This window comes from Dipodomys merriami, unplaced genomic scaffold, assembly GCF_024711535.1.
Source record: "Dipodomys merriami isolate MVZ:Mamm:240054 unplaced genomic scaffold, mDipMer1.0.p SCAF_4, whole genome shotgun sequence".
Taxonomy (NCBI): Eukaryota; Metazoa; Chordata; class Mammalia; order Rodentia; family Heteromyidae; genus Dipodomys; species Dipodomys merriami.
The window spans coordinates 51,705,535-51,777,623 of record NW_027205603.1 but is presented as its reverse complement, the minus strand read 5'-3'; positions in this window follow the sequence as shown (position 1 = coordinate 51,777,623).

The following is a 72,089-nucleotide window of genomic DNA, read 5'->3' as shown; positions in this document are numbered from 1 at the left end:
GCAATGTAATCTGAAGCCCTTTGCTGTTCTTTGTCACCCACAGAATCAATTCCTGTACCTATCCTCTAGGCTTTGCCAATATAAATGCTACATTTGCAATTCTTTTGATAATCTAATGTATTTTCCTGTGGAATTGACTTCATAAAAACCATGAAGTGATCCTAGAGTCTGGACTGCTAATTAGGGTTTGTTGAGATGGTGACAAAGGAAAATTGACATGTTCCTTCAAAGAATGTCAATATAGTTTCAGTCAGAGAAGCAAAATAGCCAAAACACCGTATTGTAAAACAGAATATTTAAAAAATCTTAAATAAAATAAATTAAAATATTAAAATAGAATATTCTAAAATTTTCCATTTTAGCATAGAATATTTCATGCTACATTTTTATTATTTTATGCTAAAATAGAATATTTTGTAAGGAAAAAAACACATACCCAAGATAAACCTGGAGAAACAAAGATCCAAAAGGGAAAGTAGAGGACGATAGGAAAGTCTTTCACCAGCTTTCCTGTCACCAAGGTATGTCATAGAGCGATCTGAAGCAGAAATGATAGATAAGTTTGTAGAGTTTTATTTGGGCTGTAGGAATCATGATTATAAAAAGAGGAGAGGGCTTTGGGGATGGAATGTTAGTGTGGACAAAAGAAAGTCTGCTAGAATGTCTACATCTGTTTGTCTTCAAGTAAGACTAACACATCTATCTGCCACTAGTTTCACCTACTTCTCTTATCACCACTACCCATTATGGTCTTCTAAGAGTAGTGGTTACTATTGATTATTTCTGCTTTCCAATTTCCTTATGCATTTGTGTTATAACCACATTTAACATCGTAAAATGTGGGTATAAGATGATGTCATACAATGTAACAGGGTATAAAATTAACCCTCAAAAATCAATGGCTTTCCTGTATGTCAATAATAAGAGCCAGTTGAAATCAGGAAAGCCACTCCTTTTGTAATAGCCCCACAAAAAATAAAATACCTAGGAATTAAATAAAGAAGTGAAGGACCTCTATGATGAAAATTTAAAAACCTGAAAAAGGAAATTAAAGCAGATCTAAGGAAGTGGAAAAACCTCCCATGCTCCTGGATAGGGGGATTAACATCGTGAAAATGGCAACACTGCCAAAGGTTATCTAAAAATCCAATGTGATACCCATCAATATCCCAACCTTATTCTTCAATGAAATAGAAGCGGCAACCTGAAAATTTATATGGAACAGTAAAAGACCCCAAATAGCAAAACCAATCCTGAGCAGAAAGAACATTGCTGGAGGGATATCAATAGCAAATTTTAAACTGTACTGCAAAGCCATAGTAATCAAAACAGCTTGATACTGGCACAAGAACAGACCCGAAGACCAATGGAATGAACCAAAGACCCAGAAATGAACCACAGACCTATAGCGATCTAATCTTCGATAAGGGAGCCAAAACAATGGAATGGAAGAAAAACAACCTTTTCACTACATGATGCTGGCAAAATTGGTCACACACCTGTAGAACACTAAAACTAGATACTTATAAATCACCCTGCATCAGAATCAACTCCAAGTGGATCAAAGACCTTGAAGTCAAAACAGACACCATGAAAATATTACAGGAAGGAATAAGAGAAATTCTATAGCTCCTTGGCACAAGCCAAAATATTCTTTCTTTTTCATTAGTATAATTTTTATTGTAAAAATACTGTACAGAGGGGTACAATTACATAGAAAATGTAATGAGTGCATTTTCTTATCAAGCATTGTTGCCTCCTTTTTTGTTTCCCGTTACCATCCCTTCCCATCTCCCCCAGCCCTTTCCCCTTACCTCCCCAAACTTGTAAATATCATTTTTGACATAACATCTTGTACATCTCAATAAAAGATCCCGAATAGCAAAATGATCCTTAACAGAAATAACAGTGCTGGAGGAATATCAATACCAAATTTCAAATTCTACTATAAATCCATAGTAGTCAAAACATCTTGGAACTGGCACAAGAACAGACCTCAGGACAAATAGAATAGAATTGAAAACCCAGAAATGAACCCACGGACCTATAGCCATCTAATCTTTGATAAGGGAGCTAAAAAAATAGAATGGAAGAAAGACAGCCTCTTCAGTAAATGGTGCTGGCAAAATTGGTTAATCACTTGTAGAAAACTAAAGCTAGATCCTTATATATCACCCTGCAACAAAAATTTTCTTAATAAAGACCAAGAACACAACAAATCAAAGAAAGGTTCAAAAATTGGAATGGAATGAAACTGCAGAGCTTCTGCAAGGCAAAGGGCACAGTAAGCAAGATCAATAGAAAGCCCATGGATTGGGAGAAGATCTTCACTAGCCATATAACAGACCAGGGTTTCATATCTAAAATATACTTAGAACTCAATGAATTACATCCCCCAACAACAAATCCTCAAAGAAACAACAACCGCATCAACAAGTGTGCTAAAGACTTAAAGAGAAACTTCTCTGAAGAGGAAATAACAATGTCCAATAGACACACGAAGAAATGCTCAACTTCTCTAGCCATAAAAGAAATGCAAATCAATTATGGAGGGGAAGGGAAAAAACAAATTGTTTAAATCGGGATACAGGTGGACCCATTGCAACAATGAAATGCACAAGAGTTATGGCTAAAAAAATGAATTTTACAACTTTGGGGGCAGGGAGCAGGGAGGTGGGGGAAGAGGGGAGAGGGGAAGATGGGAAGAGATGGAAAGGGGAAACAAAGGAGGAGGCAGCAATGCTTGATAAGAAATGTAATCATTACCTTGCCCATGTAATTGTAACCACTCTGTACAGTATTTTCACAATAAAAATAGATAAATAAATAAATAAACTATAGATTATTAAAAAAACAATATTGATATTCTACCTCACCCCAGTTAGAATGGCTATAATCAAGAAATCAAATAACAAAAGATGCTGGTAGGGATGTGGCCAAAAGGAACCCTACTGCATGGTTGGTGGGAATGTCAACTTGTATGGTTGTTCTCAAAAGACTCCACCTAGAGCTCTTTTATGACCCAGCAATCCCACTTTTGGGCATTTACCCAAATGATCACAAACAAGGCCATACTAAAGCTTCCAGCACAACTATATTTATTGCAGCATTATTCACCATAGCTAAGATATGGATCCCGATGCCCCTCAGTAGATGAATGGTTCAAGAAAATGTGATATATATATATATATATATCATTTTCTATTATATATACATATATTTATAATGGAATTCTATGTCTCCATAAGAAAAAATGACATGCCCCATTGATTCGAAATGGAAAGACTTGGAAAAAATTATATTAAGTGAGCTAAGCCAGGCCCAAAACAACATAGGTCTCATGGTTTCCCTTATCTGCAATAACTAGTATATGTCTAGGACAAGCAGAAGTGGTCAAAAGCTACGTACATATGATCATATAACCTGATGCTAAGTGAAATGAACCCCAAGATAGGGACACAAGAGATTTTATCTTTCTTGTTGTTCTTTTAAATGTACTTATAATGTACTTTGTGCTTTTTTTTATTGTTTCTTTGTATGCTCTTCCCCCATGTTATAACCCCTATTGTCACTGTATTTGATTCCTTTGTAATGCATCTTGCATATACATTTTTCTATTTTGGAGGACGGGAAATAACAAAATCCTGAGATACAGATACAAGATGACCCATTGTAACAATGAGGAATAAAAGACACTATGTTGAAAATGAACTTTACAACTTTGGGGGCAAGGGGTGTTGGGGGAGTAGTTGGGGAGGTGAGGAGGAAAGGGATGAAGGGTTGGTTGGGGAAAAACAAAGGAGGGGGTAACAGTGCTCGATAGGAAATGGACTCATTACCTTGCTCATGTAACTGTAACCCCTCTGTACAGTATCTTTACAATAAGAATATATTTAATAACAAAGAATGCTCATAGATTTGTGTCTCAGTTTGAGCTGAGAACTATCACTTTGAGTCTAAAATTTATGCTTTGTAAGCTAACAAACCATTCAAATTCCTACCTACCTTCCTTCCTTCCTTCTTTCTTTCCTTCTGTCCTTTCCCTTCTTTCCTTCTTTTTTTCCTTCCCTCCTTCCTTCCCTCCTTCCCTCCTTCCTTCCTTCCCTCCTTCCCTCCTTCCTTCCTTTCTTTCTTTCTTTCTTCCTTCCTTTCTTTCTTTCTTCCTTCCTTCCTTCCTTCCTTCCTTCCTTCCTTCCTTCCTTCCTTCCTTCCTTCCTTTCTTTCTTTCTTTCTTTCTTTCTTTCTTTCTTTCTTTCTTTCTTTCTTCTTTCTTTCTTTCTTTCTTTCTTCCTCTTTTTCTCTTTCTTCCCCTTCTTCTCCATTCCTTATTCCTTCCTCTTTCCTCTTTTCTTTTTCTTTTTCTTTTTTTTTTACTGTCCTGGTTCTTGAACTCAGGACCTAGGTACTATCCATGAACTTTTTTGGCTCAAGGTTAGCACTCTACTATTTGACCCACAGCTCCATTATTGGATTTTTCACAGTTAATTCAAGAAGAGATTCTCATGAATTTTCTTGCCTAGGTTAACTTTGAATCACAATCCTCCTGAGCAGCCTAGCTCACAGGCATTAGCTACTATCACCTGCCCAGGTTTTCATTTTTTCTTTTCTTTTCTTTTCTCTTATTGTAAAGCATTTATTGTACAGAGGGGTTTCAGTTACGTGAATAAGATATGAGCATATTTCTAGTTGAACATTGTTACCCACTCCAGTTTTTCATATTCTTATCTCTTCAATTTATATCACACTAGCCACTTATTGTGCCAAGATTGTTTTCAACATAGTTTCTGTTTGAAAGTTCCATGGAAATGTAACTGTTGTGTCACTCAATATCCATCAATCTTTTTTTATAAGTTAATAAAGTCTTGCACATTGTAGTTAAGGCAGAGCAGAAAATACTATATATAAATTCATATTTTGATGTCAATATCAATGATTCCAGTTACATGGTTGAAATTTCTTGATCTATATTACCAGAACGAATGTATAAGTTTTAAGCAAGAAGAAATTTGTTTAGTCATGTCATACCTAAAACATCAGTAGAAGATTACAGACATGTCCAAGTTGAGCTGGGATTTTGCTAGTTATATATATATATATATATATATATATATATATATATATATATATATATATATATGTTTATGTATATGTATGTATATATATATACATACATATACATATATACATATATATGTATATATAACTAGCAATATATATATATATATATATATATATATATATATATATACACACACATATATATCCTCTTCAATTTAAAATATTCTGCCAGAAGTAATGTAAGGGGTTAGTATTTATTCCTTGTGGTTGCTAAACTAGGTTTAGCTGATCAGATACAACAGCTGCTTCTTTTGACTCATGATCAACTGATGCAAATCAACAGAACAGCAGATTCATCTCTGGATATGTGGGGAGTACCGTTGTTGAGGCTGCATGGCAACACAGAGCCAAGAATCCAAGCTTACATCTTCTGGGCTCAGCTGCCGCTTCAGTCAGCAATGTTTGTTCATACTAATGATGACCTGGCTCTACATCCTCTTTTATGTGCCACTTATTTTTCATTTCAAAAACAGACCAGGAAGTTTCTCAGTCTGTGTGTACGTGTGTGTGTGTGTGTGTGTGTGTGTGTGTGTGTGTGTTGTTCCCCAGTACTCTTCCACTATTCTTTCTTTTAATCATCTAAAGTTTCCTTTCATTTAAAAATTAAATGCTGTGTTATAGATTCAGATTGAATATTTCCACTGTTTTATTCAGTAGAAACATTATTAATAAAACAGTTATTATTAGTCTTGGGGTTTAGAGGGAGAATGAGCTAGTTGACAGGTTTGTCAAGGACAGTGTCTTCAAGGCTTAACATATTTTAGATGATACTTGTGATTATCTTAAGTTGCAATTTTATATAGATTTTGTGTGAGCATTTCTATGATTTCACCTATAAGAACCTATGTATCTCACTGTAAATGACAGATTTCTCCATACTTTTGAAAATATGCATCATGTAATACACAGAGAGTGACTGAAAGTCAGAAGACAAGAGTGATAAATTTTATAAATTCTTCTGATTTTGAATTTCTCATCTATGAAATGAGGACAGTGGCTATTCTTGGAAGAGCTAATATTCTAAATCAATGTGTATTCTTAATTAATTGTAACATTAAATCAGTTGTAAAATATAATGATTCATCTATAAGTCAAATTGAGAATTATGCTCAGAGAAGATATTTGTAAATTAATGTTTTATCATCAGTATTTATTGAATACAAAATCCAACTGATTTCTCCCAGAACACTGATGTCTCACTTTGATAATCCTAGCTATTTAACAGGCTGAAATCCAAAGCTCATTGTCCAAAACTGGTCCAGGCAGAAAAGTCTGTAAGATTCCATCTCTAATTAATCAGCAAAAGTCTGATCGAAGTCATGACTGCAGTAGTAGAATGCCAGTTGTGAACAAATAAGGAGAATGAGAGTTTGAGGCATTGAATTCAAGCCCTGGTATCAGATAGATAGATAGATAGATAGATAGATAGATAGATAGATAGATAGATAGATAGGATACCTGGTTTCCATAAAGCAATAGCCTAAATGCTGAATTGTAGTCTTTCCCATCTCTGACCTATTTCCTCTTATTTCAGTTTTATGCCTGTCTGCTCTGCTCCACAGAACAAGCTCTCCAATTCTTGCTGCTGGTAGGCCTAGTTGCTTTGCCAACTGATTTCCAGCTGGATTCTGCTAGACTCTTCCAAATGACACATCAGGGGAAAAGTCACACTGTTGAATAAATAGTACCTCTGGCATCTGCTTCATACTGATTTTTTTAATTTTCTGATTAATTTAATAGTAATACCATGAAAAATACTCACAAAGCCTCTCTAGCTAGTCCATACTGCATTAGTAAATATAGTTTTTAATATATATTCATACTTTGATTGATATTATATTTGTCTTATTATGCTCAAAACATTGAATTCCTGAAAATAAATATTTATGTGGCCAGAATTTTTTGATGGACATTTCTTGAAGGTTACATTTTGCTGGAGAGAATACATTTGGGTGACCAGTAAGTAACAAACTCATTAAACACATTTCAATGGACATGATTTGTGTTCTCTGGAGAACCATTATCACTGTCATTATAGTTCATGTCTGAAATCATTAACTATGTCATCATTATATAGAAAACAAGCTATTCTCTTAAGGATGTGTAGAGGTATTTCATTTCATTACTTTAATCTAAACTTCTTCAGAAAGCTAGGATGATTCCCTTTTTCCAGCAGTAGACTTACATGGGCCAGTGCTAGTTAACTTTGCAGTTGTTGAAACAAAATACCTAGAAAAGATCATTACAGTAAGTACACATTTTAGATATTTCAGTCCATGCCTGAGGCTTGTTCATGGTAGACCTGAATAAGGTCACATTAAGGTGGCCAAGAAGAAGATAAAGGGAGAGACAAGAGCCCAGGATACTGTGACTTAGTTTTTCCAAATAGACGCAACCACTTAAACTTTAAAGAACCTTTCCAAACAGCTTGGGACCAAGCATTAAACCATGGAGGATGTTAGATATATTTCATATTCAAACCTTAACATTTTGTTTTGGCCAGCAAAGGCCATAATACACAATTCATTTGATCTATCTCCAAGTTCCAAAAGCCTTAACAGATCCAAAATCATTCAGAAGCCTCAGTTTCCAATCTTTTCTGAAACTCAAGGCAAATTCTTAACCTTAAACTCCTATAGTTTCTTTTTCTTTTAAGAAGATTACATAACTCCATGTGCATCATCAGAGCACATTCTGCAGTGGACTTGAGCAATCCCACTCTTATGATTGCAATTTGTATGCCAAATAGTCTTTCTCTTGAATTATCTTTATCTCTTCCCTATGGCTTTCTTCAGCAGACCTGCTACCTGAACCTTCTGGTGTCTTCACAAGATCATTGCCTTCACCCTCATAGATCCATGCATCACTTGCTTAGGGAATACTTTCAGGGAATCCATCCCTGTCATACATTATCTGTCCTCCCAGCTTTTCCTTTGAAAACTTGGTGACAGTTTCCATGAACTGAAATACTTGTATTATATATGCCCATTAAACCAGAGCACATAAAGAATACCCAGGTCTGCTGCCTTATCAAACAGTATTTGGTAACCCTTAGAGTTACTATTACAGCAATTCCTTCACACCTGCATGACTGAAACCAAGAATGTACTCTTGTGGGTGGGCCCTTGAGAGAAGCTACCCCTAAGGTGTTTTCTTCTACAGAGAAAATATTTCAGATGGATATAGAATGTTACACTCTGGCCAATTTCAGAAATGCTTTTAAGTCATCTGTCGTATGCTTTCAGTTCAAAGTGTCTGGCTTCTATTTAATGTTTTTAATCTCTTTAACAATCATAACTCTCTTATGCACAGCTTTTAACTTGCTCTTTTTCTGGCCCGACTGTCCATTTCTCAAATCGTTCTGTATGCTTTTCTTTTCTTTCTTTCTTTCTTTTAAATTTCACTCTCACTATAAAACTGGCTAAAAGCAAACAGCAATAATTATGCCACAGCTTGAATTCTATGGTGTCTTGAAATTTCTTCTGCCAAATTAATTTAGTCCATTACTTATAAATTTAGTCTACCTTTAAATTGAATATGGACAAAATACAGACAAATTCTTTGCCAGGACTTATTATGAATAGTCACTAGTCCAATTCGCAATAAATCTTTTGTCCCATCTGAATTCTCATGAGTCTGGCTTTTGCTGTTCGTATTCCTATTGGCAAAGGTTTTGAGTTCCCACAGAATTTCCCATTAAACACTGCTTATAGAATTCAGATTGTCTGTAGCACACTTGTCCAAACTGCTCCAAGTTACTCATACAAATCAGTTTTAAAGTTCTAAAAATACACAGTCATATCAGAACAGAAATTCCACATCTCTGCAGACCATTTTTCAGTATTTGTCACTTTTGCATTATTGTGACCAGAATACACTAGAGATGAACATCAGAGGGAAGACTGATTTGGACTTACATTTTCAAAAATTTCACCCCTATGATCGGAAGCAGATTATCATGATGGTGGAACAGATAGTGAAGGAGAGCTGTTCAAATAATGGCAGACATGAATATGAAAAAAATAGAACAAGACACAAAGGATTAGAATTAAATACTCCCTTAGGTAACCTCCAGTGCCCTACCTTCTCCAGCTGAGATCACTTCTAAAGCTTCCCAAACTTTCCAAAACACTCCACCAGCTGTGCCCTAACTGTTTAATTCATGAGGCTATGGGGAACATTTTATATTCAAAATGAAATAGAACTCCATAGGCCATATGTCTCTTCCTATAATAATAATGTTCCGCTTTCTCTCCTTTGACCATTTTCTCTCATTTGACCATTAAAAAATAGGTATCAGTGCTTCAATTTTCCCTTTTTATTTGCCATTTTATACAAGAGCTGATGGCTCAAGCCTATCTTCTCTGCTATTTAAGAGAATGAGACTTAAAGATCACTGTTTGAAGCCAGCCAAGGAAGAAAAGTCCGTGTGATACCACCTCCAATCAAGCTGCAAATGCTGGACTAGAGGTATGGATCAAATTAGAGTAGCAGCCATGAGCAACCAAGCCAAGCCACAGTGTAACACCCTGATTTCAAGTGCAAATACCAGTTTACACATGTACCCACACACAAATATTACAACAAATAAAAATTAAAACAGAAATAGAGATGCATTTGTTGATAGTTATGAATGAATTCTTACTTTATATTTATGTATTTAAGGACTTGAGAGAGTAATAATTAACCCATCTAAAACATAGGAGAAATATATTTTTAGACAGCTATTTACAAGATGAATACAAAGTGCTTAATATTAAATTGCACCAAGTAAATTCTACATAAATGCTGTTTTATTATTAATAATCATAATGGCACCTAGTGTTAAGTAACACTGCCATTTATCTGCAGCTCTAATGGTGAAGCCAAAATCTGGACAAGGTCACTGGATTTACCCTTGTGGTAATTCTGCTCACACATACAAAATTAGGCCTTTTGAAGCACAGGCCAGAAACTGAGCATGCACATCAACTTAGATGCTGCTAAATCAGCAGCATGGAATCAATAGTTGTCTTTCTTATATCTTCAAAGGAAACCTCAGTATCACATGCTCCCTCACTATTTGCATACTGGGAAAGTAGTGTGATCATTTTGGTGAACTGAAGAATCACAACCTCTGAGTCTTCAGCCAGGATGTTTCAGAGTATGCAGGACCTGTGGGGAAAAAGCAGTAGCCATTGTCTCAGGAGGCTACACTAACAATCCATATGATACTCATTGCCATATTTCCTCTTATTATATCCTGTGACCTAAGGATGTGTGTGTGTGTGTGTGTGTGTGTGTGTGTGTGTGTGTGTGTGTGTGTGTGTGTGTGTGTGTGTGTGTGTGTTGGACCTGAGTCTTGAACTCAGGGCACTGGCAGTATCCCTGTCCTGGGCACTATCCCTGAACATTTATGATCAAGGCTAGTATTCTAACACTTGTGCCACAGCTTCACTTCTATCCTCTTGGTGGTTAATTGGATATAAGGATCTCAGAGATATTCCTATCCATAGTTGGCTTCAGACAACAATCCTCAAAAATCTCAGTATCTTGAAGAGCTAGGATTACATTCATACATACATTAGATCTACTTTTATTTAAAGGAAGTTAAGAATTTTTCACTCATTTGGAATCTCATGGGTTTAAAATCACTTACTATATCCTAATAATAAGGAGAACACAGTCCACATTCTTAACCTGGTTTCTATGAACCAAGTTATTGTGGAGTTACTGTCCTTCTGGGATTATTAATTAATTAACTCTCTCTGTCTCTCTCTGTCTCTCTCTCTGTCTCTCTCTCTCTCTCTCTCTCTCTCTGTGCCTCTCACACAAATCAGAGAGCTGAATGAAAAATTAATATTCAGCAGTTACAAAGAAGTCATTCCCATTTCATGAAAGGAATGAATTTTGCCTTCGGACTTAAGGATTCAGACCCAAGAACTGATGATCACTTGACAATTTTGCTGCTTTCTCATTCAAGGTTGGATGCCAGTGTCCCGTTTAAGTCAAGCAGGGGATTCTCCAGCTTTGGTTAGAAATTTCTGGCATCTTTGATCAGATAATTTTTTTTAAGTTTTCTGGTGGTAGAATTTTCATTTTTACACCCACTCAGGGAAAAGCCTTCAAATGATCATTGATATGCGTAATATCCCCTGGGATATTCAAAGCTTTCATTGTCATTAGCAGGGTCTCTTTACAGCCCCTTTTATACCAGAGATATCACAGTGGTTCAGAATCCTTGTTTAGCTAGCCTAAAAGGAGTAGAACCTATACAGCTGTTCCACAGAGCTCCTTGATAATCGATGTAAAAAAGTAAGGTACTTTTACTTGTAGTATTCACATTCTTTATTAATGATGATATAGGAAGTGACCCAATACCTTCACTTTGTCATTAATAATATAATTACTGTTATTATAAATAATATGGTATTATAAATTTAAGTGTAAGCCAAACAATTTTAAGCATAATTATTTAATATACAATATATATCAACAGGTGTTTCATTTTTAAAACATATACTTTTTCTAGTAAGGAGAGCAACACAGAAAACAGAAAGAAAATAATTTCTGAAAACGTAACAATTTGAATATTGTTAACTCGATAAAGATACAGATGTTGGGGCATAAATGAATAAATAAGTAACATACATATTTTTCCATTCATACATTGTAACATATATTCAGATTATAATTTTAACTTTTGCTTCGTGAGTACCATTTGTTAGGCAGCCTCAATGATTACAAACTAGGATATAACCATGTTCACAGCACCATTCACCATAGCCAAAGTATGGAACCAGCCCATATTCTCCTCAATGGATAATTGGATCAAGAAAATACACACACACACACACACACACACACACACACACACACACACACACACACACACACACACACACACACACACACTCAGAGGACTTTTACTCAGCCATTCATTAGAAAGAATAATATTGTATCACTTGCAAAGAAATCAAAGCACTTGGAAAAATTATGTTGATGAAGTAAGTCAGACCCATTGAGACAAAGGTTAAATGTTTTCTCTCCCATATGTGGAAGCTAGAATTAATTTATAAATAGATCAATAAACACTTCGGGGTGGCGTGCAAGTGTATATAAACAGATTAACTGGAATGTTGTAGATACAGGGGAGAATGCAAACAATGTAATTCCTTAGAAAGGCTAAATCAGAGGTCAACAAAATAAGTACCAGGAAATGAGAGCTCAAAAAGTAGTGGGGAAAAAGGGCAGGGGAAAGATGAATGAAGATAGGAAAGGGGAATGATTGCAGTCATAAAATCAAAACCTATCCTACAAAACTCCAAAAATTGAAGCAATGAGTGAGATTAGAAGACAGGAAAATGTTGAAAAGGATGACATTGATCAAGATGTAGTTTATTCATAAACTACTGAAAGGTAAATATTTTTTAAAAACTTAGATTCCCTGTTTCTTTGGGCCTGGCTTACTTCACTTAATATAATACGGTATTTTCACAATAATAAAAAAAAACTTAGATTCAAGATTTTAAGCAAGAAATATTCTCAGAGTAGCATGGTATGTAGAAAATGTTTAAACTAGCCCTTACGCTTTATTCAGAATAGCTGTTATCATGTATTGCTGTTGAGTTATTCATTGGTATCAGTGACTGCTAGTTTTGAATAAAAGGCATTAGTATGCAAATGTGAATAAGATCAGATAAAAATACTATATGTATGAGTATTTCTATTTTAATAAATATCATTTTGAATACCTGACTAATACACCATATTCAACTATTATATCCTTTAGTATTGAAATGTTAGCTTGTTTGCTTTTGCAGCTAATAATAATGAATATTCTGAATATATTTGTGTGAGGGTATAATTCTCAAGCTATATTCAAACTAAGCTTCAATAAAACTGAACTTTGCATAGGCCAATTTACAATTAAATCAAAATAGATTTAATAAAATGAATTGATTTATAAATAAATCAAATAAAGAAAGTATTCATTACTAAATTAACTATAGAAAATTGTTAACTAAGTTCTAAAAACTGAAAGCTGAAGGATCTAAAGAATGGTATTATGTCATATTATCTTGAAATACACATGACAGCTCTTATATCATGTTGATCTCTATTTTCTTTTATCTAAATCAGCCAACAAATTTCCTAACTTTCTATAAAAGGTATAACAGATGTTGGCATTTTTTCTTTCATTGGTTGTTATGTAATTTTTCCATAGATTTTTCATGCACACATGTTCATTTTTTCTTGCTCCTCCTCTTGCTCTCCAATAAAGAAGGTTTTATAGTGACTGTAATTTAAGGATAATAATGTGATACTCTCATAAATGCATGTGTGCTTTTAAGCTTGAGTTCCCGCAACTGGTATTTATTTATAGGAATGGAAAGCTATTTTCATGTTCAGTATCTGCAAGAAGTAATAAATAAATAAATAAATGTAAGTAGCAGCCTCAAATCTCTACTACCTTCTATAATGTTTCAGGCTTGGAAGTCTGACCGAGTTCACCATTATGGAAGATTATTCTGAGTAAAGAGAGGAAGTTGGAAAAGGATGGTTAGATATTAGAAGCAGCAGTTCATCGAAATCTCATGCTCCCATAAGTGAATGTAAGGCAAAGATGAAAGGGACTGCCTCTTGGTAAAGCTATTGTTATCATCCTTGCTTCCTTTACTTTTCTTTCCTCTTTCAACAGCCTTCTTCTCCATCAGAGGCAGTGGAAAAATTCTTGAGAGTGAATGACCATATTTTCCCCAATTCCAATTTATGAATCTTATATCTACTTATATATTGTGGCAAATGAGCTTGAATTTCTGTAAATTTTGATATATTTGCAATATTTACTGTTTACTAACACAAGCTTTCATAAACTACTAATATATCTTAAACTATACTGCTTATTCCCTACATTGGTCTTTACTGAGTATTAGAGTTGTGTATATTTTGAAATAGATCTTATTGTTAACCCAAAATGAAATCTACCATTTACCATTAGTCACCATCTATTATAAAATGTATCATGCTTCTGATATTTTTAGTTCATATTTTGTTTTGTTGTACATTTTAAAATTATATAACTTAAACATAACTTATTTATATAGTGACTAAAATGAACTGTTTCTAGATTCTAGTTTTCTAGTATGGGATTTTTTTTTGCTCGTCGAACTCTGGGCCTGGGTGCTATCCCTCAGCAATTCAGCTCAAGGCAAGCACTCTGCCACTTGAGCCATAGTGCCCCTTCTGGCTTTTTCTGCTTATGTGGTGCTGAGGAATCGAACCCAGGGCCTCATGAATGCAAGGCAAGCACTCTATCACTGAGCCACCATTCCAACCATCTAGTATGAGACTTTTAAGACTGCATTAACAGACTAAAGTGAAAATTAATCCCACAAATTAGTTGGCATAAAGTAAATTCATTTTAAAATGTCGATTACAATTTTCAACTTATTAAAATACAATAGCTATATTTCTTTTGGGGATCCTCTAAAATTATATTTTGTTCTCTACATTTAAAAAATATTATCTTCAAGTAGTTATACAAAGGAGTTTCCATTAAACAAAGCCATTTATGAATATGATGCATGTTTGTCAGTGTAATCCCTTTGAATATTCTTACCCCTCCTTCCAATCATTTCTTCCCTCACTTTACATAATTTTGAGAGATATATATTGAATTTTTTTACTGGATTCCTCAAAATTCTTCTCTTCATTCATCCATCCCCTTTCCTTTGGCCCTATCCCTCACCATTTTCTTGGTATTTATTTTGTTGCTATTTGATTTAGCCTTCTTAAAGAATCACACTGAATTCTTCTCTGAATCTATCATATTTCTGTTAATGTAGATTTTCATATTTACTTCTAATTCTAGTTCCCACACATGAGAGAAAACTTGTACCCTTTGTCTTTCTGGGTCTGATTTATTACACTGAACGTAATTTTTACAAGGTCCTTCCTGTTTTTTTCTTTATCAATGATGCAATATCATTGTTTCTAATGGATGAGTAAATTTTCATTATTTATATATACAGTATATTTTTTGACCCATTCATTCAATGAGTAGCACCTGGGTTGATTCTATAATGTGCCTGTATAGAATAGTTCTGCAATGAACATTGTAGAACGTCCATTGGAGGGAAAGGGAGGAAGAAGGGGGAAGGGAGGGATGGTGGGAAAGAAGAAGAGAGAAAAGGAAAGGGAGGGAGTGAGAGGGAGAGAGGAGAGGGAGGGAAGAAGAGAGAAAATAGATAAAGAAAATGGACTACTTTCTATGTGAAATCATTTCTCATGAAGGAAGAAGAAACAAATTAATTCCATGCAAAAAGAATTATCTTTCTGTTTTATTTCAATTTCACATGATTACACTGCTTATTCTTATAGAATCATTATGAATATTAGATATATACAAATATAAAAATATGTTCATACTATTTTGTCTTTTAGTATACATAAATATATGAGGTGAATACAATTCTGAGAATAGTAGTTTTGGCATCATAAAAGCATAATATTCAGTTTTTACATCATAGAGTATATATATTTACTTTAAGTTTGTATTCTCATACTCAAATCTGTGTATTAGGTCATATTTTGAACAATTTTACACAAATGTGTCTACACATATACATTTTTCCCTTTTGTCCTTGACAGAATGATTGTCAAGAAAGTTTAAGTTCTATAAATTCGGAAATAGTGTTTTGTGTCTTAGTGTTTATTCAAAAATTTTTTTTGGTCTGTCGTGGGGCCTGAACTCTGGGTCTGGGCACTGTTGCTAAGCTCTTCAGCTCAAGACTAGCACTCTACCACTTGAGCCACAGCGTCACTTCCGACTTTTTCTTATGTGGTGCTGAGGAATCGATCTCAGGCCCTCATGCAAGGCAAGCACTCAACCACTGAACCACCTTCCCAGCCCCTCAAACAATTTTTATTAATCATAATTTTCTTTTTTATTAATAAGTTTTTATTGTGAAAATAAAGTACGGAGGGGTTACAATTACATGAGCAAGGTAATGAGCACATTTCTTATCAAGCATTGTTGCCTCTTCCTTTGTTTCCCCTTCCCATCCCTTCCCTCTCTGCCCTCCCACCCGCCCTCCCCACCAAAGTTGTAAAATTTGTTTTTCGACATAACTTCTTGTACATCTAATTGTTGCAATGGGTCCACCTGTATCTCTATTTAAACAATTTGTTTTTTTCCCTTCACCTCCACAAATTGTACCAACATCAAATACAGTGAAAACAATTTTTGCCTCATCAATACCTGCCTCTACCAATCAATATTATTTAATTTGTAGGCAAGATACATAATTCAGGAACCTAAGTAGGAAATTGAGAACTTCATGTTACCTGCTCTGCTGCTCTTATCATATATTTTACTTGACATAAGCAATTCACATGAATGTGTAGTCCTAATATTCTATAAAAACACTTACTGGACATTTTCAACCATGATAAACAAAATTTATTCCTCTAAGTTCATTCTTTTTTGAAGGGTGTTAGCATCCCATAATTTGTTGTAACTGTGGTCTTAATGGATCTATTTCATAAGCTACTAGAGATGCCAAGCTAGCAATTTATAACCTCAAATCATGAACCACATACAACTGAGAGAAAAGGCACTTACTTGTTCACACATGATATTATAACAGTTTTTGAAGAACAATAGTGTGAAGAAATACAATAACTTAAGTTTATTTACTTTCTATTATAACTTTTTCGAGTTAAAGGCAATGTGAGAGGCACTGAGTTCTAGAATGTTCAGTAAATATAAAGGCAAGGGAAAATATTTTATACATAGAATACACACATATAGAATTTCTATGATTATAAACTCTACTGATATAAAATACTAATAATTTTTATAATGCTATTTAATTCATAATATAAAAATGTTTCTACTTCTATATGCAATATAGATGTTTATATTATATATGCAGATATACAAGGATATAGATACATTATATATACATATATGTGTATACATTTGAACCATCTATAATATTAGAGACTAGAATTACATATAACAATTGAAAATGTTTTCCATTTCATATATGATACTTTGTCAAGGACAAAAACTGAGCTACTTAAGCAATTGTTTTGAATTTCTATTTAATAGCTGAGTCTGGTATCTAGTGTGGTTTTTTTTCTTAATATATGTTTTTATTGTAAAGATACTGTACAGAAGGGTTACAGTTACATGAGTAAGATAATGAGTCCATTTCCTATGGAGCATTGTTACATCCTCCTTTGTTTTTTCCCTACCATCGTTTTCCTCCCCATGTTCCCATCTCCTTCCTCCCCCCACCCCCCACCACAAAGTGGAAAGCTTGTTTTCAACATACTGTCTTGTACATCTCATTGCTACAAGTTCATTTTCAACATACTGTCTTGTACATTGCATTGTTACAATGGGTCATCCTGTATCCTTATTTCAGCATTTTGTTATTTCCCTTCCCCTCTTCAAATTAGAAAAATGTATATACAAGATGTAGAACACAAGAATCAAATACAGTGACAACAGGGGTTCTACCATGGGGGGAAGAAAATAGAAAAAAACAAAAAAAAATCACATAGTACATTACAAGTACATTAAAAAGAGCAGCAGCAAAGATAAAACCTCTTCTGTCCCTATCTTGGGGTTCATTTCACTTAGCATAAGGTTATATGGTCATATATACACAGTTTTGACCTTTTCTGCTTGTCCTAGACATATGCTAGTTGTTGCAGATAAAGGAAACCATGGGACCTATGTTTCTTTGGGCCTGGCTTACCTCACTTAATATAATTTTTTCCAAATCTTTCCATTTCCTAACAAATGGGGTGTTGTCATTCTTTCTAATGGAGGCATAGAATTCCATTATATAATACATCACATTTTCTTGATCCATTTGTGAGGAAATAGCTTATATATTACATTGCATAGTTAATGCAGGATTTTTTTTACCATATTTTGAATGTATTGTACTGATTCAGCCTCTTGTGAATCACATGTTTAGAAACACAATGGAATCAGTAAAAAAGTTAGTGTAAGTCTAACCATATAGCCTGTACCTATTAGTTTTAATCACTATGCAAATTATTTTTATATCAGAGCAGTACATAGAGCACACTGTAAAAATTGGAGGAAATTACAGCAGAAGAAGAGATGAAAATGGCAAAGAAACACATGAGAAAATGTTCATCATCCCCGGCTGTAAAGGAAATGCAAATAAAAACAACCCTGAGATACCACTTTACCCCTGTCAGAATGGCCCACATCCTAAAGTCAGCCAATGACAAATGCTGGAGTGGATGCAGAGAAAGAGGAACCCTACAGCATTGCTAGTAAGGATGTATAATAATACAACCACTTTGGAAAAACAGTCTGGAGATACCTCAGATAGCTAAATATAGACCTCCCCTGTGACCCAGCCATATCACTCCTAGCCATCTACCCTGAGTAACAAAAACCAGTATATAAAGACATATGCACCTCCATGTTTATTGCAGCACTGTTCACTATCGCCAAGATTTGGAAACAACCCAGATGGCCCACTACTGATGAGTGGATCCAAAAATTGTGGTACCTATATTCAATGGAATATTATGCAGCCATTAAAAAGGACAAAATAATGGCATTTGCAGGGAAATGATGGAACTAGAGCAGATTATTTTGAGTGAAGTAAGCCAAGAACAAAGAAATAAATGGTACATGGTCTCCCTGATATGTGGATGCTAAAGCCAAAATACAAGAAGATATGGCAAAGAAACAGGATTCAAGAAACAAAGGACAGCCACCCATTTTGTCATATCATTGCTAAATGACTCCATATTCTAGACCATATATGTGGTAGATATATGCACACAACAGAGGGAAGCCAGGAGGAGGAACAGAATAAGTGGGAACAGCCCACACTAAGAAAAGGAAAGAAATGTAAACATCACCTGATGTGTAATAAATAACTTGTATTGTCAAAGCTCATAGAACTCACAAACTGTATAGGCCATGATAATGACAATTTGCCTTGCGAAAGTTAATATATATTTGTGACTCTAACTAAGTATCACTATTCCACAATACTGTGAAATATGTGAAATTTATGTAATCACCTAATCTCAATTAAAGAAAAAAGTGAGAGAAGGGATGGGTTAAGAGAGATGAGTGACAATGTTGTCAGACACTTTTTACTAATATACTGTTTTTGTAGAAGGGGAATTTCTTTGTACAACTACTTAAAGATAATAAAACAAAAAATGGAAGGAAATTAAATTTATGATTAAAATGCCTTGAATTTAAAGTTACTAGATTCATATTATCAAGAGCTGTAGTAAAATATGAAATCTAAAATTGAACATTAACACATAATCTCAAAGCATTAACCAAAGTGCCAACTGTTGTTCCAATGCAGTTTCATTATTTTTGTGCTGCTAATTTCCAATTCTTTAAGTCAAGTTAATTGAAAATGAAAAATCAAATTAGAGGAAAAGTATGCCCTAGCAGGTATTATATCACAAATGAGAAAATTGAAATTTTAAGAAATAACGTCCTCGACCCAGGATCCAAGACTCCGCGTGAGTACAAGCCCGACATCCTCACTCCTCAGGGAGCAGAGGAGGGAAGGCCACCCCTCCCCCCCCCAGCACCGGTGATCTCCATCTTGGATACCGACAAAGCTCGGAGGAACTGCTAGCTCCAGCTCAGGACTTGGAATAAAATGAGTCATTTAGCAGGTCACAAGAACTTAACGGCCCAGTGACCTGCCAGACTCAGCTCCATCCAGGGAAAAGTCACCCAGCTCAGGCGCCAGCCATCGGAATGCCTTGCCTCACTGGGTAACCAGAGCCAGAGGCTGCCCCTCCCTCTAGCAGCCACCACAATCAATTGAAAAACAGAAACCCTGAGAATGGCTCCAGGCTGGGCACTGTGAGCTTTATCACAAAATAGCCCCAGGGAAAAGCTACTGTTTGTTGAAAGGCCTCAACTCTACCCAGAACCTAGCCTCATCACCACATCCCCCTCTTTTGTGACTCTCAAAGCAGACCACCCTCCCAGAAAACTAACCTGGGAGGGGGATCTCAAAATCTTGGGTAAAGCAGAGCATTTTTCTGCCTCTTCCAACCAACCGACTTAAGAAACCAATCAAGCCACAGGACCTCAAGCTGACCAGAGACTCCAACAAGAGAATGGTTGCAGACAAAAGGGAGATACAGGATTCTTCCCACTCCTCCCCCCCCCCCAAAAAAAAAATCAAAAGACTTTTTTTTTCTTTTTTTTTTCTTTTTTTTTCTTCTTCTTCTTCTTCTTTTCTTTTTTTTGCTTGTTTTTTGTTTTTTGTTACCTTATATATATATATATATATATATAAATTTTTTTCCCTTCTAAAACTTTTATTAATCTTTAATTTTTGCCTCTTCTGAAAAAATAATTGTTTTCCAGTAACTTTTTTTTCTCATCTTATAATTTTTATTTTAGGAATACGTGAATGAGAGTTTTCCTTTCTTTTCTTGTCTTCTTTCTCTTTTTCTTTCTTTCTTAATTATCTTTTTGTTTTTTATCTAGCTCTACTGAACTTCTGATCTTTTCTTCTCCCTTTCCCATCCTTAAAGATTTTCACATCTCCTCTATGTCCCTCCCCTTCTCTGAACATATTCACATTCCTCTCTAAATAGACGGTCTTTTAACCTCTATAATAACATTAATTTTTACGTTTCTATTCTTTTTCTGGTCTCTCTTTATTCCCCTTTCCGTCTCTTCTTTTTCTCTCTCTCTCTACTTGTATCCTACCCAACCCATTTCCTGCACTGTGATTAGGACATAGTTAACTCTCCCTGTGCCTCCCCACACCAATCTATTCCCATTTTTTACCCACATCTCTCCCTAATCCTAATAATTTCTGGTTTTCCAAATTCTTTTCTGAGGTTCGAAGTCCTTTAACATATAGTCGTTTGATGTTGAATAGATGTATCTGTTGAACTAGATTGTATCTGTAGACTATTGACGGTACAAATGCAAACTTTGGTTGATGGTTGCCTTAAGATAGTGTTCTAGCACAAAACTGGTGTAATCTTTATCTCAAATGGGCCTAGTAAGCCGGAAAAACACAAGAAAAATGGCAAATTCGGGTATCTCAATTCCCAACCATGATAATCAGGGATTAGAACAGATAAAGAATAATCCAGAGGAGAGTTCCCAAATAGCTCTACAAACACTAATAGCAAACATGATAAATGAGAAGTTTGACAATGTACAAAGGACTCTGTATGAGCGTGATAGGGAGAGAGAGGAGGCATCCCAGAAGTTTATACAGGAATATCATAAGCGTGAGGAAGCTTCTCAAAAACTGATACAGGATTTGCGTGAACAACTTGAGAATACTCAAAGAGAAAGGGAGGAATGGCGTGAGCAGGCAGAGAACACTCAAAGAGAACTGCAGGAATCCCACAGAAGGAAGAAACTAATCAAAGAGTAATTCACGAATTAAGAGACCAGGTAGAGAATACACAAAGATCACTAAAGGCATTCATGGAATCCATTAACAAAGAGCTGAAGGAAGTCAGGGAGACCACAAAGGGAATGCTGAATGGAACCCAACAGAAGGAATGGGAGTCCAAAGAAACCATAACCAATCAACTAAGTGATTTGAGAACAAACACTGAACACCAAATTAAGGAAGTAAAGAAATTCATACAAGACCTAAAACAGAGCTTCAACAAAGAACTTGAAGCCATCAAAGCTGACCAATTAGAAGGAAAAGAGATAAAAAACAAAGTAGAGAGTCTTGACAGCAGGTTAGACCATGCAGAAGATCGAATCTCAGGGATTGAAGACAGCCTAGATATTATAGAGAAAGAACATACAACCATCCAAGACAAGTCCAAGAAATATGATAGGTCTATCCAACACCTGGAAGACACCATCAGAAGGCCCAATCTAAGGATAATGGGTGTAGAGGAGCACCTAGAAACAGAAGTTAATGGTCTAGGAAATTTGTTTAACAGGATCCTAGCAGAGAACTTCCCAAACATACAAAAAGATAGGCCTATTCAGATACAAGAAGCTTTTAGAACCCCAAATAGACCAGACCAGAATAGGACATCCCACTGTCACATTATAATCCACACAGGATCAACCCAGACCAAGGAAAAGATCCTTAAAGCTGTCAAGGAGAAAAGGTTAATCACCTCAGATTTCTCAGCAGAGACAATCAAAGCAAGAAGAGCCTGGAATGATGTATGCCATGCCCTAAAAACAAACAACTATCAACCAAGAATACTGTACCCAGCTAAACTCTCCTTCATAACTGAAGGCCAAATAAAAACCTTCCATAGCAAAGAAAAATTGAAACAATACATCTCCACCAAACCAGCCCTGCAAAAGATTCTTAAAGATGTCCTACACATAGAAAACCAACAAGAATGCAACAAAGGCCAAGAAACTGCACCCAAACTGAGAATCCAAGAACCTTAGGAAGAACCCAGTTTTCACAGCCCCCAGGAAGGTGGATAACATGGCAGGAACTCCCAAATACCTCTCAGTCCTATCTCTTAACGTTAACGGACTGAACTCTCCAATTAAGTGACTTAGACTGTCCAATTGGAGTAAAAAACAAGACCCTTCTATCTGCTGCCTGCAGGAGTCACATCTTGCCCGTAAAAACAAACATATTTTCAATGTTAAAGGCTGGAACAAAATCTACCAAGCAAATGGCCCTCATAAACAGGCGGGAGTTGCAATCCTAATATCAAATAAAATAGACTTCAAATTAAAATTTGTGAGAAGAGATAAAGAAGGTCGCTACATACTAATTAAAGGATCTCTCCTTCAGGAGGATATTACAATTCTAAATATCTATTCGCCAAACAATGGAGCACCCAAATTTATCAAAGAAACACTACTTTCCCTCAAATCCCATATAGATCCAAAGACATTAATTGTTGGGGATTTTAACACACCACTCTCCCCACTAGATAGATCAACTCGGCAAAAACTCAACAGAGAAACCGCAGATCTAAACAGCTGCATAGATCAACTAGACTTAACAGACATTTACCGAACATTTCACCCAGCAGCATCAGAATACACGTTCTTCTCAGCAGCACATGGAACGTTTTCTAAAATAGATCACATTTTAGGCCACAAAGCAAACTTGTCTAAATTCAGAAACATTGAAGTTATACCTTGCATTCTCTCTGACCACAAGGGAATAAAACTAGAACTCAACACCAAAAGCCACCAAAGAAAGTCCGGTATCACATGGAGGCTGAACAACACACTGCTGAATCATGAGTGGGTCATGGAAGAGATTAGAAAGGAAATTCAAATGTTCATGCTATTCAACAAAAATGAACACACAAATTACCAGCTCCGCTGGGACACAGCAAAGGCAGTACTCAGAGGCAAGTTTATAGCTCTGAGCTCCTACATCAACAAATTGGAGAGATCGGAAACCAGCAATTTAATGACACATCTAAACTTCCTTGAAAAAGAGCAGCAAGATAAACCCCAATCCAGTAGACGGAAAGAAATAATCAAAATTAAATCAGAATTAAATGAATTAGAATCCAAAAAAACTATAGACAGAATCAACAAAACAAAGAGTTGGTTCTTCGAAAAACTTAACAAAATTGACAGACCCTTAGCAAACCTTGTCAGAAAAAGGAGAGAACACACCTAAATTAATAAACTCAAAGATGAGAATGGAAACATCACCACGGAAACAACCAAGATTCAGAACATTATAAGGGAATACTTCTCAAAACTTTATGCTAATAAGTTTGAGAACTTGACAGAAATGGACCTTTTCCTAGCAAATATTGACATGCCAAAACTAAACCAAGATGAGTTAAACCAGCTTAACAGGCCCATATCAAGCATTGAAATAGAAACAGCAATAAGAGACCTCCCAGCTAAGAAAAGTCCAGGACCAGATGGTTTTACAGCGGAATTTTACAAGGCCTTCAAAGCAGAGCTCACACCAATACTCCTCCAACTCTTCAATGAAATTGAAAGAGAAAGCTCACTACCGAACACATTCTATGAAGCCATCATAACCCTCATCCCAAAACCAGGCAGGGACTCATCAAAGAAAGAGAACTATAGACCCATTTCTTTGATGAACATTGATGCAAAACTTCTCAACAAAATTTTGGCCAATCGACTTCAACAATTCATCCAAAAAATCATACACCATGATCAAACAGGATTCATTTCAGGGATGCAAAGCTGGTTCAATATATGCAAATCAATTAATATTATACATCACATCAACAGGAGCAAGAATAAGAACCACATGGTTATCTCAATAGATGCAGAAAAAGCATTTGACAAGATCCAACACCCCTTTATGATGAAGGTTCTGGAAAAATTAGGAATCCATGGAACATTCCTCAATACAATAAAGGCTGTATATGACAAACCTACAGCCAGCGTTATACTCAATGGTGAAAAACTAAAGCCATTTCCTCTTAACTCAGGAACAAGACAAGGATGCCCACTCTCTCCACTTCTCTTCAATCTAGTATTAGAATGCCTAGCTACAGCAATAAGACAAGATGCAGACATAAAGGGGATCCAAATAGGGAAAGAAGAAATAAAACTCTCCCTCTTTGCAGATGACATGATCTTGTATTTAAAGAATCCCATAGACTCCACTCCCAAATTACTCAAGCTGATTCAAAACTTTGGCAAAGTAGCAGGTTATAAAATTAACCCCCCAAAATCAGTGGCTTTTCTATATGCCAACAATGAGAAAAGTGTGGCTGAAATTAGGAAAGCAACTCCATTTGTAATAGCCCAACAAAAAATAAAATACCTAGGAATTAACTTAACCAAAGAAGTGAAGGACCTCTATGATGAAAACTTTAAAATCTTGAAAAAGGAAATCAACACAGAACTTAAAAAATGGCAAAACCTCCCATGCTCCTGGATTGGCAAGATTAACATCGTGAAAATGGCAATACTTCCCAAGGCTATCTACAAATTCAACGCGATACCTATCAAAATTCCACCCTCATTCTTCAAGGAAATAGAGGAGGCAATCCAAAAATTCATATGGAACAATAAAAGACCCCGAATAGTAAAAACGCTCCTCAACGGAAAGAACACTGCTGGAGGAATATCAATACCAAATTTCAAACTCTACTATAAAGCCATAGTAATCAAAACAGCTTGGTATTGGCATAAGAACAGACCTCAGGACCAATGGAATAGAATTGAAAACCCAGAAATGAACCTACAGACCTATAGCCATCTAATCTTCGATAAGGAAGCTAAAACAATAGAATGGAAGAATGGCAGCCTCTTCAGTAAATGGTGCTGGCAAAATTGGTTAACTACATGTAGAAAACTAAAGCTAGATCCTTATATATCACCCTGCACCAGAATCAACTCCAAATGGATCAAAGACCTTGAACTCAAAGCAGACACTCTGAAAACATTACAGGATGGAATAGGAGAAACCCTAGGTCTCCTTGGCTCAGGTCGAAATTTTCTGAATAGAGACCCGGAAGCACAACAAATCAAAGAAAGGTTGGACAAATGGGATTGCATAAGATTGCAGAGCTTCTGCAGGGCAAATGACATAGCTGGCAAGATCAATAGAAAGCCCACCGATTGGGAGAAGATCTTTACTAGCCATATAATGGACAAGGGTCTCATATCTAAAATATACTTGGAACTCAAAAAATTAAACCCCCCAACAACAAATCCTCAAAGAAACAACTGCCCAATAAATAAGTGGGCGAAAGACTTAAAGAGAAGCTTCTCTGAAGAAGAAAGAAGGATGGCCAATAGACACATGAAGAAATGTTCAACATCCCTAGCCATAAAAGAAATGCAAATCAAAACAACATTGAGATATCACCTCACTCCAGTTAGAACAGCAAAAATCAAGAACTCTAACAACAACAGATGCTGGAGGGGATGTGGACAGAAAGGAACCTTACTTCATTGTTGGTGGGAATGTAAACTTGTTCAACCACTTTGGAAAGCAGTATGGAGGTTCCTCAAAAGACTTCACATAGTTCTCCCCTATGATCCAGCAATCCCACTTTTGGGCATTTACCCAAATGTTTACAAACAAGACCACACTAAAGCTACCAGCACAACTATGTTTATTGCAGCATTATTTACCATAGCTAAGATATGGAACCAACCCAGATGCCCCTCAGTAGATGAATGGATCAAGAAAATGTGGTATATATACACAATGGAATTCTATGCCTCCATCAGAAAGAATGACATTTCCCCATTTGTTAGGAAATGGAAAGGTTTGGAAAAAATTATATTAAGTGAAGTAAGCCAGGCCCAAAGAAGCATAGGTCCCATGGTTTCCCTTATTTGCAATATCTAGTATAGGTATGAGTCAAGCGGAAAAGGTCAGATAATGTGATGTTAGGAAATTGAACCCTTAAATATGTATTTTAATGTTTTCGTTTCTTTCATGCATGTGTTTCTAACGCATTTATAAGATTATTTCTTTGTTGCTTTGTATGTCCCTCCCCCACAGTGTAACCCCCGCTTTCACTATATTTGATGTCAGTATAACATGTGGAGGAGATGGGGACAAACAAGTCGTTTAAGGATTCAGGTGGACCTGTTGCAACAATGAGAAGTACAAAATGTCATGTCAAAACCAGCTTTACAATGTCGGTGTGGGGGGTGAGGGGGGTATAATTGGGTGGGGGGAGGGGGGTAAAATTGGGTGGGGGGACGGGGGAGGCGGGGAAGGGAAGTGAAGGGTAAACTAATGAGGAGGCTGCAATGCTTGGTAAGAAATGTATGCATTATCCTGCCCATGTAATTGTAGCCCCTCTGTACAGTATGTTCTCAAATAAAATAAAATACAATTAAAAAAAAAAGAAATAACGTCCTCAGTCACAAACATATATATATATATATATATATATATATATATATATATATATATATAACCACATAATACCAGAACTGTGTTCTCTCATAATCCAGTCCATGAAGTCCAAACAAGGCAGTTTTTCAAATCTTAGCACATATTGCATGGGACATGGACAAATATGCTCAGGGACAGTACTCAGTTCCTGAGTTCAAACCCCAGAACAAACACGCACACACACACACACACACACAGAGAAAAATTGTTCGCAGAACAATTAGAAATTTAATGTTACAAAAAACTATTCTATTTATGGAATCATAAATATGATTCAAGGATGAATTTTATGAAATGTGCAAAAACTCTAGATTCAGCTTTTCAGAAGTTGCTATGAAGAAAGACAAAATAATCCTAAATAAGTTTTGAACACTACTGCTCTCATAAGTAACAAGATCGAGTGTTGTTACCATCACAGTAACATTTCTCTTGAAATATATCTATAGGATAAATACATTTCATACAAGTGTTATTTTGGTAGAATTTGTTGGATCTATGCTCAAACTCATGTCAATGAGAAGGGTATCAAATATTTTAAATGAAAAAAATGCTGGTCATACTAGATTTCAATATTTATTAAAAAGAAAATTATCAAAATGTATTCATGGAATCATCATGAACAATTAGATCAATACAACAGAGTTCACCTAGAGCCACAGGTATGTAGTCCAATGTGTTTTAATTAGTGCCTAACCATGAGTCATTCTTAAATATAAAACCTAAAAATTTAAAATAAAATAGAATCAAACACAGAGAACATCCTTGTGATCATTATTGTATAAAAAATTTCTTATATAGCACAAAATGAACAATTCATCAAAAACAAACCAATAGATGAGAATTCAACATTAGTAACAGCTTTGGATATTTGAAAAGTGTTCTTGGGAGAATGCAAATACAAAGCACAATATAGGACAAATATTTTCAACTTAAAAGTTGTCAAAATGATTTATATGCAGAATGTATCTGGAAGTTTCAAGCCACAACTATTTTATAATATTCAGTATTTTAACATACTCTTTACCTTGCTCAGTTTCTAACCAGTTAAAACTTTAGATTCATGGTCATATGTGGTAAAAACTGTTTTCTCATATGCCTCTGTCTTTCTTTTTAAATTCAATGTCTCATTGTTTTTTAATAATGTGATTTTCAAGACTTGTATTGTAAATAAATGATGAACCACATTAGCCAAATATTTATTAAATATACTGAGAGCAACATAAATAATAATTGAAAGTATAATGACTACCATTTAAAGTTTAAGGCAAATAAAAATAATGTAAAACAATGCAGTAATAAATTACATTAATAACAATTTAATACTCAGATGAGTATGTATGAATGCAGATGGAAACAGCATATTAACTCTTTACATATTCCTTATTTCTTAGGGCTATTAGCAATTGCATAAGTGGCTATAGTGAAAGGCACCAAACACAAAGGTACTGAGATTAATTTTTAGTAAGAAACTCACAAAGAACACATTATCTTAATAACCACTAGATTCAACCTAATTTTCTCTTTTAAATATATTTTTTTTATTTTTACTATTTTGCAGAAAATTAGTACAATATTTTGAGAACATAAGCTTGGTTTTATGTATTATCAAAATTATATTTGAATTGAGTGAGCCCAGCAAAGCAGATTGCTAATCACCTAAATCGCATTTCTTTATTTGGGGTTCCAGGCCCATTTACAGTCTCTATATCTCTCTACACAACCCTTTTAAAATCAATTGAAAATCCCTGTTCAAATCCACAATACCAGAATATGAAACTCAATGGAAAAAGTGACCTTTGAGATGGTATTGGTCCTGAAATTGAAAAGTTATCTTGGTTATTATAAAACTCAATGCAACACATTTCCTATTTCAAGGTCAGTAAGTGATGTGTCTCCATTTCCTTTCCTTTTGTAAGTGGCTTCAAAACAGCCTCTCATATTCAGCCATACACATGTATTTTAAAAGTGGAATAATATTTTAGGAAAAAGCTAATGAAATATATAAATTAAGTACTTCAATTGTAGGCTTATAAAGTTGTCATTATGGGCAGTTATACATTTAAAACAACTGGGATACAAGAAAATAAATGAATATTTTCTTTTTAAATTCTAAATAGCTTGAGAAAAAATAACTCATGAAGCTTAAATAGAGAGACTTTACTTGTGAGTTTTAATTATTGCTGTACAAGACATATGGTAAATTTTATCACACCAATCATTTTTGTATGCAAAATGTTATGGTGCCGATAACATTTATAAGATTACATCGATATTACCACTACCTGCTTCTGACACTTACTAATAAATCTATCAATCAAGTAATAATTCTCTTTTCTGCTACTGTAAATTTCCAATCCATTTTGGGCTGCTTAATTTTCTATTTTAAATATTTGATAAATTGGAATACAAATATGTCTTCTGTTGTGGTTTATTCACTTAACTTACCACATGATTTTCAAAGTTCTTTGTATCTTTCCAATGATATTCCTCATTCTCATGGTTAGATACTTGCTTGTATAAATGTTCCTCATTTTGTTTACCCACTAATCTGTTAATGAATATTTTACAACTTCAATTTTTGATTGGCTACTTTTGCTTATTATTTCAGATAAATGTTTGAGTCCTTTTACTATTTTGTGTTCTTTGTATATTCTTTCTACTAATTTCTTATATAATATCTAGGAATAGTTTCCCTATTCTTCCTTATCACTCTCTGCATAGTCCTTTAATGTGCAAAAGTTTTTATATTTTATAAATTGTAATTTATGTACATTTTTGTAGCTGCTTCAGCTTTTGGCTTTATATTTAAGACATCATTCCTAATTCAAAGTGATGATTTGTTTTCTTAGAGTTTTAAACTATTAGCTCGTGAATGTAGCTCTATAGGCCTTTTGATTTACTTTTACATGTGGTATAATGTTTCACTTCAATTTTTTGTGTTGAGGTCTAGTTATTCCCAGTACCACTTGAGGAAGAAACTGAAACTTCCCTGGTGGAACGTTTTTAAATCCTTGTTGAATATTAGCTGAGGATGCTTGAGAGGTCACTTCTGGGCTTTTTGTTACGTTCTAGTACTTTTCTGTCTTTTCTTAAAAGGAGGTCACATTGTTCTATGGCATTTTTGTGCTTTGACTTAGTCCTTAACCTTCTATCTACCTCATCTATCTATCTATCTATCTATCTATCTATCTATCTATCTATCTATCTATCTATCTATCTATCTATCTATCTATCTATCTATCTATCTATCTATCTATCTATCTATCTCTCTATCTATCTACTTACCTATCTTCCTATTCATCTATTATCTTGAATACATTTCAGTTAAAATTCCATATTATGTCATCAAATACATTTTTCCATGTGCCTAAATCTTCCATTAACATCTGTCAACAATGGTATTTTTCTTCTTTTCAATGAATAAACCCTATGCCTCCTTAGTTAGATTTAGCCCTTGTTGTTAAATTTAGCCCTTAAATGTTTCTGAAAACTGGAAATTTTTCCTAATATCATTTTCTTACTATATATCACTAGCATGTTGAAATAAAAATTGATGCTTAAAGCTGATTTTGCATCTTTCACATTTGCTGAACTTAATAGTTCTAACACACAAATAAGACTGCATCATCACAAATAGAAGTTTTTTTTTTCCAGTTGAATTGTAATTTGCTTTCATTCTTTGACTAATTACATTGCCAAGAACATTCTGTAACATGCTACTACAAGATGTTAAAAACAAGATATGGACCTTCTTCCTCAGCATAGATGAAAAACTTTCAGATATTCAGCATTGAATATCACAATGTTTGTGGTTTTTAAGATGTGGTCTTTATTATTATGAAAATGTGTGCTTCTAGTTTTAACTTTTTATTAACCTTTTTCATTTCTTATATTAATTTCTTAAATTGTATAGAAAGGCTGAGATCATTTTGTAAAATAGGCAAAAAGCTCTAAATTACAGTTTGAGTACTGATTTTTACAATATATCATAAATATTTATAGAATGTATTTTCATTTTTTTGTATTTGCTTAAAGAATTTTATAATTTCTGGACTGGGAATTAGGATTAGTGGTAGACTGTTTGTCGAGCATGCATGAACCTGTTCAATTCCTCATCATCACATAAACAAAAAAAGCCAGAAGTGGAGCTGTGGCTCAACAAGTAGAGTGCTAGCCTTGAGCAAAAAGCAGCTCAGGGCCAGTTGTCCGGCCCTCAGTTCAAGCACAGGACTAGCCAAAAAATAAAAACTTAATTTTATATATATATATAAAATTTCTTTGTTTTTCCTTCCTTACTGTCACGGTTATTGAAGACTGTAATATTTACCTTCCACACATTTGAAGATTTTCTCATTTTCCTTTTGCTCCCGAGTAAATATCAGTTTTTCATTGCAGTCAAAAAAGATACTTCACATGATATCAATATTTTAAAATGTTTTAAGACTTATTTTGTGGTTTAAGTATTCATCCATCCTTTAAACTGATCTATACCCAATATAAAAATAATGTTCATTCTGTCACTATTTAGTAAAGGGTTCTGAGTATTTTTTCTTGTAGAACTAAATGATTTGATGTTATTTGCTTCCTCTCATTGTTTTCTCAGTGTGGAAAATAGTGTACTACTCTCTCCAACTGTGTTGGCTTAGAGCTTAAAATCTTCCCTATAGAAACCTTATATGTTAAAGTCTTGATGGTCATCATGTGGTGCTTTTGAGAGGTGGAACAACTTTAGGAGGTAGGGTCAAGTGGGAGTTAGATAATTTGTGGTGTACCCCTGAAGGGGATCTTGGACCCCCCTTTCAGTTTCCTTCTGACCACCATGAAGTGAACAGGTTTTGTTCTACTATGTTCTTCCTGCCATTATGTTATGACTTGTCACAAGCTCAAAAGCAGTGAATCCAGTGAAATTGGACAGAGCCTTCTGAAATCAGAGATCAAAACTTTCTTCATTTGAAGTCAACAATCTCAGGTATTTTAGCATAGCAATGGAATTAATAGTAAATATCAAATTTTGTCAATTGCTTATTATAATTTGGGGCTCTGATGACAGATGTACATTTTTATTTTTATGTTTTATATGAAGTAAATAATTTACCCATATAAGATATTCTTTGCCATTTATATATTTTTAATTAAAATTTCTTTGCAAATAATGAAACCACACAAACTCGGTTTTACTTACTACTTGCATTTAATATTTATTTCCATTCTTTACTATCAAACTATCAAATCATAATTTTGTGTCTTTCTTTTTAGAATGATCCTCTGTGTGATCATATTCATTTTTTATGATTGCATCTGTTCTATTTCTTCTTTGAAAAAGCTAATGATAATGAAGGATCTTTATAGTCAATTTAACTGTTTCCTTTCTAGAAGTTATAGCTTATTGTTATTTTTCACTCAATTTTTTAGTCCTCTCTTTTTGTGGGTTTGCTATTAACAAGCTAGTTGAGATCATGGCAATTTAAAAGGAAAGTCAAGTATTTGTTCCTAGCTGACATTACCCTCTGTATATTGTTAATGTCAAAAAGTATACCTTTATACATTCTGCCAAGTAATATAGATTCATTATTATATATGAATTTGCATTTGAAATAAGTTAAAGAAAAGACTACAAACTGAAAGGATATACACATATACATATATATTATATAATGCAGATAGTAATATTTACCTTTACAATTGCTTCTTGGGCGTAGTTTCCACTTCGTACTACACCTTTGAGTTTGTTAGTGCCCTTTTATTTTTTTTGAAAAATTCTCTTCACCTTCAACTCCTTTATCTCTTCTCAGTTGTTTTTATGACAATGTTTTAATTTCTTCTTGAAATTTTTATTATTTTCAAGGATTTTAGATTTGCATAAAAACATTGTCTTGTTAAGTAGCTGAACTTAACCTAGAACTCATAATCCTCCTCTATTATCCTCCCAAGGGCTACAATTATAAATTTTCATCATCATGGCCAGGTTTCTCTTGATGTCTTGAGAACGGTTTGCCAGATACAGAATTAATTAATTATCAAATTAATTATCACAATTAGTACTATTATAATTTTAGGTAATTCAAACTAATACCTATGGGCCACATGTATTCTGGTGAGAATATAGCTAACAATCAATTGTACAAAAACATTACTTGTAGAGGTCCTCTGATTTGTCTTGCTCTTTTTTGGCTTTCAATAGTTTGATCATAATGTGCTTCAACACAGATCTTTTCTAGTCTACATTGCTTCTTTGATATGGCAATGTATGAAGTCTATTAAATTTGGAAAGGTTTTGCCCATTACGTTCTCAAAAACTTTTTGGATCCTTTCTTATCCTGTTGGCATCATGGACTGTGATAGTTGGCAGTTAATTTTGATTCCTCCAGTTTTTCTATATCCTAACAACTTTAACTATCTTTTCTTCAAATTTTCTACTTTATTCGGTCTACTGATTTTTTAATACATAAGCTACTGCCATTTGAAGTTCTAGAATTTCTCTGTGGTGTCTTCTAATATTTTTTATTTCATTTATAATTCCAATTCATTAGTTTATCATTTTCTTTTACTTATTTTGTTGTTTGATTTAGATTACAAATTTTTCCTTAGTTTACTGATTATTTTTAATCAGCTGATTTAAATCTTCTATTGGTAATATATATCTTCGTGTTCTCTAGTACACAATTTTCCCACTAAAATATTTTTCTTTTGAATATTTTTATTTTCATTAAGGCGTTGTTCAAAGGAGTTGCCATTCAACAGAGAATTTTATGGACAGAGTGCCTTTTGATCAAAGTCCCCACTTTTGAAATGCTTACTCCCCCCCTGCCCCTTACCTCACTTTTCTTAATTTTTAGATTATGTGTCATATTTTTACCACTTAACTAAGCAATTTCTATATACAATGCATCTAGATCTGTGTCATACCTTCAACATTTCCCTTTTACATACCTGCTCCCTTATGTTTCTCAGTTCTTTTTTTGTGGTATGTGCAATGTTTCCTTTTGCCTGCATTCTACTCCTTTCCTCTGGGTTTTCTTCTACTCCTCTCCCCTTGTCCTCAACCCTCTTGCAAATACCTTTCCTGGTACTTATTTTGTTAGGGTTTGGCTTAAGAACTGGAATTATACTGTTCCAGTGCTTCAGCAAGTCTATTATGCTTCCATTAATTAATTTATAATCATGTGGATACCACCTAGCATATTTACATATAGAATTATAGGCACATTCTAGGTCTTACAAATAGGGAAACCATGTAATGTATTTCTCTGGGTCTGGCTTACTCTACTTACTAAAATGTTTTTGAAGTCTTTCCATTTTCTTATATATGGTATATTATTGTTTCTGATGATGAATATAATTCCATTGTGTATATGTAGATATACCACATTTTCCTGATCTTTTCGCCCACTGGTAGGCATCCAGACTGATTCCATATCTTGGCTACGGAAGTAAAACACATATTTTTTTCATGTACTACAACATTTTGTTCAGACAGAAAAATTTTGTGTATTGTGATTCAAACTAGAAATCAAATTTTCTTCCTCAAGGGTAATAGTTGTCACCTACTGAATCTTTCATTACCCTAAAGGCAACAATTGTTGAAAACTACTTGTCCAAAGCCTATGATCTCTATTGACTGTTCATGAAATTTCATGTCTGTTATTTCTGTTCAGCCTGTGAACTGAACCAAATTCCCTCAAATTTCTAAGTTAAAAACAACAAAGGGATGCTTATGGAAAAGATGAAAAGTTTACACTCTTACCAATAGTGCAGGAACATTCCCATTTGACCACATCCCTCGTTCCCCCCAGCATCTGTTATTAGATTTCTTGATTATAGTCATTCTAACTGGGGTAAGGTGGAATCTGAATGTTGTTTTGATTTGCATATTTTTTGTCAGTTATGTGGCCTAAACTCTAGGCCTAGGCACTGTTCCTCATTTCTTCAGTTTAAAGCTAGCACTCTACCAGTGGGCCATTTTCCAAGACCAGATTTGCATTTCTTTTATGGCTAGAGAAGTTGAGCATTTCTTCATGTGTCTATTGGCCATTCTTATTTCCTCTTCAGAGAAGTTTCTCTTTAAATCTTTTATTAATAGGGCAGTTGTTTCTTTGAAGATTTATTTTTGAGGTATTTAATTTTTTTTTGAGCTCTACATATAATTTAGAGTGGCCTTTATCTGTTGCATGGCTAGTGAAAATCTTCACCCAATCTGTGGACTTTCTATTGATCTTGCTAGTATGTTCTCTGCCTTGCAGTTTAATGCAATCCCATTTGTCCAACCTTTCTTTGATTTGTTGTGTTTCTGGGTCTTTATTAAGAAAATTTTCTCCTATGCCAAGGAGTCCAAGAGTTTCTCCTATTCCTTCCTGTAATATTTTCAGGATGTCTGCTTTTACTTAGAGATTTTTGAACCATTTGGAGTTTATTTTGGTGCAGGATGATATATAAGGATCTAACTGTATTTTTTCTATGGGTGCTTAACCAATTTTGCCAGCATCATTTACTAGAGGCTGTCTTTCTTCCATCCTGTTTTTTTTTTTTTTGGTCTCTTATCAAAGATTAAGAGACTATAGTTCTGTGGATTCATTTCTGGGTTTTGAGTTCTATTCTTCTCATCCTCAGGTCTGTTCTTGTGCCAGTGCCAAGCTGTTTTGATTTGTAATAGAGTTTGAAATTCCGGGTATTTACCGCATCCTTAAGGAGCCAAATCAAAGATAAGTGATGGTGTCATTTCATAAAATAAAAATTAGAATTGATTTGTAATTTGTGAATGGAACAAGGCAAAACCATACTTGTAATCTGAATAACTTACATGCATAGAATGTGCACATTTAGTATCTGATTATTTGCACAACATATTCATATTAAATGTACATGGCACAAAATTATTACAAAGTCATTATTGTCACATAAAGAATAAATACATACACAGTACATAATAAAAGCAAATATCGTAGGAAACTTATTTTTATTTCTTTTGATACCTATAGAAATAGATGAAAGCATCCAGATTTAAAAATAAAACTACAACTTTCACTTGACCATGATTCCATTTTATTCATGCAAATTTCTGTTTTTTTCAATGCTTATGCAGCATTATGTTCTGTTCTGTCTAGTCCCAGCAATTTCAGTAACAGCAAGCTGCACACTTAGTAGCCTGATCAGTCATCTGAACTTCAAAAGCAAAAGCTAAAATAAAAAAAGGAACATAAAACCTCAGGCACAGCTCAAAAATCCTTTTATTTGCAACTAAATTTCATTTATTTTACAGAAAATAGAGTTTTCTTTTTCTTTTGTTTTCTTTGCTTGTTTGTTTTTTGATACAGCTTCCTAGAAAATTTAACTAAGAAAGAAAAAAGGAAGAATCATAAAAATGAGGCAGATTTTTTCCATGGAGAACTCAATCATTTAAAAAAGTATCAATTTTGTTTTTCAACATAACTTCTTATACATATCATAGTTGTAATGGGTCCACCTGTAACAATTTAAACAGTTTGTTTTTTCCCTTCCCCTCTACAAATTATATCAACATCAAATACAGTGAAAGCAGGGCTTCACAATTTAAAAACAGTATCAATTTACTATGTTCAAAAAATTAAGATTCTCAAATAGCTAGAAAATCAAATGCTAGAAAACTGATAATCATACAGGGCCAATTTAACTGGATACTTAATTGTACCACTCTTACAAAATAAAATGCATTCATCCTCAAAATACTTTTAGATACCTCTTCAGTTGAGTGTCTTTTGAGAGAAAAATGTAAGTTGATAACAAATAAATATAGTATTGTAATTATTTAACAAATTTTATTTTACTTAAGGCTACTGATGAAGTGATTAAACTCACAAATTAAATGTACAGTAGTATTTACATAATAATTTCCTAAATTTGTATAACAGTGTTATAGGAAGTATATATTAAATGCAAACTCATATTAAAAAAATTAAATTAGCAATATGTAAATTAATGCTTATGTTGAAAACATAATGGAAGTAGAGTGCTATTTAATTAATCATCTACAAGTATAATTATTTATCTTTTGCTTTCCATTGGATTATCTTATAGAATTATAGACATATTTGAATCATTACAAATGAGGGAAACAGTACAGCTCATATTTCTTTAGTTCTGGCTTACTTCATTTAATACATATTTTTCCAAATCCATTTCCTTCCAAAGGAGGCAATGTCATTCTTTCTGATGGAAGCATTCCATTGTATATATACCATATTTCCCTGATGCGCTCATCCAGTCACATAGATTTCAATGAAAGAATGAGATTAAATGTTCACTAGAGAAGACAGGAAGAAAGTGGGTAAATGTCATAGAAAGAGATAAAGCATGTAATGCATGCTTAATACATCTTCCTATGGTTTTTTCTTTTAGAAAAACCATTGAATTTTCATGTAAAATTTAGAGTAAGCTGATCAACACACACACACACACACACACACACACACACACACACACACACACACATACATACATACACACACGAGGAAAGAGAGAAATTGTCAGGATTTGATGGGTGCTATACAAAATTCTAAACCAATAAAAGTAATAAGAATATTAATATCTTAAAATTCACTGTACCTAAATATTCTTACATACTATCTATCTTTTTTAAGTTTAATATCTCAAAAATCTTTATGGATTTCTGAATGTAAATCTTAGTCATACATATTAAAATTGAAATAAGTTGTAACACATACACTAATTTATATGTAGTTGTTTATATTATGGTGATTTAATTGTTCACACTTTCATTATAAAGCTAACATAAAGCTAGCATAAGGAAAGAGTATAGATTGTATAAATATTATATTCAGCAATCTCAATATGACAAATTTCACTATTTCTAATAATAACTAAACATTTTGGATTTGTCATATATAGTATCAATTCACTGTGATTAATAGTTGTTATTTCACTCATTTCTAATATTCATGCCTTTCTAATTCTGTCACTTCAATCATCCATGACTGTGTAAAAAGTAAAACAGATTAAAACAACATTATGTTTTGGCTCCAAATTTTTCAATTTGAGTAGAGCTCAATGGATGTTGCTTTTTCTTTTTCCTTTTGTCCATGTAAATAAAGCTATGATAGTTTGTTGTCAGACTGAATGAAAAATTTCAGATTAGCTTTTATACATGGTTAGTAATTGAGTATTGGCTTTTAGCCACAAGCTCCAGGAAGCCTGCAGTTTGAGGGCATCCAATCTTACACATATGGTCTTTTCCATGCTTGTTTGAATAAATTTGCAGGATGGTGGCTGAGATCCAAGAATGAGCATACACAAAACAACAAAAACTTTATTACTTAAGATGCATTGTATTCATATTAGAATATTGAATTGAAACTCCTTTGTATAACTATTCAGATAATTTAAAAAGGAAAATATTGCATGGGAGATTTGTGACCTAGGCTTGAGATTTCAATAAACACCTCACTCACCATTTTCTATTGAGTAAAGTATTTAAACGGCTCATCCACTTGGAAACAGAGACAAAGATTCATTCTTTTATGGTGAGCTTCACACTACTGTGATCTTGTTATCCAGGTCTTTCTACCCCTGGTCCCTGCCAGTGTTCCCTGCCACTTTGTCCCTGCCGTTACCTCCCAGTTTTTATGCTTGCCGTAGCAAAAGCTGATCCCTTGTGTAACATGTACAGACCAGACCCTATGCTGTCCTGGCACTCCCGCGCATAAAGAAGAACTGGGGTCACACAGTTACTGAGCCGTGAGCATATTGCTACTCTGCAGGTACCAGGGATTTTTCAACAACTCAGAGATACTTTGGCCAAGGATAATTGTGCTACATGATGTGTGTGGCCTTCACACAGATGAGCTCACTGGCCAGGTGACAAGTTAGATGACAGGGCAGTCCTACATTCAATAGGGTACATGTTGATTCTGTGCCTGGAATGGTGTTGGGAATACACTTGTTAGGCAGTCATTTCCCAGACCAGCTCCCATCTTGTTTGACCAGGATTAGCTGGTAAGGTTTTCATGGACTCTAGGCAGCTGTGTTGACTCTAGGCTGGGCCTTCTCAAAGGCGGGGTAGTCTGTCCTCTTTCTGGCCCCATCCTCTTCCAGAAGTACTAGGGGGAAGACAGCCAGAATCACCACAGTGTGCGTGCTGCAGGACTGATGATGGGCTCACAGAAGTTCCTACCAGGCAGAAGATGATGGGATTAAATGTTAGACATAGAAGGTGAAATAGAATTGCCACCTAAAGGTTACTTTGAAACGCAAATTACTTTAACATCATTGTTTTATATTAATTTGTTATGCAGAGATGTTTGTTCTGTTACAGAATATTGTTTATTCTTGTATAGTTACACTACTAATTATATTTTGTTTCATCACATCATATGAGAATAATGAGTCACCATTTTTCAAAGTTCATTGAATTCTGAACCAGAAATAGTAATGGTTATTGCTTATAAATTTAAGGGCCATATTTTGGACACTGAGCTGAGAAAACTCAACACTTGTAACAAAAAGAAATGTTTATTAATAAAGTTGTATTTGTGTATATTTGACTCAGTCTTTTTTGGGGGGGGGGCTGAACTCTGGGCCTGGGCGCTGTCCCTCAGCTCTTCAGCTCAAGGCTAGCGCTCTACCACTTGAGCCACAGCGCCACTTCCGGCTTTTTTCTTTTTCTGCTAATGTGGTGCTGAGGAATCGAACCCAGGGTCTCAGGCATGCAAGGCAAGCACTCTACCACTGAGCCACCTTCCCAGCCCCCTCAGTCTTTTTTATTGCAGTTGATCATTCAGTCTTACAGCACATAATGAACCCCCAAGTGTTGTTATAAAAAAAAAAAGCGGGAAGAAAAGGGAAAGTGAGAGAATAGATGGGAGCGGCTCCCCTGCGCAAATACACTCTACACATCTATGAGCTGTCACATGAAGACTCCTAGTCCTATTAGTGAATCCCCCCAAAAAAATAAGTAAGTAAAAATACAGAAAGAGGAGCTGTGGCTGAAGTGGTAAAGCAGTAGCCTTGAACACCTTTGGGCTAAAGCACAAAATCTGAAGGATACCATCTAAATCCTGAGATCTAACCAGAGAGAGAAACAGAGAGACAATATATATATATATATATATATATATATATATATATATATATATATATATAGAGAGAGAGAGAGAGAGAGAGAGAGAGAGAGAGAGAGAGAGGGGGGGGGGGGGGAGAAACAGAGACAGAGACCAGAGACAGAGAGATATAGAGACAGAGACAGAGACAAAGAGAAAGGAAAGACAAAAAGGGTATACTTCTGTAAAATAGCCATAGCATACCAACACAGGGTATTTCATGAATGCACCTAATGAATGCACCTGTGATATAAATGTGTCTCCTACAAGGATTTCTGCCATTAACCTATTAATTGACCTACACAAATGAATTATCATTTGGCAATTATATACTTTTATATAAGCTACCAGTATTACTGTTAGTAGCTAATATAAGTCTGTTGAACTTTTCACAAAGTTTGAGAAAAAAATCTAAAGTCTGAAGGTTTTGGGAGACTAGAGTGTTAGATTTATCAGAATCTTTCTAAGCATGACATGTACCATTTTTTTTGGTCTGACGTGGGGCTTGAGCTCTGGGCCTGGGCGCTGTTCCTCAGCTCTTCAGCTCAAGACTAGTGCTCTACTACTTGAGCCACAGCACCACTTCTGGCGGTCTCCTTGCGGTTTTTTGGAGATAAGAGGCCCAAGGACTTTCCTGCCCAGACTGGCTTTGAGCTGTGATCTTCAGATCTCAGCCTCCTGAGTAGCTAGGATTATAGGTGTGAGCCACTGGTGCCCAATGACATGTATCTTTGGTTAATAATATTTTGGTCTCTGTGCATCACAGTCCTGGCTGAATACACAAGTGGACCATTCATGGGTTGAACTGGGGTTTGGATAACTATGCGTGAACTAAGTTGCACATTCAGGATACACAGATTTCCCATAGAAATGTAGTGGTTCTCTTTCAGATCTATTCAAGGAGAATTTGCAAATGTAAGTGGCACATCAACACAATCAATACAATCAGAAAATTTTCACACTGCAGTAGAAAAAATACTTTAATATTGTCATAGTACTTCCACATCTAGTGATAATTCATAAGTTTTTTAGTAAGTGGAGTTGTGGCTGAAGTGATAGAGTGCTAGCCATGAACAAAAGAAGCTCATGAACAGTGCGTGGGCTCTGAGATTAAGCCCGAGACCTGAAGAAAGAAAAAAGAGTGCTGGGAAGGTGGCTTAGTGGTAGAATGCCTGCCTTGCATGCATGAGGCCCTAGGTTTGATTCCTCAGTACCACATAAACAGAAAAAGCCAGAAGTCATGCTGTCATTCAAGTGGTAGAACACTAGCCTTGAGCTGAGGGACAGTGCCCAGGCCCAAGTTCAAGCCCCACGATCGACAGGAAAAAAAAGGGGCTGTTTTGAAAGGGAAATTTTAAAAAAACCAATTGCTTTGGCATGCAAGTATTTGATGAATCTATTGTAGTTTAAAGAGTGTATCAGGGCATTAGCATTGATGTTAACACCATTCCATTCCCAGAATACGGCTTATATAAAGCTGGTTGTATAATTTTTTCAAATTTACACTGTACTACATATAGTACTTTATAGATTTGCCCTTTTAAACTCAGGTATTCACCCAAAAGGTAAATATTCATGCATAGTACTAATGTCTGTAATACAATCTATGTAAGATGACAAATGGTTGTAGGACCTCACTGACTCAGTGGATTCCAGTGCCCAGCACTGGCAGGCATGGTTATAATCTAACTGCTAGGCACCAGCCCTTATAGTGTAAGCACATATGAGTGGCAATCACTGCCCAAAGTAGTCATAACCCACATCCCAGGGCTTCTGATCACTATAACCAAGTGGGTTGCAGTGGACAGATTCAGAAGTGAATTCTAGCCAATCACATTCTGTTGAAAAACCAACAGAAGAATAAGAATAAAACAACAACAAAAAGAAAAAGAAAACCTGAAGGAGCTATTTCTCCTTTACAAACAGCAGCTCTTGAGACTTCCCATGTTTCAGTTTATCCTAGGATATACAGCACACATTGAGGGCAATATGACCTGGGTGTAAGATCTGCCCAAATCAACTTATCTGAAATTACTCAAAAGAGAAGTCTCTAATATTTATTAATTTATTCAAAACTGTGTTGAAAATTTTCAATAATCAGAATATCTTTTATTCTAAATTCTTAGGCCTAAGTCATGTATGTCTGTGTGTGTGGGAGAGAGAGAGAGAGAGAGAGAGAGAGAGAGAGAGAGAGAGAGAGAGAGAGAGAGAGAGAGAGAGAGAGAGAGAGAGAGAGAGAGAGAGAGAGAGAGAGAGAAGAGAGAGGGAGGGAGGGAGGGAGAGAGAGAGAAACAGAGAGAGAAGATATATAGAAAAATATATTTATAAGTACTGAAATTCTTCAGTTTGAATTTATTTAACCAGAATTCCACAAACATATATACATCATGTATGATCTATGTGTTTTCTAGTAGGGAACAAAGTATCTTCTGGTACATCAAATAACGATATTCACCATTCAGCATTTCTAATATCTAATGCTCTACCATGCATAGGACATAGCTCAATTAAGGGACTGGGAATTTTAGAAGAAAACCCATAAACAATTAGTAATAATGAGACATTTATGCACAATAGTAAAATTACACAATATGTTCAAAATGTGGGGCTATAAAGAGAACAGAGGTTTGGCAATTTTCCTGGTTTCTTTCCAGAAGCAAAGTCTGTCACTGCTCCATCTGGAATATTTAGCAAATGTATTTCGATAGTTTGATAAAAGTGGCATGGGAAGAAGGAGTATAGAACAAAATCATAAAGCAAAAGGAGCAGATAGCACATTGACAAGATTTTTATGTACCAAAATGTCTAGAGAGGGAAGAAAAAATGTCCTGTCAGACTAAATCCTTCAAACCATATATATCTCTGGAGCATTCATTTCCAAGTTAAAGTAGAAAGTAACCCCAAATCTGTCTATCCTGACTAACATGACTCAGTGTAGTTAAGATTGTAACAAAGAGTATAACAGATGAGAGATTAAATGATGTACGTAATTGTTTTTTTCTCCTGCACAGCAGGTACTTCTTGTCAAATGGCTTAATAAAGACACTCACTTTCAAACTAGGAATCAATTATTTCTATTTACATTATCAACACTGGTTCTTAAGTTATTTTGGCAGATTAGACACTCTCTTGTTTAATATACAAAAGTGAAATGAAGTCCAATACAATGAAATATTTAAAACAAAATCATGTAGGTAAACAACTGTACAAATTAAAGAATGGATATTATTGAAAAATATTCTACAAAACATCACAGTTCATCACTTCTGATATATAAAGTCAAATTAAAGACTAATCTTAAAGGTAAAATACAATGACAGCAAGCTTGTTAAGGTTTCTTAGAACGTCACAATCTTAAAACTACAAAGCAATTATTTGTCAATATAGTTGTTTTTATCCTGTGCTAGACATTTACTGAGATTTTTTATCATTATTATGTTTTCAGTACTATTTGCGCCAAATAATTTTATAATAACATAAACAAGTGTCTCTTTCAATAAACCTGATTGGAAAAGACAGTATCCATGTTATCTATGCCACAGCAATCTTCAAATACATTCATTTTATCTATTTTGTTAAATCAGAACAAATACCTAAATGAAATCTCAGAAATGTTCTCTACAGTATATAGCTTAATAATAAGGATTTTTTTTTAATTTGAGAAATCTAGCCTGGCACCGGTGGCTTACCCCTGTAATCCTAGCTACTCAGGAGGCTGAGATCTGAGGAGACAATTCAAAGCTAGCCTGGGGAAGGAAACTCCGTGAGACCCTTATTTCCAAAAAAAAAAAACACTAGAAAACTGGAAGTGGTGCTGTGGCTCAAGTGGTAGAGCACTTGTCTTGAGCTGAAGAGTTCAGGGACAGCGCTTAGGCCCAGAGTTCAAGCTCCACGATCGACAAAAAAACAACAACAAAAAAATCTATTCTGAGTTATGTAAAATTCAAAATATAGTTTTTGTAAGACTGCAAATCCTTTATGGTTTTAATAAACAAGATTCAACTTTTCAAAGTGAATAATATATATATAGTCCTATTGCAAGAAAAAATTACTTATACGTAATTTTGGTGAAAAAATTTAACCTATATTGTAATGATATTCATTAAATGTGTGATATTTCCCTTCAGCAGTCCAACAGAATTTCTGATTGTCATCATTTTTGAGAAGGAAGTTACTTTATACAGTGAATGTCATTATGTGAGAAAATTATACTTATTCAAATTACACATTTTAAGAACCATGTGCTCATTCAAATTTCACCAAATTTTGCTCTGTATCTTCTACCTTTATGTGTATGTATGTGTTTCTTTGTATTTATATATATATATATATATATATATACATATATATACACATACATACTTCTCTCTAGATAAAAGTATATATATATATATATATATATATATACTTATAGTATATGTAGAGGAAGATAATATGTTTATGTATGTATATGTAAATATATAAATTTAATATAAAATTATATGTATATGTAATATATATGTATTACCTATATACACATATTGCTCTCCTCTTTTTTTTTTTGTTGGTCATGTGGCTTGAACTCTGGACCTGGGTGCTGTCCCTCAGTTCTTCAGCACAAGGTGAGCATTCTACCGCTTGAGCCACAGTGCCACTTCCAGTTTTCTAGTGTATTTTTGGAAATAAGACTTTTCTGCCTGGGCTTTGAACCATGATCCTTAGATCTCAGCCTCCTGAGTAGCTAGGATTACAGGTGTGAGCCACCAGCACCCAGCTTATTCTCCTCTTCTTAACATTCACTGTCTTTCCAAATATTCTATATGTTTATATTCCTGAGTTCTGCATATATACTTCTACTAGCACATACTCCATTTTCTGAATACATATGCAAATAAATAACACTGTCGTGTCCTTATTGTTTATTCTATCAGTAGTTTTTTATATTGAGTAGATGATACCAACTTCGACTTCAAAAAAACATTTTAAAAAACTATTAGATTTTCAATTGTTCATAGGTGGCTCATGCCTCTAATCCCAGCTCTTGTGGAGGCTGAAGTCATCTGCAGCAGGAAAGTCTGTGAGACTCTTATCTTCAAATAACCACCAGAGAAACAGCAGTGGTTCTATGACTCAAAGCTTAGAATTCTAGCATTGAGCACAGATCTGATGTTCAAGCCCTAGGACTGAAAACAAACAGGAAACAAAAACAAATACAAAACTATTAGATTTTCAATGACCTCCTGTCATCTAATTAACCACCTAGATGTTTGTATGTGTAGAAGAACAGAAAATGACTTCTAAAAGGTGTATACATTGTAATCCCTAAAACCTACATTTTAAATTTTCTGGAAAAATTTAATTTTGTAAATAAAGAGATTACTCTAATTGTGCAGTCAGCTCAGTCTCCTCACGTGAATGCTTATAGTTAGAGAAAATTTTGCAGTAACATTTATAAACAGACTTCCTTCGGTCATTTAGAAGACAGAAAGAGGCTCTCTGGGGTTCTGCTCTTGGCCCAGAATAACCAGTGTCTGTATCATTTGATTAAGCTGATCTTATTCAGCAGCACCAAGCAAAGAATGGTTTTTTCCCCTCATTCTCCCAATGTTGACTACCAAGATTCCCTGTTCTAACTAACAAATGATAAATTAAGCTCACAACTATTATTTCCCACCTTTTACTTGACTTGAAACTTCATTTGCATGAATCTTTATATCTGTATTATAATTATATATTAGGAAACATTCACGTTTTTATAATTCAGATAATGAGAAGGTCTTTAATAAATGCTTGAAGCCCTCCGGTGGAAAGGAGTTTATACCTGTGTGACAAGAATTGTAATTATTTTATTCAGCAACAAAATCAAATACCCATATAAGTACAGTTATCCCAATGATTTAAATTTTTGTTTTGTGAAATTGAGCTCAAATGTAAGAACCAGAGGAGCAAAAGTTTTTTCCCAGATCACTTCTTAATTTTCAAAGTTTTATATACATGAGACTTCATCTAAAAATAAAATAATATTTTAAGACTAAGACTTATGCACATATATTCTTGACATATTTTATACAATATAGCTGTATGTACATATGAAACAATTATGAATGATATAATAATATATTTAAATATTGATGAAAATAAAATGAAGTAACTTTAAGTAAAAAAAAGGACAAGGGCGAGGAAGGTGGCTCAGTGGTAGAGCGCTTGCCTTGCATGCATGAGGCCCTGGATTTGATTCCTCAGCACCACATTAGCAAAAAGAAAAAAGCAGAAAGTGGCGCTGTGGTTCAAGTGGTAGAGCGCTAGCCTTGGCTGAAGAGCTGAGGGACAGCGCCCAGGCCCAGAGTTCAGGGCCCACAACCGGACCCCCCCCAAAAAAAAGAAGGACAAAACAATGCTAATTGGAGAAAAGAAGTTTGAGGGGTAATTCAACTTTGATAAGAGGAATCACCAATAAACTGGACTTTATGACTATTACCATTACTTTGAGCAACAAAAGTAATCATCATTAATGTCTAATAAGCTTATACATGCAATGGGTGTTCTATATACACACAATTTTAATTGAACTATTCCAAACTATAAATTATATTTCCCAGGGAAAAGATTATAAATACATGGAAAGTTAGGTCAGAAAAGAAGCATTACATATAATCTGAGCCTTACTGTAAGTCATTACAATTTGATGATTTTTGTAGAGAGTTATCAAATGTTATAAGTAAATAATTTGAAGAGCTCATCTATTCTTTAAGAAATACACTCTAGGATTGCAGAGGTTAAACTGTGAAGTAAGGGCAAAGATACTAGAGAAATAAAGATAAGATAGGAATGGAGAGGAAAGAAGAATTAGTTACTCAATGACACTTTATTTTATCTTGAAATGCTAGTGGGAAATTTTAGACAGATGACAGTAGATAAAGATGTTATAATCATAAAGATATGAGCAATGCCTTGAAGCAATAAGCTTAGAGAGTCAAAAATGAAAGTAAATATGAGACAACTGCCAGATATAAAGAATCATCCCAGCTCAAGAGCCTAGAAAGAGAAGCAAGAGACCTATAGCAAAATAACATCACAGTAAACAAAAACAAGAGAGATTTTTCTCCAATAAAAATAAATCAACATTGTCAGAAAGGACAGATTGTAACTGATGCATTTACTGTTGCATTTTGAAAATATCAAGACACCAATAAGTCTAGAAGAGCAAATTAAATGAAACTGTATGAAAAATAATTCATAGAAAATGAAGGAACTTAATGGCCAATTTAAAAATTTCTGAATAGAACTCTCTTAGATCAGCAAATAGAAGCAAGGGTTGACAGTTGGGATTGTGTCAAACTAAAAAGATTCTGTAAAATAAATGAAATAGTCATTAGATGGAAGATAATGGAAGAAAAAATTGCCAACTGTATTTCTGATGAGAGAGTAATAACTATAAAATAAATGGAGTCAAAGAAACTAAATTACCAAAGAATCAACAGCCCAATTAATTAATGTGCAAATAAACTTAACAGACACTTCTTGAAAGGAAAAATGTGTGCATACATACATATATATATATATATATACATACATACACACACATATGTGTATGTATACATGGCCCCTAAATACATGTAGATATTTTCAACATCCTTAGCCATAAAGAAAATATTAGTCAAAACAACATTTGAGATTTCATCTCATTCTTGTTAGAATGGCAATTATAAAAACACAAACAGCAGCAAATGCTGAGGAGGATGGGAGGATGGGGGGAAATGAATCCTCATAGACTGTTAATGGAATGTAATATAGTGCCTTCACTGTGGAAATCAGAGAGAAAGTTGCTTAAAAAAGAACAAAAATACTATCATCCAGCAAAGGAACTCTTAGGAATATATCCAAAGGAATGTCAGAATCTAAAGCAACACTTGCACATGCATGTTCATCACACTACTCATAAGAGCCAAAGTATTTAAAATAGACAAGATACTCTCAGAATGATGACTGTATCAAGACAATGTTTTAGATATATACACTGGAATATTAGTCAAACATAATGAAGATTGAAATTATGTCATATTCAGGAAGATGGATCATCATCATGATAAGCAAAAAACCCAGATTCAGAGGGAAAAATAATCACATGCTCTTTCTCATTTGTGGCTGATTCTGGGCCTAAAAGATAAACACATTTGTGAACACATAGAGGATTCTATATGCATACATATACATATACACATACCAGGATACATTTGTAATTGTGGTACTATTTAAAGGGACTTAGTGAAAGGAGAGAGAAGAAAGGAGAATGTTAAGAGGTTGAACAATGTAACTGAAATAACATTACACCTATGAATGAAGATGAAAAAAGTAAACTCACTGAAAGCAGTTGAATAGTTGGAGATAAGGAATTGGAGTAAAGGAGGGTGGACTAGGAGGTAAGTCTGCTTAAAATACAGGATATAAATTTGTAGGGAAAATATAGGATATAAATATGGTGGAAGACCCTTTGAATCATTAACATGCAATTTAACAAAATTAATACAAGAAAGGTAAAACATGTCCTCTATAGACATGTTGGAAGAGGAATGGGTAATAAATAGGGAGTCTGAAAAAAATGAATATGCTCAAAATACTTTATGTACATGTGTGAAAATAAAACAATGAAGCTTAATGAAGTTTGGTACAAGGGGAGAAGGTAAGAAAGAGTACAATATACAAATGCATCAAAAATCAAACTGCCTTGTACAACTGTTGTTAAAAATTGTTAAAATTGTTACTAGTTGTAAAATGAAAATTGCCAATTGCAAAGGGAAACATGGGCAACAAATCTATCATGATGAAATAGGAATGTTATATTGCAGAAATGTTAATATCTGCAAATGGAATGTTTTCTAAAGGTTACAAATTACAGAATATCAGATAATTACCAGATGAACAATGAATATTCTTTAGAATTAAATTGGATCATCAATAAACTCTTAGGAGATAACATATTTTTTTGTCTTTTCTTTTTTGGTACTGGGGATCGAACCCAGGACGTTGAACTTGCTAGGCAAGCGCTTTGCCACTGAGCTACATCCCAGCCCAAGATGACATATTTTTATAGATTATCTTTATTAAAATTTATTTTATCATCTTCTCAAGTCAAGCTATCATAATTTCTTCAGGAAGGCATGACAAATATATGAGTAAATATCAGATTTAGAAGCATGAAAATATATGAGTAAATAAGAATTCACTGAAACAACATTTTTTATTCATATAGATATTGTCATCAGTCTCCAAGCAGCAATTACTTAAAATGTGATCTAATCTTGTTTAGTCATTTAATGGAACTGCAAAATACAAAACTCACTAGATGATGGGTGGTCCTGTATAACAGATCTACAAAATTATAAGAGATTAAATTCAGAAAGAAAGCACTACAGATATATGAAAACTGTGTATAAATAGACATATTTTAACTGTTAATTTATATAATTCATATAATATTAATAGGCAGGTGTCAATGTATATGATAATCTCTGGAAAATTAAATACTTTATTATCAATAGCTATTGTTTATTATTTGTAAAATATAGGAAATTTAAAAATTATTGTAAGACTTGACTATTTGCCAAGAAATATGGCCATTAGATAAAGTCAACCAATTAAAAGGCATACATCAGATTTTAGGGACTTTTCAGAAATAAAATATACATTCCAAACCTAGTCTTTTGACCTGACTATTGTGTTTCAGTTTGAGTAAGCTTCCTGTGACATGAATGTTTGTTGGTATAAAATGTTTTGCTTAGCAATACAAAGGATTATGTCATAATTTTAATATAATTTTACTATTATTATTAAAGTGTTGTACAGAGGGGTTATCATTTCATAGTTTAGATTATGAGTACATTTTTATTTTGGACAATGTCCTTCACTTTATGTTGTATTTTTTTATAAAGTAACCTAAAGCTCATATTTTAGGTAAGTTTAATGAAGTAAAATAGCACATAATAATAGTTCAATGATTAAAATGATTGAAGTGAGTAAAATCATTTTCCAACTTTCACATTATACTAAAATTTAAATGAAAATATTGAGACTTGTAAAGATAAGAAAACATTAATTTGTAGTAATTTATAGATGGTTCTCATGTTTTTATAAAGGCCAATTCTTTTTATAGAGATAGCTTTAAATTCATTTCCACATTAGCCAGGATACTTGAAATGTTGTTAAGCCATTGAATAATATTTTATTATCTTTCAATCAAATGTTATTTCAAAGGACCAATTAATATGCTTACTGTCTTTTCAGTCAAGGTTTCTTTTGCACATGGAACATGTCACAGAGCCTGAGACTGAGAGCAACTCGGAATCCCCAGTTCTCAAGGGGAAGCACAGAGCTCAGCTTAGACTTCTATGTCATGTGGATTCAACTGAGTCACATTAACTCTCTTAACAGTTAAGTTTATATTTAATATACCTTGTCCGTCATAAAACCTACAGAAGTCTATATAGGAAAACCAAAGGTAGGTAACTAGTAATATAAGTTGCCTTTCCTTTCATTTTTCTGCCTGTTTCACCTTCTCATGTGTTAGAGTAAACTTCTATGAAAATTATCAACAGACAGGAAATATTGAAAGTCATATAAAAATTTGACAACACCTAGCTTATACTTCTATTTTTCCAATGTCATAGATTTCCCGAAATTAAGAGTACTTATCTGGGAAGGAATTTGGGGGATTGGTTGAGGAAGGACCTGAGACAAAATGACAACTTATGGTTTCTAATTCCATCATATTTCAAATGCATTACCTCATGTTTCCTTAAAATCACAATTTTTTCAAAGTTCCTTACACTCTTCTCAGGTTCATTGCCTTAGCAAATATTCTTGTAACTTAAGTAGTCAAAGAATAGCAGAAGCAAACAAACTTTTTCTAAGAAAGTGTCTATGTATTATGTGTTTCTAAGTAATTTCATAAAGCTGTAGGTTTCACTTGTTCAAAGTGTTCATCTAGATATAAATTAAGCCTTACCATTTTAAAAAAATTAAGTAGCTGTACAAATGAGTTGCTCTTTAACAAAGTAGTTTATGAATACAATATACCTTGGTCAATGTCACCCCTTTGAACCCTCTCATCTATCCTTCCCAACCCAATCCTTCCCTCACCCTTCTTAATTTTGAAGGATTAACATGGGAATCTTGCCTATATTTTCTCCCTCTTTTTCCTGAGTCTACTCCTTTAGCCTTGGCCCCATCGTAACCATTTCACAAAACCTTTTCTTGACATTTTATTCTGCTGAAGTTTTGGCTAAGAAATTAATATATATAAGACCTTCTTTAACTCAGAGATGAGAATGGAAACATCACCACAGAAACAACCAAGATTCAGAACATCATAAGGGAATACTTCTCAAAACTTTATGCTAATAAGTTTGAGAACTTGACAGAAATGGACCTTTTCCTAGCGAATATTGACATGCCAAAACTAAACCAAGATGAGTTAAACCAGCTTAACAGGCCCATATCAAGCATTGAAATAGAAACAGCAATAAGAGACCTCCCAGCTAAGAAAAGTCCAGGACCAGATGGTTTTACAGCGGAATTTTACAAGGCCTTCAAAGCAGAGCTCACACCAATACTCCTCCAACTCTTCAATGAAATTGAAAGAGAAAGCTCACTACCGAACACATTCTATGAAGCCATCATAACCCTCATCCCAAAACCAGGCAGGGACTCATCAAAGAAAGAGAACTATAGACCCATTTCTTTGATGAACATTGATGCAAAACTTCTCAACAAAATTTTGGCCAATCGACTTCAACAATTCATCCAAAAAATCATACACCATGATCAAACAGGATTCATTTCAGGGATGCAAAGCTGGTTCAATATATGCAAATCAATTAATATTATTCATCACATCAACAGGAGCAAGAATAAGAACCACATGGTTATCTCAATAGATGCAGAAAAAGCATTCGACAAGATCCAAAACCCCTTCATGATGAACGTTTTGGAAAAATTAGGAATCCATGGAACATTCCTCAATACAATAAAGGCTGTATATGACAAACCTACAGCCAGCATTATACTCAATGGTGAAAAACTAAAGCCATTTCCTCTTAACTCAGGAACAAGACAAGGTTGCCCACTCTCTCCACTTCTCTTCAATCTAGTATTAGAATGCCTAGCTACAGCAATAAGACAAGATGCAGACATAAAGGGGATCCAAATAAGGAAAGAAGAAATAAAACTCTCCCTCTTTGCAGATGACATGATCTTGTATTTAAAGAATCCCATAGACTCCACTCCCAAATTACTCAAGCTGATTCAAAACTTTGGCAAAGTAGCAGGTTATAAAATTAACCCCCCAAAATCAATGGCTTTTCTGTATGCCAACAATGAGAAAAGTGTGGCTGAAATTAGGAAAGCAACTCCATTTGTAATAGCCCCACAAAAAAATAAAATACCTAGAAATTAACTTAACTAAAGAAGTGAAGGACCTCTATGATGAAAACTTTAAAATCTTAAAAAAGGAAATCAACAAAGAACTTAAAAAATGGCAAAACCTCCCATGCTCCTGGATTGGAAAGATTAACATCGTGAAAATGGCAATACTTCTCAAGGCTATCTACAAATTCAACGCGATACCTATCAAAATTCCAACCTCATTCTTCAAGGAAATAGAAGAGGCAATCCAAAAATTCATATGGAACAACAAAAGACCCCGAATAGCAAAAACACTCCTCAATGGAAAGAACACTGTTGGAGGAATATCAATACCAAATTTCAAACTCTACTATAAAGCCATAGTATTCAAAACAGCTTGGTATTGGCATAAGAACAGACCTCAGGACCAATGGAATAGAATTGAAAACCCAGAAATGAACCTACATACCTATAGCCATCTAATCTTCGAGAAGGGAGCTAAAACATTAGAATGGAAGAAAGACAACCTCTTCAGTAAATGGTGCTGGCAAAATTGGTTAACTACATGTAGAAAACTAAAGCTAGATCCTTATATATCACCTTGCACCAGAATCAACTCCAAATGGATCAAAGACCTTGAACTCAAAGCAGACACTCTGAAAACTTTACAGGATGGAATAGGAGAAACCCTAGGTCTCCTTGCCTCAGGCCGAAATTTTCTGAATAGAGACCCGGAAACACAACAAATCAAAGAAAGGTTGGACAAATGGGATTGCATAAAGTTGCAGAGCTTCTGCAGGGCAAATGACATAGCTAGCAAGATCAATAGAAAGCCCACCGATTGGGAGAAGATCTTTACTAGCCATACAATGGACAAGGGTCTCATATCTAAAATATACTTGGAACTCAAAAAATTAAACCCCCCAACAACAAATCCTCAAAGAAACAACTGCCCAATAAACAAGTGGGCAAAAGACTTAAAGAGAAACTTCTCTGAAGAAGAAAGAAGGATGGCCAATAGACACATGAAGAAATGTTCAACATCCCTAGCCATAAAAGAAATGCAAATCAAAACAACATTGAGATATCACCTCACTCCAGTTAGAACCGCAAAAATCAAGAACTCTAACAACAACAGATGCTGGAGGGGATGTGGACAGAAAGGAACCTTACTTCATTGTTGGTGGGAATGTAAACTTGTTCAACCACTTTGGAAAGCAGTATGGAGGTTCCTCAAAAGACTTCACATAGAACTCCCCTATGACCCAGCAATCCCACTTTTGGGCATTTACCCAAATGTTTACAAACAAGACCACACTAAAGCTACCAGCACAACTATGTTTATTGCAGCATTATTTACCATAGCTAAGATATGGAACCAACCCAGATGCCCCTCAGTAGATGAATGGATCAAGGAAATGTGGTATATATACACAATGGAATTCTATGCCTCCATCAGAAAGAATGACATTGCCCCATTTGTTAGGAAATGGAAAAACTTGGAACAAATTATATTAAGTGAAGTAAGCCAGGCCCAAAGAAACATAGGTCCCATGGTTTCCCTTATTTGTAATATTTAGTATATGTATGAGTCAAGCAGAAAAGGTCAGATAATGTGATGTCAGGAAAATGAACCCTTAGATGTGTATTTTAATGTTTTTTTTTTCTTTCATGCATGTGTTTCTAACGCATTTATAAGATTATCTCTTTGTTGCTTTGTATGTCCCTCCCCCACAGTATAACCCCTGCTTTCACTATATTTGATGTCAGTATAACTTGTGGAGGAGATGGGGAAAAACCAGTTGTTTAAGGATACAGGTGGACCTGTTGCAACAATGAGAAGTACAAGTTGTCATGTCCAAAACGAGCTTTACAACGTCAGTGCGGGGGGTGGGGGGGGAAGGAGAAGGATTGGGATTGCGGAGGAGCGGGGAGGCTGGGAAGGGATGTGAAGGGTAAAATAAGGAGGAGGCTGCAATGCTTAGTAAGAAATGTACGCATTATCCTGCCCATGTTATTGTAACTCCTCTGTATAGTATGTTCACAAATAAAATTAAATTAAATTAAAAAAGACCTACTTTAATCAACTTTATTTCAGTTAATATACTTGTTTACAATGTATTTACTTAAGAGTTGGTAAGCAAAATCTAGCTTCCACATATAAGGAACCATATGGATCCTTTGTCTCTCTAGGCCTGACTTCACTAAATGTACTTTTCCCATGTCTTTCTGATGTTTTTACAAAGTGTATAATATTACTTTTTTCTAATGGATGAATGAAATTCCATTGTGTATATACACCACATTTTGGGGATCCATTAATACATTGAGGGGAATCTGGACCTGTTCCATAAACTGGCTATTGTGAATAATTCTACAATAAACGTAATTGTGCTGTTGACTTTACTGTATCCTGTTTTGACATCTTTGGGTAAATGCATAAGAGTGGAATACCATAGAATAGTTCTCTGTGTACATTTTTGTAGAATATCCACATTGCCTTCCAGAGTGGTTGAATAAGTTTGCATTCCCACCAACAGTGTATTAGTAGTGTTCCCTTTGGCCACATCTCTGCCAGCCAGCATCTGTTATTGTTTTCTTGAAAATGACCATTCTAACTGGGGTGAGGACTCTGAAAAGCAAAAGTAATCCTTAGCAGGAATAATAGTGCAAAAAGAATAATAATAATAATAATAAAGTTCAATCCCTATTGCAATTACTATTGCATAGTAATAAAATCTCTTTTTAAATTTTATTTTATTTTATTGTCAGGTGATGTCAGAAGGGTTACAGTTACATGAATAAGGTAATGAGTACATTTCTTGTTTAACAATGTTACCCCCTCCATTGTTTTTCCCCCTTTCTCTCCTCCAAGACTCCTCCCCCCACAGCAAGTTGTAAAGTTCATTTCCAATATAGTGTCTTCTGAGTATCACTGTTACATTGGTTCACCCTTTGTCCTTTTTCTCACCATTTTGGTATTCTCCTTCCCTTTCCCAAATCAGACAAACCTATATACAAGACACAGAATGTTGAGACAAAGGACAAGAGGCGAACCAATTCAACAGTGATATACACAAGACAGTATGTTGCACATGATCAGTATTTCTTGGGGGGTTGAAGGAAGGGAAAGTTGGAGAAAATTGAGAGAAGGGGTAACTTACAGTTACTTATGTAACTGTAACTCCTCTCTACATCCCCTTGACAAAAGAAAAAAATTTCTCTAAGTAAAAACGAATTTCTTCATAATGGTGTGTGATAGACACTTCTCACCATTGTCAAATACTTGGACCCAAATAACTTCTTTTAAGTCATTTAAGAAAGCTATTGGTTTCATAAGTTTTCATGTATCTTGACTAGCTCCACTGTGTCTTGGCATGTACTGAGGCAGTACCTCATCAAAGAAGTACATCATAATACACTGCTGTTTATATCATAGCAGCCATAAATCAGCGTGATCAACTGGCCAATCACAATATATACTATTCAAAGGTACCCTCCACCCAGATGATCTACTTGCTCGAAGCAATTGTCCTTCTTATATTCCTACTTTTCTTAATAATGTCAGAAAATTATGAATCCAGAAAATTATAAATTGATCCACAATGGTTCAACCTCTCAATGTTTGGGTTTACCATGTTAAGCCTTCACCGAATCAGTTTTTTTTTTGAGGGAGACATTCATTCATGCCCTACCAACTGTCTGTAAACTTGGTGATCTGCCTTACATTTGTTTCCCCTAGTGTATCTTATCTCCTTTGCTCTCCTGAGGGTTGTTCACCTGCAACCATTCTGCCAGTCTTGCTTTCCTAGTATTGTTTAGATACTAGATAAATTTCTTCCTTAAGACCTTTACCCTGGTCTTTTCTTCTGCTTAGGCTTTTTCCCAAATATGATACATGTATAAATCGATTTACTAATCTCCTTTTTTTCTTCCTATCCCCCCATGAACGAGTTTTTGCTCTGTATTTTCATCTTGATTCCTATGACAATTGTTTCAACGATGAAACTCACATCTTATAGATGGCTCTATGCCAGACAGGTGATTGAAACCTGCTTCTCATCCCTTCATTCAGAGGACTCTAATCTTGGATGTCAAAAATACATGTCAAATTTATGCATGCATATTGTCTCAGGCAGCTAACATTTCTGCTGATATCTCCATATTTGCTTTAAAAAGAACATTAAAGCATGAACATAAGCCAATAAAAAGTCATTTGTAAATTATCAGTAAGCACATATTTGTTAAAAATCAGCCAATATTGCCCTATACATTCTCAACAAAAGACTGGTGTTGGAATTTATAAAACACAATTACCAATTCACAAGAATCAAAAATATCAGCAAAGTTGGGCACCAGTGGCTCAGGCCTGTAATACTAGCTATTAAGGAGACTGAGATCAGAGGATTGCAGTTTAAAGCCAACCTAGATTGAAAAGTTCTTGAGATGCTTATCTCTCTCCACAAAAAAGCTAGAAGTGAAGGTGTGGTTCAAGTGGTAGAGTGCTAGCCTTGAGCACAAAAGCCTAGGAACAACACCCTGGCCATGAATTCAAGCCCAGACAAGCAAAAAAATTAAAATAAATAAAAATAAAAAGCAGTAGAAAATGGCAAATGGCATGATCTGGAATGTCACAGAAAATAGCACACATACACACACACACCTACACACACATGCACTCACACATTCACATACACACATGCACACATGCACGCACAGAATAAACCCAAGTCAACCATTAATCAGGAAATTGGGAAGATAAAAATAAGATTTTAACTTACACAAATGGAAAGAATGAAAACTAAGACTGTAGTCAAATTATAGATTGAAAATGAAGAATAAAAAACAGTTGTTTTCTAGAGGTCACATAAATTTGTGGACACACTATGGACAAAAGTTAGGCATTATATAAAACATTAAAACTAACAGTGCTTTACACTTCAAGATGTACATACATTAGAAATATATACTCCGAGTGACACTGTTCAAAAAGAAAGGTACTCATGAATTGACTTATGTAACTGTAACCCCTCTGTACATCACTTTTACAATAACAATAAATAAATTTAATATAAAGAAAAGAAAGAAATACTAAAGAATGTGGTTTCTTAGTAATCAAAAACTGAATGCATAATTTTAGTTTTATTTTTTCATTTCTGTTTAGGTCTTTTCTAATTAGCATGCTATATATTTTGCATGCATATTTTATTTTCAATTTACTTGCATAAATTAACTTCTAACCTGTTTCACTTGTGATAGTCAGCAGCCTGACAATTTAAAGCACACTGAGAATAAAGAGGAAGCATATTTCTCAAATGCCTTCACAAGGTAACCCAGGTCTATGGAAGCTTTCCACTGAAGTTAAGTAGTCCTCTCTGCAGAATTTATGTTGCTGCATTTCACCTATCTTACTATAGTATCTTGTTTAGTTACAGTATGTAAATGCAGACTTGAATTACTTTAAAATTAGCATTTATATAGAAAAATATTAAAGTGAAATTAGATGCTGTATTTAAGCAGATGAAATCACATGCTTTATATAAATGCATATTTCATAACAATAGGAAAGATGATAAACATACACATGCTTACATATAACACAGTTCCTAATTTATTTCTTTTGACAAGACAATATCTTCTTACCAAGTTCTTTGTATTAGTTATAATTAATTATCACAGTGATAATACATAAAGAAAAAATTTTAAAGATGAATATAAAGATAAAATAACAGAATGTATAAACAGAGAAACACAACTTTGATGCCTTGGGTTTCTTATTCATTCTCCCAAGCATTTATTTTACTGTACTTAAAATATTCAATTGCTTAACTCTGTAAAATGTTCTGTATTTCAAACTTAGTGAGAACTATAAAAGAGATTAAAGATAGAGCATGAGAAATTTCATATTTTATTTCCTCAAATAAAGCAACTAGGGTACTATGTAATTTTGTCACTGACTCACTATTTCTACTATATTATAAACAGTTCAAACCTCAATACATTTACCAGCATAAAAAGCACTGTAAGGAAATTTAACATCTAAGATTCATAAATGATTCTAACTCATAGTAAAACTTCAACATAGGAACTGGTGATTTTAAAATACTAGATGCAGTATACATACTATCCATCTTTAAATGTTAACCAGAATTCACAGATGAACCCACATTATGCTTTTCATGAAAACTATGTTAGAGTGAGCAATTACAGTCATTATCTTCAATGTACAAGATGTAAAAATTGATCTATAGAACTGGAGGGCATGATTGGGAAAGATGAGGAGAATGACCAAAGAAGTGACATTGATCAAGGGCATTGTACTCATGCTCAGACTTGTGGAACTGAAACCCCTTTGTATAACTAGTTAAAATATAAATAAAATTATTTTAAACATGATACAAAATATTGTAGCATATGAGATAATGGAATGACACAAAATCTATTAATTACTGCATTAAGAATTTAACTATAGGGCTGGGAAGGTGGCTCAGAGGTAGAGCACTTGCCTTGCATGCTCAAGGCCCTGGGTTCGATTCCTCAGCACCACATAAGCAAAAAGAAAAAAGCTGGAAGTGGCGCTGTGGCTCAAGTGGTAGAGCGCTAGCCTTGAGCTGAAGAGCTGAGGGACAGCACACAGGCCCACAGTTCAGGCCCCACAACTGGATCCCCCCCAAAAAAAGAATTTAACTATAAAACAAGTGAAAATAGAATTTCAATTCTGTATGAGAAGTTCAGTGTCATAAATCATGTAAGGATAATATTATTTAAAGCTTCCAAAGGAACTGGACTCATTTAGTGAGAGTTCTGCAAAACTGCTATCAGGGAAAGTTGTGAAGTTGCTATGAGGGCAAATTCTTGAAGTACAAGTAAGAACTAAGTAGATGAAAAGTACATTACAATGATTCATATTTTATAATGGAGGACAATATCTCCATTATAAAACCATATAGAGTAGATGTAATTGTGCAATTGCAAATAATTTAGCATGACTTACAAACTGATAAACGTCAGTGATAGTAGGTGTGGCTGGAAGGCAACTTGGGCACTTGTTGATGTTTAATTATGTATGAACATTAATATCTGATAATACCCTATGGAAGACATTAAGAGTTTTTAATTAGTGATGGAATAACATTGTAATTGTACTTTATAAACAAGAATTTATATACTGGTTGAAAGAAATTTAGTGGGCTATTAAAGTTATCTTTGGGAAAAATGATGAGTCAGTGATCTATAGGAAGCAGGTATGATGGCTCTAAGCACAATGGCCAAAGCAAATTCGAATAGAGAGTTTATTTGAATAGAAAAACATATAAAGGAAGTTTAGGTGGTAGATGTCTTGCTTTTGCCACTCAGTAATCATATATAAAGTAGAAAATAAAGATGGAAATATTTCAGGGTAATTTGCAGAGAGTAATGGTGAATTATTCTTCAAATATGTCGTTTAGGATAGACTGTCATGTAAATCTGAATACCTCTTAAATACATTGAGTTCTATTTTCCTTGTGATGCAGCATCCTAAATGATCTTACTTTCCTCAGATTTTTCTCAGCCTGTAACATCTTACAGTTAGACATTTGGAATTAGGACAAAAACTTCACATCTCTCTACAGTTTGCTATTACTAGGTATGAGAGATTAGTCTGCCAGCTTTAGAAAAGTGCCAACTAAATAGACAAAAAAAAAACAGACTCTCACATTGCCATTTCACTCAAGCTAAAGACAAACCATCTTCTAATTTTTAATTATATTATTGAATGAAGAAGTATATTGGAAATTCAAGGAGTTCACGAAACCAGTGACTGTGGAATGTGGCTCTTTATTGGGATCAGTGAAATAATTTCTATTAAAAGTTTAAAACTGTAATTTTCTGCTTGCTAACTCTCCAATAACCTGACATTATGAAGATATTGATCTTGTTTTATTCCACACTTAATAATTAGCCATAATTAGCCAAATAAACACATACTATTAATTTTCTGGTTACTATTTTCACTACATATGGCTGCAATTTATGCTACAAATTTTGAGAAACAACAAAACTACCAATCATGTAGTAAATTAAATAGTATGATTTTTGAATGATAAATTAAAAATGAACAATGTCCATTATTGATGATGCGCGTCAATTTGAGTATTTTTACTGACACATGGTTAATTTATTGAAGTATTTTCCTGGTTACATTATCCTATATATTTACATAAAAGACCATATCTCACATGAGTTCAATTGATAACCTTTTTCTGTATGGAGCTGCATTTATCACCAAATGTGACTGGAATTATTTTAGGTTGCTACATAAGTAGCACTGACAGACAGTTGTACAAAGACAAAACTGGTGATGAGTTCAGGTTCACCATAACAGGATGTTCTACAGGCTCTAAAATTCAAATTTTATAAGATTATCCTAGACATATACTAGTTATTGCATTATAAGGGAAACCATGGAACCTATATTTCTTGGGTCTGGCTTACTTAATTTAATATGATTTTTTTTCAAGTTTTTTCATTTCCTAACAAATGGGCATTGTGATTCTTTCTGATGGAAGCATAGAATTCCTATATGCATATTTGTGTGTGTGTGTATTATATATATATATATATGTATATATATATAATCACAGTCTCTTGATTGATTCATCTCCTATGAGATGTATATATGTATATGTGACTATGTATATATGTGGCTATGTATATATGACAGTATAAGATGATGCTAAGTGAAATGAACCCAAGGATATAAATACAAGAGGTTTTTCTTTGTTGTTCCTGTTGTTTTTAATGTACTATGTGGTTTTATTTTGTTTCTTATGTATGTTCTTCCCCCTTTGGTATATCCCCTGTTGTCATTGCATTTGATTTTGGTACCCTGCATCTTGTATATACATTATCTAATTTGGGGAGGGGAAGGACAATAACAAGATGCTGAAGTAAGGACACAGGATGACCCATTGCAACAATGAGACTCACAAGACACTATGTTGGAAATGAACTTCACAACTTGGCGGGGGCGGGGGGAGGGGGGAGGGAGAAATGGGAGAGGTGGGGAAGGGAAAGGATAGTAGGAGAAAAACAAAGGGCAGGGTAACTGCTCCACAAGAAATGTACTCATTACCTTACTCGTGCTCATGTAACTAACCCCTCTGTACAGTATCTTTATAATAAAAAATAAAAATATACATATACCATGATCATACAAACAGAGTGATGGATATGGATGCATTAACTTGCTTTGTCTACCTTCAGGCAATGGTCTCTCACAGTCTTATTTTTGAAATATTAGGTGCAACAACTGAGGTTCTGCATTAGAGTACATTCTTACTGCCTGAATTATTATGAAAATATCTCTGTGAAAAATACATAATAAAATTTCCTCTTAATAGTGAGTTATTGAAATGCCACTGGATGGAACAGGCAGGAAAGATAAACCCTCTGACAGAACATAATATTCCATCTGCCAACACTGCTAGCCTTTGTTATCTGGCCTTTTCCTCACATAAAGTTTCTCAATAGTGCTTTAATATTATTACTATTTTACCCTAGATACATTTTTCATAAGCATTTATTAACAACTTTAATTTAACAAGAGCACCATGAGCCTCACAGCTCCCTTGCCTACACTGGCTGGGGAATTTACATATAAGTGGCTTAATGACTTTGCAAGGAGTATTTCATTTTATTTTGGAAAGATGTGATTAGACTTTATGCCTTTAATTTTCTAGAGCTCTTCCACCTAAATAGGTAAGCATCTTATCACTTTTTAAGTTGTTCATTATGAATTCATGCGTGCTAAATTAGTTTTCAAACTGAATTCAAAAATCACCCAATTGAAAAGCATGGTAAATTAATATACAATGAAGCAGGATGTCAACTACAGTCCTAGTTGCTTCCTGATATTTTTCAGCACAGTTCTTTGCACATACAAACACAGTTAGTTTACCCATTCATCACTTTAACTGCTAAGGCACTATACAGTAAGGGCTATATGTCATTTCCACCCTGTGCACAGTGGAAGAGTTTGTTTGGCTTCACAGTTGTGATCATTTCTCTGTTTTCCCCCTAAAGCTAATGTAATATACTCCCTCAAATGCCAGATGGAAAACTAATTATCTCTAAAACAAATACAGCTGTAGCTAAAGTAGTATTACCTTCACAACCAGTATGTCTTAGTCTGGCCTGGGGGAATATATCTAGAGACAATAGCCGAGTATAATATTTCCACGTCTAGTTTGTCATCTGAGACTACGAATAAGGAAGGATATTGCAGAATGGGTAGAGGAGTTTATTCTTGTTAGTTTGTAAGTGAGGACCAAGTTAATTTGTATATCTCTGACAAAGAATCATGATTCCCAGGGCAGCCCATTTTCACACAATATTTGAAATAGATTTTAGAAATCAAAGGTTATTGTATTGTTTCAGGAGAAATTTACAAGGTGAAATCAACTAGAGGTAATTGACTTCTGGTTACATATTTTAATTTTACTGAAGTGGAGATATTATTAACATATGTAAATTCATAATGTATGCATTGATGCGGCATACTATACATGAGTACTGACTATATTCCATGCATTGTTCTAGATATTAAGGATTCTATGTTGAATAAAAGGAAAATCAGACTTTTGTTTTTCAGAGCATGCATTGCAGTTGTAGAAAATAGTCACTATAAAAACAAATAAAATGAGAGCAAATTACATGAAAATGAATGTTACATGGGAAAGTGAAGCGGGTAAAGGTTCACTGAGTATCAAGAAAGAGAGGCAGCAGTCTTAGAGAGGGATGCAAAGACATTGGGAGAAAAACAAAGGAGAAGGCAAGAATGCTTGATAGGAAATGTACTCATTACCTTGCTCACGAAACTGTAACCCCTCTGTACAATATTTTTACAAAAAATGTACAAAAAAAGAAGGCAGTACCTGTTTAAGGGCCATCGATTTGTAAACACAGGAAGTAGAAACTGAAATTCCCTTGACATGTACAAAAGTATTACTAGAGAGAGGCTAGTCTGCTACAAGTATGGGGTGGATATGAGTAACAGGATGTAACAATTAATACTGAATGAAGGGACGCTGGATGTTATCTGTGAGAATTCTGTGGGTGTGTTTGAAAGCAAGCAAGGCATCTTCTGAAAGACTGCAATCATGTAGGGTAGGTTAAGTGCGCCACAAGAGTCCAGATTTTGTACTGTTACCCCCCCTCAGGTTACTGGTGTTGGCAAATGGAAAACTTTTAGGAGGTGTCAAGTAGCAGGGCCACTGAGGGGTCTTAATCCTGCAGATAAGATTATGGAAACTCATGAGAGTTTTTGTTAGCAAAAACCCGACCTTTGCTCTACCCTGCTCTCTATCTTTGAGTCTGTAAAGAGTGCTTTTTCTCCTATACTCCTCTGGGCAACTGCTAATTTGCCTAAGGTAATTCACCCAAGGAAGATTACAGCCAGAGCCCGAACATACAATTTGAAATTTCAGCTTTCCAGTTGTGAAATAAACGGACTTTTCCCATGGGCTGCACTGGACATTGATGAAACTGAACTACGCAAATTACAGATGGAAATGGCAGAGGGAACATATAACACAATGTGAAAAGAAATGTACTTATTCCAGGATGTATGTAAAGGTAACTCTATGTCACCTCTTAAACAACATTAAACTGGAAAAAAATGATATGCTTTACATATATAGAGAGAGCTCTCTCTCTCTCTAAACATACACACACACACACACACACACACACACACACACACACACACATCTGGCTGCTACTTTTGAGTTACAATAACAAGAGCTAAAGCAAGGAAGTAATGAAGAAATGTGTTTCTATCATGCCAAGGAGAGATGTACTTTGTGCCACGTTGATGACTATGGTGGTAATGTGAAGTGATTGCATTCAAGTCTCATTTAAAGTTAGATGGAATGTCATGTTCCTCTTTTGGCTATTTAAGCAAGGTTCCTTTTCTTTCTGTTTTGGGTAAATCATTAGAAACTTTCATCTGAGGCCATTAGGCTGCAACAATGGGTAATAGAAACTCCCCCCTCCCACCATTGATCTTATGTGTACCTCTACTACTTTTCAACAGGTAGAGCAAGCTAAATTGTTGGCATGAAGAGCAGACAAAATTCTGAAACTTCCAGCCTTGGCAATAGGAGTGACAACAGCTGCAGCAAGAAAAAAAGAAGAATTGAAGGTCTGAGACACTGACATTGAACTTTCATTTTTTTTGTTTGGATATTAGGTAGGTTTCTTGCAAATTAGAGCCACAAGCTCCTGGCTTTGAAAACCTGAAACTTGCTTTTACCTGAACACCTAGAAGTGTAAATCACTGCCTTTAAAAACCTGTATCCATAAACCTCTCCAGGCCTTTCAATATCAGCCTCTAGGTTTGTAATCTCAATCTAAAAACCATCAGCATTTAAGGAATCAAGCTGCCAATACTAAGGCAACTGCTCCTTGCTTATATACAATGCCCATACTAGTTAAAGGGGAATCTTGGCTGATTATGATGTATTTTATATGAAATAACATATTATGGTAGGCCCTTGGTGCTCTTGCTTATACATTTTCAAGAAAACTGCCAGTGAAGAGAAATCTCAAATGGTCAAGATGCATAGAATTAATTATGGTACTATAGATATGTGATTTTTTTTTGCCACAAGGCTGCCTTACTAAAAATCAATTTTCATGCTATTGCTTAAGTTAGTACACATTGACATTTACCTTGCCTTTTGAGGTTAACACTTTGATTTGGTAGAGGCATATTTTCACAAAATTAAAGACATGGGAAAATTCAGCCAATCACAAATGAATGGAAACACTACTCGTTTATGCAGATCTATCTATCTATCTATGCACCAACTGAGTATGTAAAATGTGCAGAAATTTATAATTTTGTTCTAAAAATCTATTTTGACTCTCTAATTTGTTTTGACCTCCCTTAAATAAAACTATGCAATATATCCATAAAGCAGGATGACTATATGTATTGAGTTTATGCAGATCTTTGTTTTTATTAGAAATTTTTATTGAAATAGAGCCTCATCAATTGTTCAACTTGCTGGTTCAGCTAGTGCTCTACCACTTGAGTTATACCTCTACACAGCTTTGTACTAGTTAATTTGGATATGGGTGTGGTGGGATCCCATAAACTTTCTTTCCCAGACTAGATTTGAACTTCAGTTCTGTATTTCTCAATCTTCTGAATAACTAAGGTTAGAGATATGAGCCACTAACAGTTCTCAGTTTTGCCTGGATATTATTTAAGCTTTCTGCAATTTAACAGATTGAAAATTAGATTATTAATATGAAGATTCTGGGTTTTTGTTACTCTTTTTGCAAGGATAGGGTTGAGATTAAGTCCCTAAAACATATTAGGCAAGCACTTAACTAATGAAAGATATTCTAGTCTTTAAGATTCCTAGTCACACTTTTACTAGTGTATGTAAACAGCAACAGCTGTTGTTTTTCCAGTATTATTAATGACTTCCATCTTGTTTCTATTTGTAAGAAATCAATGCCAAAATGGCAGTGCAGGTATTCCAAATAAAAATTATCTCCCAATAGACCTAAGGTGAAAGAAAAATTCAGCATAGTGTATAACCAAATGTAAATGCTGGTATAAATACTAAGAATAACAATAATAATAACGTTTCAAAAGTAGAGCTTGCTTAAGAGTTATGTAAGTGAGAAAGACATATAATAAATATACAAATAAATATTTAATAAGAGAGTTTATAATAAATGTTTTCAAGTAAATTATTAAATATAAATGCCTAAATAAGTGCCCAAATATAATTTAAAAAATCAGATATTTGGCTTCAAAGACAGATTTTTTTTGTGCCAAGGCATCACTGTGAATCTTGCAATGACTTAATGCATAGGTAGGTCATAATAAATTCATCTGGTAAGCCGGGCGCTGGTGGCTCTCACCTGTAATCCTAGCTGCTCAGGAGGCTGAGATCTGAGGATTGCGGTTCAAAGCCAGCCCAGGGAGGAAAGTCCTTGAAACTCTTATCTCCAATAAACCACTAGAAAACTGGTGCTGTAGCTCAAGTGGTAGAGCTCAAGTGGTAGAGCACTCGCCTTGAGCTGAAGAGCTGAGGGACAGTGCTCAGACCCAGAGTTCAAGCTCCATGACAGACAAATAAATAAATAAATAAATAAATTCATCTGGTTACGAAGCCAATAAATACTATTTTTTGAGTGTGCCAGTAAAGGAGTTTAAATTAGATAATAACATTCTTGCTGAGTGTCTTGTTCAAACTGATACCCTACCACTTGAATCATGTTTCGAGTATGGCATTTTGCATATTAATAGCAGATGAAGTTTCATGCATTTCTCTGCCCAAATTGGATTAGAATCAAGATTCTGCAGGTCTTTGCCTCCTGAGTAGCCAAGATTATAGGCCTAAGTTTCTGGAGCCCAGAATACACATAATTTCTTACACCATTTATATTCATTGGAATACGTTATTTATACATTCATTTAATATCTCTTGATGAATGCCTATTATGTGTCACAGAAATACTTGAAATTGGTGTTTCCTAAGATTTGACAAGTAATTACTTAGAATTTATTTTCGTGTCTAACATCTTACCATGACTTTCTTTTTCTAAAACAATTGTATTATTTTAAGGGTATCTAAAAAGAAAAAACAATGTAGTTTAATGTTCATATTTAGTAGAGCTATAAATTCAGTGCCATTATCATGACAAAAATACTTTCTTTCTTGAGTATGTGTCTCCTGTACCACCAAGAAAAAAATTCTTGGTCAAATTAAAATATCTTCTGGGTGTTACTTTGTGCCTATAAAGCTAACTATTCAGGAAACTGAAAATTGAGGATTGCAGTTAAGAAACTAGCCTGGGCAGGAGAAAATTAATCCAAATCTTTTTTGTTGTTGTTGTTTTAGTTGCCATTGCTGCAGTTTTTCTTTTCTTTTTTTTTTTAATTTTTTTTAATACCGTACAGAGGAGTTACAATTACATGGGCAAGATCACGAGTACATTTCTTATCAAGCATTGTTGCCCTCTCTTTGTTTCCCCTTCCCATCCCTTCCCATACTCCCCACCTTCCCCCCATCTGATCTTCCTCCCCATTCCCCCGACCAAAGTTGTAAAGTTCATTTTGTGACATAACAACTTGTAAATCTCACTGTGGCAATGGGTCCACCTGTATCCCTAGTTAAATGATTTGTTTTTTCCCTTCCTCTCCACAAATTATACCAACAAATACAGTGAAAGCATGGGTTATACTGTTGGGGAGAGATATACAAAGCAACATAGAAATCACCTTATAAAAATGTTAGAAACAATTGCATGAAAGGAAAAAAAAACTTCTCTTAATTTATCACCAAAAAGCCAGAAGTAGAGCTGTGGCTCAAATTGTAGAGCACTAGCTTTGAGTACAAAAGCTCAGGGACAGTGCCCAAGCCCAGAGTTCAATCCTGAGAATCATCACACACACACACACACACACACACACACACACACACACACACACACACACACACACACACACACACACACACACACACACACACACACACACACACACACACACACACACACACACACACACACACAGAGGAGACCAAAACCAAAAACCAAAAAGAACAACAAATCAAATGAAAGAAAGGCAGAAAGGCAGGGAGGGAGGAAAGGAATGAAGGAAGAAAGGAAGAAAATTAAAATACTTGGCCAAATACTTCTATAACTACTTTATGTTAGGCTAAATTTGAAACAATATAACCTTAAAAGCTATTTTCCCAACCACAACGCATACATCATTGTCATTAGTGCCTTCTATATTCAAACATATAGGATTATGGAGTTCCTCTCATTTGTAAACACTTAGTTGAACAAAACAGATATAACTTGAATCTCATTTTTGGAAAATGTATCATATTGCATAGTATAATTTTCTAGAGTATGGTTTGCCTTCTTTAGCCACATGTTATATTTCAATGTCTCTTGCCCAGCTGGAAATTTGGGTTTAGAACTATCCCATGGCTTGAACTAGTAAGGATATGAACAAGACATGAAAGGTTTCAGAGTTTTGAGTATAATTTTCTTGTCTCAAAACTGCATATTACCCGTAAGTATTCTGAAAAATGGCAGAGTAGGATAGAAAGAAATCTCTTTCCTCACTTCATAATTACATTGGTGGAATCTATCTGGTGAAGCTATCTGTGGTCTTCAGAGTCTACTGGTGTTTTGCTCCAGCCAAGTGAGGGCTTTAGTAGTAAAATTTTGTCACTTTAGTTAGATTCCAGCTTTTAACACAGTAGCAGCTACCCATTCTATTCCTTTCAATCCCAGAGCAGGCAACTGTGTACACACTCCCGAGGCAGTTAATGTACAGTTTTTCACAGTCACAGAGAGCAAAAAGCAGCCTGTTTTCCAAATGCAGAGAACCGGTGTTCTGATTATTGATTGTTGCTTCTGATATAAGAAGTACAGGAAAAGAGGTCAGAGCTATGGTTGTCCCTCTGATACCTTGTTGAAAGTCTCTCTCCCTCGGTGAAAGTGTCTTCTACAAGGTTAACATGGCCCATGTGCTGTTTGGCTGGGTTTTTCTACTTCTTTTCCGGTAGTTTTCCTTTGAGATCCAGCCACTGAAGTCTAGGAAATTTGAAAGCAGCAATATTTAAGATGAAATTAGCACATTACTGCACATACCCAGGAAACGTCCCAGGCTTATTATAGACCTGAAATACTTAAAATTTCCATCAGAAGTCTCTATAAATCGAAAGTATTACTATGAGGAAAGAGGAGAATACAATTTCAAGAAGTATCATCAAATTGTTAGATTCAAAGATGCACAAAAGCAAGTGATTATAATGCATTAAATGGAAAAAAAATAACAAAGCCCATAGAAACTGACACTGGGAATGTACTGCTAACAAATTTGGTAAACAAATACTATAAAATAACTCATCATAGTGGGGTGCTAGTGGCTCATACCTGGGATCCAAATTACTCAGGAGGCTTAGATCTGAGGATTGCAATTCAACCAGCACGGGAAAGAAAGTCTATGAGATTGTTAGAAAAAGCCAGAGGTGGCATTGTGGCTTAAGAGGTAAAGTGCTAGCCTGGAGCAAAAAAAAATACTCAGGGACAGAGCTCAGGCCCTGAGTTCAACCCCTAAACTAGTACAAAAATAAAGCCTCCTTATAATGTCCCCAAACTGAAGGAAGCTATATAAAGAGACAAAAATTATACATAAATAAATTGAAAATATGTATTAAGGCACAAAAGGAAAAAGAATTGTGGAATTGAAAATTATAATTAAATGAAAATTTCACTAGTGAGATTTAAGCAAAGACTTAAGGAGGCAAGAAAGAATTGGGAAATTCTTTCAGATAGATAGGTAGATAGATTTTTTTAAAACAATGACTTAAGACTTGTTTTGAAATAATTGTAATTTTATTCTGATTTAAAATGCCAAGTTATGAGAAGATTAAAATAGATAAATAAAAATAAAATTGTTTAGGACAGCAGTTTGTTTTGGGAGATTAACAACCCAATGAACATTTAATGAATGTACAATAAATCTTGGAGCTATATATGTGTGTGTTCTTGTTTGATGTATTATTTCAGAATTTTCTTAGGAATTCCATGCCTCTTAGAAGGGATTGCTCTGAAAAGTTTGACCAAAAAGTACTTTAGCATCACATGTGTTATATGGTACTTAGTAGATGCACATATAATATACTTTAAGTTAATAACCATGGCTATTCTCCATTTCTGTTAGACCTGATGTTAAACTCTCATTTTGTATAGAAAAGGAACTTTAAGATTGTACTCCACTTTCCTGTGGTCAAGGATGGAATGAGTTGGGTCCATAATGCAGTCTAAATATGCCTCCCACAATAAAGGGAAAAAAGCCGAGAGCTAGTACTTTTCCTCTGTGACGCAGTTCTTTTCTGTGAGTTTGTTTATCTGTACTCAAAAGTGCCAATCTACATTGGGATTAACATCCCAAACCTTCAATTCTTCACAACAGATCTGACAAAATACATGGTAAAGCATTGCTTTCTATTTCTCTTTTGCTTCCTTAGGTGGAAAAATCACAGTATTGTGTTTCTTTTGTTACACATCACAAAATAGGTTACGTTGTTCTTCACACCAGTATAGGCTGTTAAAGATAAGTGAGAAATCCTGAGAAGAAAAGAAGGGGTGTATTTTTACAGCTGATCCTGAAAGAAAAGACATCTTTCAAATTAAACACCAAAAATCTTAGAAGTATTTTCTTAAGCCCAGCTGAATTAAAGCCAGTCTCGTCTGAGCTTCTAGTTTACCATTTTCCTTCATAAATTATGCTTAGGAAATTTGACAATATAAGGAAATTCTTTAACATTTCAGTTGTTTATTTCACACATGATTTCATTCAACATACAAATGTTTCCAAAAATAATGAAATCTAGTTACTTCATGACATATAGAACTAATTAATGAGAAATGAATTTCTCTTATTCTCATGTCATGATCTAGATATGCCCTGAAGGCTTTTTTATAATTATGAAAATATTTACCATGAAATCTATCTTCTTTTAAAATGTAATAATGCATCATACAACATTAAGCATAGATAAAATATTGCACAATGCTGCATTACTTTTCAAAATAATGAAAACATATGAATAACATCAAATCTTTACAAATAGCTAAGCCAATGTGGTATGTGTATAATCTGATAATATAATGTTACTTTGCCTTCAAAAAAAATCCTACCATGGGCAATAAACAACATAGGATAACTTGAAGTACAGTTTGCAAAAATGAAATAATCCAATCACAAACAGAACAAATCATATTTTTACTTACATAGGGAGTGTAAAATAACCACGTATTGATCAATGGTAGACTTGTGCTTACCAACAGCTGGGGAGAAAGAAGCAGGGGGGTGCTGTTAAACAGGTATAAAGTTGTAGTTATACAAGATTAAGAAGTTTGGGGTTTTGTTTTGAGAAGCATCTTGAATAAAATATGTGGAAAATTTTAACTTACTTGTAGTGTAAGAATAAAAAGTTAACATTTTATTAATTCAATTTTATTGATAACAAAACATTCAGTACTTTGAAATATATTCTCAAATTATCCATCTAAACACTTTGAAAGGGAATTTATGTAACATTTAATTAAGTCTACCTACAGAATTATATATACTTTGTATCATTTTGAGGCTGTTTGCACACATGTGATTCTACAGATGTGGGAGGGCAGGTGTGTATTCACATGTGAATCTACAGATAATTGTCAAAAGGCATCTATCTACAGGAATGTATGGAACTCAAGGTCCCAAATTAATGCTCAGATTTTTTTTTCTCAAAGCTGGTACTCTTTTACTTGAGACACACTCTACGTTCAGCATTTTACTGGTTAATTGGAAATAAGACTCAAATATGTCCTCCCATGCTGATCCAATCCTCAATCCTCACAGCTATGCATCTTGAGTAGTTAAAATTATAGGCATGAGCCACCAGCGCCCGACCACAGTTTTGAGTCTTGGAATGAAATCCAGTAAGTGCAATTAAGATAATAATCACTTTTTTTTCCAGTCCAGGGCCTTGAACTCTGGGCCTGGGAGCTATCTCTAAGCACCTCTTTGCTCAAGGCTTGTGGTTTTCCGTTGGAGCCA